This window comes from Musa acuminata, chromosome BXJ2-11 (genome assembly GCF_036884655.1).
Source record: "Musa acuminata AAA Group cultivar baxijiao chromosome BXJ2-11, Cavendish_Baxijiao_AAA, whole genome shotgun sequence".
Classification (NCBI taxonomy): Eukaryota; Viridiplantae; Streptophyta; class Magnoliopsida; order Zingiberales; family Musaceae; genus Musa; species Musa acuminata.
The window spans coordinates 22,359,762-22,431,850 of NC_088348.1; the positions used below are offsets into that span (position 1 = coordinate 22,359,762).

At 39.3% G+C, this 72,089-nt stretch overlaps 5 protein-coding genes across 13 annotated transcripts in view; 2 read left to right on the forward strand and 3 right to left on the reverse strand.

Moving 5' to 3' along the window:
- The window catches only part of LOC135627110 (rust resistance kinase Lr10-like), a 2,926-nt gene extending 107 nt beyond the window's left edge, over window positions 1–2,819 (reverse strand). Inside the window, exons 1-4 of one of the 2 annotated variants that reach the window (XM_065133073.1) lie at window positions 1,903–2,819; window positions 1,290–1,313; window positions 1,106–1,206; window positions 1–1,036 (exon numbers count right to left, since the gene is read on the reverse strand). The exon at window positions 1–1,036 is cut by the window's left edge and continues 107 nt beyond it. In XM_065133073.1, the coding sequence (XP_064989145.1) occupies window positions 128–1,036; window positions 1,106–1,206; window positions 1,290–1,313; window positions 1,903–2,638 (1,770 nt within the window). In that variant the 5' untranslated portion in view covers window positions 2,639–2,819 and the 3' untranslated portion in view covers window positions 1–127. Of the gene's footprint in view, window positions 1,207–1,289; window positions 1,314–1,902 lie in introns of both variants that reach the window. The other variant, XM_065133072.1, reaches the window with a different exon arrangement.
- Window positions 2,820–15,504: 12,685 nt separating this feature from the next.
- LOC135626301 (nuclear matrix constituent protein 1-like) lies at window positions 15,505–24,770 on the reverse strand. Its single transcript, XM_065131508.1, has 8 exons — window positions 23,969–24,770; window positions 21,978–22,187; window positions 20,161–20,414; window positions 19,763–20,033; window positions 19,609–19,692; window positions 17,074–19,232; window positions 16,550–16,790; window positions 15,505–16,024 (listed from the first exon to the last, which is right to left on the reverse strand). The coding sequence occupies exons 1-8, from the start codon at window positions 24,293–24,295 to the stop codon at window positions 15,824–15,826; spliced, it is 3,747 nt and encodes a 1,248-aa protein (XP_064987580.1). The 5' UTR covers window positions 24,296–24,770; the 3' UTR covers window positions 15,505–15,823.
- A 1,954-nt stretch (window positions 24,771–26,724) lies between these two features.
- Window positions 26,725–46,773, reverse strand: LOC135626303 (paired amphipathic helix protein Sin3-like 4). Of its 8 annotated transcripts, none has more exons than XM_065131513.1 (23): window positions 46,366–46,773; window positions 45,735–45,899; window positions 45,438–45,606; window positions 45,250–45,348; window positions 45,000–45,170; window positions 44,167–44,485; window positions 43,556–43,689; window positions 38,585–38,660; window positions 38,444–38,473; window positions 38,005–38,276; window positions 37,757–37,911; window positions 37,406–37,530; window positions 37,014–37,268; window positions 36,208–36,846; window positions 36,027–36,118; window positions 33,844–34,485; window positions 33,675–33,766; window positions 33,437–33,575; window positions 33,196–33,345; window positions 27,806–27,978; window positions 27,626–27,737; window positions 27,353–27,540; window positions 26,725–27,077 (listed from the first exon to the last, which is right to left on the reverse strand). In XM_065131513.1, the coding sequence occupies exons 1-22, from the start codon at window positions 46,407–46,409 to the stop codon at window positions 27,376–27,378; spliced, it is 4,218 nt and encodes a 1,405-aa protein (XP_064987585.1). In that variant the 5' UTR covers window positions 46,410–46,773; the 3' UTR covers window positions 26,725–27,077; window positions 27,353–27,375. The 8 variants fall into 8 exon arrangements, with proteins under 8 accessions (XP_064987585.1, XP_064987582.1, XP_064987584.1 ...); XM_065131510.1 differs by having other exon boundaries at window positions 33,666–33,766; XM_065131512.1 differs by having other exon boundaries at window positions 26,725–27,221; window positions 33,666–33,766.
- A 6,418-nt stretch (window positions 46,774–53,191) lies between these two features.
- On the forward strand, window positions 53,192–53,974 carry LOC135627541 (peroxiredoxin-2E-2, chloroplastic-like). Its single transcript, XM_065133665.1, has one exon. The coding sequence runs from the start codon at window positions 53,192–53,194 to the stop codon at window positions 53,972–53,974; it is 783 nt and encodes a 260-aa protein (XP_064989737.1).
- A 7,326-nt stretch (window positions 53,975–61,300) lies between these two features.
- LOC135627398 (uncharacterized) lies at window positions 61,301–62,182 on the forward strand. The gene has a single exon (XM_065133488.1). It carries the CDS (start codon window positions 61,442–61,444, stop codon window positions 62,105–62,107), a length of 666 nt encoding a protein of 221 aa, XP_064989560.1. The 5' UTR covers window positions 61,301–61,441; the 3' UTR covers window positions 62,108–62,182.
- Window positions 62,183–72,089: the final 9,907 nt, after the last annotated feature.

Sequence of the window (72,089 nt, forward strand, 5' to 3'; positions counted from 1 at the left end):
CTTACGCAACATGAACGCCTGAAGCCTAGATATAGCTACCATACGAAGAGCAAGTCACAATGTGCAGCATGCACCTTCAGTCTGCTCTCTAATGGGTTGCTTCATCGGTCACGATGCAGCGTTTGTATCAGTTTCCATGATCCAGTGAGGAGACGAAAGGTTTGGGGGGTATCTGCAAGCTCTGCAAGTTCCCTGTTAGCATCTGCAGTACCCTAGTCATGGAAGGTCGATCCATAGGACTCCACTGAATGCACCATAAAGCCACGACAACGAGCTTCTTCATGATTTCTTCTTGCTCTTTAACCTCCATCTGCATTGCCAATCCCAGATCCTGGTTCTGAACTAATCTGTCATACACCCATTCCGGAAAATAGATCTCGCTCTCTTTTCCGATCTCAGGATCAAGGTTCTTCCTTCCCCCTACCATTTCCAAGACCAACATACCGAAACTGTAGACGTCTGATTTGTAGGAGACCGTCCCAAAGTTTCTGGAGTACATCTCCGGGGCGATGTAGCCCATCGTCCCCCTCGCAGCCGTCATGGTCACCAGGCTCTGCTCCCTGGAGCAAAGCTTGGCAAGACCAAAGTCCGAAATCTTCGGATTGAGTTCATCATCCAAAAGAACGTTATGGGGTTTGATGTCGAAGTGAAGAATGCGTTGTTGGCATCCTTGGTGCAAATACTCGACGCCCCGAGCGATGCCTGTCGCGATGTGGAGCAACTTCTCCAAGCTCAGAGACGGCTTGTCCGCTTCTTTAGCGTCCCTCGAGAAGATGCGCTTCTCCAAGGACTCGTTGGGCATGAACTCGTAGACGAGAGCGCGGGTTGACCCCTCGGAGCAGAACCCCAGGAGGCGGACGATGTTGACGTGGTGAATTCTTCCGATGGTGGCCACCTCGTTGATGAACTCCTCGCCCTCGCCTTTGGATTTCTCCAGCATCTTCACCGCTACGGGAATTCCATTGGGTAGCTCGCCTTTGTACACGCTTCCGTATCCGCCTTGCCCCAGCTTGTCCTTGAATCTCTTGGTCATCCTCTTAACATCAGCAAAACTGTATCGTGTTGGCTTCGCATCGCTATTATAGGTTGCTAGAAACTTTTCTACCTTCACACGTGTTTCTTGGTCTCTCGCAGATTTCCTTATGACGTATAATAGAGCGAGGAGTGCTGCCAATACAAGCACAACAAATCCACCACTGGATAGGCCTGAGAAGAAGAGAAATTATGAGGAAATTACTCTGCAATTCTTCTCATACAAGTTGTATGTGAGAAATGGTTTGAGCACTCACCTACAATGAGCTTAAAGTTGGGACCTGCAAAGAAGCAGAAGAGAGCGGTCACTGGGAATTCCCTTCATTGTTCATAGCCATAATTTGCTTCACTCTGTTTCCATGTTACTTGACTTATACAGGAACAACTAGACAGGCAAAATAATAACTAAGACCGTCTCAACCAAAGAGAAGATTCATTGAATTGGTTAGTGCTTTAGTGCTCGATGGATACACTTACCGTTAGCCTGAATTTAGATATTTTGGGCTAATTATTTTATTTGATTGAATCATCGCCAACGATGTCAAAGACAGACCAAGAATTAGGCATGATGAGGGGATGAGACAAATAATTTCTAAGTATTTGATAATTATATCACCACCATTAAATTAGGTTTAATTATTTGGGTCATTAGTCTCTCTCTACTTGATAAAATAATATGAGTATATGCGGTGCAAATCCATCTTATGTCGCATGCTCAATCAATCAAATTAGTTCTGGGTGGACCTTATCCTCTGGCAATTTCTAATCTAGCAATAGATGCATAACATGAAGCAAAGGTCCACCGGAAGCAATTGCCCCACCAAATCTATCGACACCAAGTATCGGACACAAAGAATGGTGGAAGCTTACCATGATGAGGCCCGCTCATACAGTAGGTTTTGTTTCTCCTTCGGCTGAATCCACAGCGCTCGTTTGCCGTCTCACAGGCCGTGCATGTATCGATCTCCGGCATCGTCAGTAGAAGGTTCATTTCTTGCGTTCGAATAAAGTACTGCACCCACTCATTAAATGATGAGTAGTAGTCCCTATTTTCATAGTTAGAGATCTTACTAACAGGCGAGTCCACGTAGCAGCCGGCAGGCATCTCGTCCATGGACTCGTACGCATTGGCTGCATAACCGAAGCGGCCTTCACTGCCCAGGCACGAGATCGGCCCAGCAATCCATTCCTGAACTCGTGTTATCTCTTTCGAGCAGCTCAGCAAAAGAAGGTCATGGCCATATACAGGCAGGTAGATGGTGGTGGTGAGGTTGGTGGAGTTGAGGGTCCGCAGGGGGCACCGAGACCATGACTCCCCAAGCTTGATTCGAACGATGCCGGACTGGTAGTCGATATCGATCGCTTTGCAGGGTCCTATCTGCGGGAGTGCGAGGACGGCGACACCGCCGGAACATGAGACCTCTAAGCCTGGAGCACCGCAGTACGAAGGACTAGTTTGCAGCCGGAAGGGGTATCTGATCGGTAGACCTCCACACGTTGCATTCGTGCAATCTTTTATGAAGTCGTCGTCTTCGTCGGCCCAAGTCATCTCGATGTAGGAAGCTCGGAGGAACAAGAGTAAGAGGGTGCAGAGGAGCCGAGACATGGCCTCGCAGGGGCATGGGAGGGATCGGCCTTCCCCTTCAGCTCTTAGGGGAGACAACTAACTGATCGGGGAACTACGCGATGGTTTGATCATTCTTGCGGTGATTGCTCGGAAGATGAGACGTCAAAGACGACCGAGTTAGGGAGCGTGGTGGGGTTTCAATTAAACGCATGGTCATCGAAGGGTGGGAGGTGTGACTACAACTCCTCCTGTCCGTCTTCTCCACGTCAATTAGATTGACTGTGATATACATATATAAAATAGAGTAGAAAAGGAATCGTGACGCACCTTCGTGGAAGTTGCACACGAAAAAAAAAAAAAAAATCTTAGTATAGAAAGAATTTTTTATTTAAATTTTTAAAAATTAAAAAAATTATTATTTTATAAATATTTCATATATCTTTATGTCTTGATGATAAAAATATATATAACTAAATACTCATGCTTCTTGATTTTTCTTTTATAATGAATATTGAGAAGGTGAATAAAAAAAAAACCATTTCTTATTTAGTATGATAGGTACGATAGCGATTTATGCTTGAGTTTGGATTGGCCTGAAATGTGCTTGTAATTATTTAAAAGAATTATTTTATTTTATGGACAAAGAGACTAGAGAATGTCAAACCATACAAATATCATATTTATTTTCTAATATATTCTTTATTTATTAATCTTTGGGTTTCAACGTTTTCTCTCTCGCTATAAAATATGAACAGAGTTCAAAAGATTCTATGATAAAAAAATTTAATAAAGATGAGAGATAAAAATTAGGAGGAGTTTAAGCATGTTATATATTATTCAAGACACAAAAATATACTACTTGGGATTAACAAGTATTTTTGAATTCCTAGAGTTAGTAGTTTTGGAGGATAAGGAATCTTATTATAAAAAAGACTACTTGTGAATAAGAAGAGGGTGTACAAGAAAATTTAAGTTTGAGTTGGAGTTAACTCTATAATTGATGAGTGAAGAATTTAATTTTTTTTTCATAAATAGAGATTAAAAAAGGTTAGGTATTGTATATTTATACATTTTGATGAGGGGTTGATTCCCTCACACGAATTAAAATAATTAATCACTTAATCATGAATTGATTTAGGATATATATATATATATATATATATATATATATATATATATATATATATATATAATTATTATCAATCATTTATATTTTAATTTGCTCCTATTAATGATCTGCTCAGTGATCCTTTCTACCATCTCTATCACTTTTGTCTACATATAAACTTTGTGGCTTCTAAAATATTGTATGAAAACGACATACGTTAACACACAATGGAAAATTTTCAACGACTATTCTAATCTTCCAAATCACAATAAAGAAATATCTCCTTGAGACCGAATACTTCCACCATGCGACGCGACTTCTTTAGTGCGATGGTATTAATGCCCGGTGCTGTGGGGCTGCTTTTTTGAATCGAGTGATAGCCATCTCTTTCTTATTATTGGAGACACCCACTTGTAATTCGTTTCTTACAAAAGAAAGCATATGAGTATTTTTCTGTTCTCTTTCGTTAGCGACTCTTTTTAGGATTTTCATAAGCAACCATTAAGCAATTATGTTTAGTAAGTGAAAAAGAAAAAAATTATTATGCCAATCGATTTTGATTTACATCAACACCTTAAAATCGTAGCTTAACCCCCTATTGCAAAATGATCAAAAGATCAACTAGTCCTAAGTTAAGCGTCGCTCCTTTGACCAAACATCATTCGTTTGGTCAAACATGTTTTATATCATCGATTATGTCATTATTAGAAATTATCCTTAATGTTGATGAGCATCATCTTCTACCAAATATCATATATGACTATTCCTATCAATCATCATTATTCATCAAGAACCACTTAGTTGTCAATTGTACTAAGATTGCCTCGAACGATCATACAAGATGATATGATAGTCACAAGATAGATTAGCATAGTTAAACATAGACAAATGTATATTTGAAACCATCCTTTGCTAACTTAAGAGCTAATAAAGGGTCATGAGAGAAATTTGCTTAGAAAATAGAATTAAATTTGATACAATTAATAAAATTTAGAAATAATCGAGAATCATATATCAGCTAGCATAAGGAACGATTCCCCTCCTTCATATACGTTTGTGATTGAATCCATTTAACCAAGCATAAATTCTAAAATGGAGCATCATCTAAGAAAGCCCAAAAAAAAATATTTTCAAAAATATCACTCATTATTTCAAAAAATCTATAAATTAAGAAATTTATTTAAGTAAAATATTAACTAATTGGATGAGAGGGGAAAGAGATTCATAAACAAGCCCAAAAAAAAATAAAACACTATAAAGCCAACAAAAAGACTGATTATTCTGGATGAATACTCACAACCTAGCATATTGATTCAATGTCTTAAGAGAATTAAAAAAAAAAAGAAAAAAAAAGGAGAGGGCTAATTACATATTATCCTTTATAGCTAAACCTTCTTAGTATCTTAGTTCCTAGACTTAAAAGATTTATATTGGAATCTCCATAGTTATAAAAGTAAAACATCTAGTTTCATTTATCCTAACGTTGTCGATTTTACCGACGGAGACATAAAAACAAAGGACAAAAAAGATAATTTTAACATTCCAATTGGTGGTGTCGAACGACATCAGTAGTGGTGGATGAAGGCGCCACTAGGGGTCGTTGGTGGTTGTTATGGATGAGGAGTGCAGCAACGAGAGGTGAGGGCTGCTTGTATCTGTATCGATGCTAACACAGTTACCAAGCGACACTTTTGTCACTCTGTATCTATATCGGTATCGACACAGATATAGAGCGGCATCATTATATGTCTATATTGATGACCCTTTCATTGATTGACAACTACGTCGATGCTGCCACGGATACAAAGCGATGAAAGGGAAGCTTTAGTGGTTGTTGTGGATGAGAAGAGCGATAACGAGAGGTGAGGGCCGCTCTGCATCTACGTCAGCATCAAAATAATTATCGAGTTATCATGGACAAAATTCTAAATAGGATGTTTGATGTAATGCTTATGTATATCTGTGTCACTTGGTTTGTTCATGCTTTGCACAGCATGTAGAGGGACAGTCGAAGGCTTAATAACCCCATTTTAGTTGGATTTGGTGGTCGTTTTAAGCTTTTAAATAAAAGTTGTGTCAAGTGGATACTTTTGAGAGATATTCAATTTATAGTGGACCATTTTGACCTTTTGTTGTGCAATCATTCAGAGCTTGTAAAGTATGTTTGTAATTTGCATTGGCTATGAAGTGTTTTCGGAAATATTTGCTTGTGGATCCCAAGTGAGGTGCTTTCTCTAACATGTTTTCTCTTTTGTAAGTCTTTAAGGGACCATGGGAGGTTTCGGGGAGGCTGACTTTTGCAAACCACCACGCAAGTGTGCCGCACAACTTAGGCAAAACCAGCTAAGTCCGTGACAGATGGTATCAGAGCGAGACAAGCACTCAAAGAAACACTTGGCATATAAACATGGGGGACCTAGCTAGGCTGCGTTGAGGGTAGTCAGCAGGCGTGACCATTTGGGGGAAAACGACAAGGAGAAGTAGGGAAAAGGAGTCGCTCGGAGGAGCGGGAATCTGAGATTGGCATTTAGAGGAATGGCCAACCCTTCGCACAAGAGGTACTATGAGAACAAGCAAGCTTGGAAGAATGCGTAGCACACAAAGGTTAGGACAGCTGAGTTTGAGCTATGGCTCAACATTGACAACTATACTTGATGATACTTAAGACAAGCGAGGCGCTTGGTAAAGGATGAGACCATGCAAGGTGGAATGGGTTGATCAACGACCAAAAGAGTTGTGCAAAGCTCACAGAGGTGAGGGGAATTACTAATTCAAAGAATTTGGTCCTTATGCAAGGGCTTATATGCAGATGATGGAATGTTCGCGGCCATCCCAAGGCGACCGAAACTTTGTATCATTGAGCATTGAAACTTTCTCTTCGGCATGAGAAGGATACATCCATAAGAGGCTGAAGTGTGTAACGAGTTCAACATATTGCTAGACCTTGAGTGGTGTAGTGGAGGTTGTATTGACGTGGAGTCACAATCTAGCAAGTGTGTTTACAGGAGGTAGAACAATACACAGTTTATTTAGCAAGTCGGGGTAGTCTAAGGGGATGATGGTCTCCGAAGCTTTCAGAGGGAAGGAAACAAAGAGAGATTTTGCTTCAACGGGATAGATACCCAGGAGGGATAAGTCCCGGCTCTTTAAAGGGAGAATCACGTGCAACGTGATGGGATATAAAGAGAAATAAACTTTTATATATGAACAAATACTAGCAGGCCATAACACATAGTGGAATTAAATAGAACACCGAGATATACATGGCAAAACCCCTCCAATATGAAGGGTAAAAACCATGGGGCAAACTAGAGATAATCCACTATAAGAATAATGAATATACAAATCTCAATATCTTGCCCAAAACCTTAATAACAATCACAAGAGAACAACTGGGATACAAGGATCACGTCACTGTACATAAAATTTTAAATCCTCCCTAATTCTCCCCAAGTAATCACAGTAAGAATCTATTGTAGATTTGATCTAACCTAAGACGAGAACACTACTGGATTATTGAGAACAGTCTCCCTGCATTGTCCTTATTTTCTTCCCTTTCTTTCTACTTGGATTTCTGTCTTTTTCTCCTCCTTTTTGCTACTATAAAGATCTAGACTGTTGCCCTCGTTAATGCCCTATTTATACCTATTTTCGTAGCCACCACTCACTCCCCTAATATGAATTAGGGTTAGGTTAAGAGAGGAGGTGGGTTGTGGGTTGTTTAAGCCCACTATGGGCTAAACCATGGGTTGTCTGCCCAACAACCTCTCCCTTCAGCCCATAAGGGAGGTTGTCCCATGACTCCTCAATGTGAAGCCATGTCGACCAACTATCGACATATCTCCTATCTTTCTTTTGGTAAGTCTTTGTCAACATGTTTACTCCGTTATCATCTGTGTGAATTTTTTGAAACTGTAACTGCTTCTCTTCAAATACATTTCAAATCCAGTGGCATCTAACATCTATATGCTTTGACTTGGAATGAAACATTGGGTTCTTACACAAATGGATGACACTCTGACTGTCATAATGCACCACATAGTTTTTCTGTTTCAACTCCAATACTTGTAAGAATTTTTTCATCCATAATATTTCTTTGCAAACCTCTGTAGCAACAATATATTTTGCCTCTGTGGTGGAGAGAGTAATACACATTTACAATCTGGATTGCCATGACATAGCTCCTCCTACAAAAGTAAGTACATAACCTGATGTGGACTTCCTCGTATATATATCTGTTGCCATATTTGCATATGTGTAATCTATCACATAGGTGGTCCACCTTCAAAGCTTAAACAAACCTTAGAGTTCCCTCTAAGATATCTAAAACTCTATTTCACTGTTGCCTAGTGCTCTTTGCCTAGATTTACGAGAAATCTGCTAGTAACACCCACTACATATGCGATGTCTGACCTCGTATATACCATCGCGTATATTAAACTTCTAACTACTGAAGCATAAGGAACCTTTTGCATTTTCTCCTTCTCCTCATCACTTGACGGACTCTATTCTGAGCATAACTTGAAGTGACCTGCAAGTGGAGAACCAACTAGTTTTACATTGCTTATACTGAATCTTTCCTATATCTTCTCGATGTATTTCTCTTGTGACAACCAAATCTTCTTATTTTTCCTGTCATGGGAAATCTGTATACCCAGTATTTGCTTTGCTGGGCCTATGTCCTTCATTGCAAAAGACTCACTCAGTTCCTTTAACCTGTCAATTGTAGATATATCTTTCTCAAGAATAAGCATATCATCAACATAAAGTAAGAGAATAATAAAATTCTCACCAAACTATTTGATATACACACAATGATCTGAAGTCGTTCTTTTGTATCTATTTTCTGTCATAAATGAATCAAACTTTCTGTATCACTGTCTTGGAGCTTGTTTTGGCCCATATAAGCTCTTCTTCAACTAATAGACAAAATTCTCTTTACCTTTAACTTTGAAGTCTTTTGTTTGCTCCATATAAATTTTCTTCTCCAAATCACCATGAAGAAAAGCTGTCTTCACATCTAACTACTCAACCTCCAAGTCCTGGCTAGTAGCAATACCAAGAGTAACATGAATAGAAGATATTTTAATAATAAGAGAAAAAATCTCTTCAAAGTCAATACCTTTCTTTTGACCAAAGCCTTTCACAACCAATCTAGCTTTGTACTTTAGTTGAGAACAATATTCTTGAGTCTTCAACCTAAAAACCCACTTATTCTTCAAGGCCTTCATTTCATTTGATAGTAGCACCAAATCATTTGATATTTGTTGCTAGCTGTTTTTCTTTCATAGAGACTTTCCAACTTTTTTCAACGACAATGTGCAGAAATTTCAATAGAAATATGGTGAAAGACACTATCATCAAGCCATTGTCGAATAAACTCAACTGGTTTTCAATCTAACCTCTTCCACTCATCCTCTATCATAGTTGTGGGTTTTGCACTATCTCCCTGCAAAGGTCTATACAAATCTTTACAATATAGGATATCTTCCATTCTTGGTTTTCATATCATCTAATTGTTTCCATTCAAACTAATCATGCGAGAAACACTACTGGCCTCCATGTTCTAATACAAAATTAAATCACTAAAACCCTGCTCTGATACCAATTGATGGGATATAAAGAGAAATAAACTTTTGTATATGAACAAATACTAGTAGGCCATATAACACGCAGCAGAATTAAATAGAATCACAATCAAATAGAACACCAAGATATACGTGGAAGACCCCCTCCAATGTGAAGGGTAAAAACCACAGGATAAACTAGAGATAATCTACTATAAGAATAATAAATATATAAATCTCAATCTCTTGCCTAAAACCCTAGCAAAAATCACAAGAGAAGAATTGGGATACAACCCAGATGGAACCCTAGCATAGTGCATGTGAGGTTTAACTCAGTGGTGGCTCCACACCGTGATGAGTTCTCGACTCCATCCACGAGTAGCCCTTTCCTACTCGAGCCCTCTCACCCTACCCAAATGCTAGGTCGGCTTTGATACCAAATGTCACAACTCGAGTCTGATAAGCCAACTGGCCAATAACTACATTTTGATCATTCAACCGTGGACCAAAATGCTTAAGCGGGAGTTAACGTAGTACACTCATCAGGCCCATATAAGCCAATCATACACATTGCCCACTTCCGATGTGGGACTAATGGGATGTTACACCTAATATGAATCTAGGGTTTAGATAAAGGGGGGGTGGGTTGTGGGCTATTAAAGCCCATCATGGGCTGAATCTGGTAGGTTGTCAGCCTAATACAATGAACTGCAAATGTTGAGGAGTACCTCAAAAATAACAACTCCACGAAGCTCAATGGACCGAATGAGCGGTGAGGAGTCATCGCATGATTTCACTTGAGAGAATGCATTAGTGGATGCATTGCGAGATCAAGTGAGTGAGCGACCCAAAGCAACACAAATGAAGGCACACTTAGAGTTGATATGGAGATCAGACTCAAGGGAGGGCCGACCCGTGGAATGGTGGGCGCGAGGGCCACTATCAACTCAATGCAAAACAAGGAGCGGAGTAACTTGGGTGTAACTTGGGAAAGTACCCAAGCCACATGAAGGGAGCCGACATAGAAGATGGAACATGGAGCAGAGGCATAGAGCTTTCCTTGGACAAAGGTCAAGGATATGAACTCTTGTAGAGGCAAGAGCAGGATTATGTTGTTCTATAGGTCTCTCATTCTAATGGAGCGGGCTCATCCTATATGGTACCAAAGATAAAGGCAGCTTTGAGGCACATGCACCTTACCTTAGAGAAGCATTTGATGGAGGAACTGAGGCAACTCAACTTGCAGAGACGTAGTTGGGTTCAGAAGGCCTTGGCACAGGGTAAGAGGACATTGAGGCAAGTACTCTTAAAGAATATGTCATAGTGTTGCCATGAAGAAAGTAGTGTGCAGCGAAGATTGTGCTAGTAGGGGGACAGAGCCCTAAGATCCAGACAATGGTGCACCATTTTCAGCGAAGTCGGATTTCGGGAGCTACTAGGCGATGGACTGTCCTAGACCAGTGCTTAATCTAGGTGTGACCCAAGAGCGAGTGGATGAAGGTCGATTGCTAAAGGAGTGAACACAATCAAATGTGGAAGAGGCCATACGATATGTTGGCAGAGGCCACACACGGACGAATCGCAATCCGAGTTCATCCCATAATGATCAGATTGCAATGGAGATGTCACCAGGAGGCGACATGGTGTAGCGGATCTTGGTGGAATAGTTCGTGGCAATATGATACACACAGATTGTAGTCCCATGAGGGATTATCTTATACGGAGGTATGATCGGGAGTTATTGGAAGCTCTACTTCGGTGAACACGACGTCAAGAAGGGCTATAGATTCAATGAGTGAAGGTCATGGTACCGTAGAGGCGGGTCTTCCATACGTGCATTGAGTTTTACATCGGATGAAAGCTATGGTTATCAACATATGGGGGCTATGTACTATTGAGAAAAAAGTTCGGATGCAAGTACTAGTGAGCCCCATGGGAGGGATTTGATCATGTAGAGGTATGATCGAAGTAGTTAGAGAGTTAGACTACTCTAGAGCCCATATTCGCTTAAGGGGGCCCGACAAGTCAAAGGATAAGGTTGAGTAAGCGAATGTTGCTACCAAGGAAGCTAAGGAGAACAAAATCGATGTGAACCTTGAAACATGATGGTAGAGACCATGAATGAGAGTTACAGTCTGTCTTTCCATCGATCAAGGGGAACTGCTTGGAGAACATAAAGGTGTTGAAGCAAGGGGTCGAAAGATGCTAAGAAGCAACGACGAGTCCAGAGAAACTTAGCTACCCAAAACCAAGCATCGATTAGAATAGAGGTGAACTTGGAGGAGTGTCACAGTGCCATAGAGGCAAATCTACCGATCGTAAAGAAAGGGATGTAGATGTGAGGCGATAGATAGTATGGCCATAGGCATGATAGCACCATAGTACCGCAGAGGCAAGACTTCCGTGAAGTCATTGATCCCTTGCTCTCATGGAGGGAGAGCGCTTGGTCATAAAAGGGGCCGAGAAGGTGGAGCATGCGGAGGCAAACTCTAAGTACTAAGACAAGACTGAAGGGCAGCGGCCAAAGAACTTCGTAAGACCGGTGTCAATGAGCTTCTCATCAAAATAGCTAAAAGTGAATGACTTTGGGTCGTGCAAGAGTACATGACCAAGGAACGAAACAGGCAATATACGGTATTGTACCTTTGCAACTCAGTGGAGTAGGTGGCAGGGTTGATGAAGAAGACAGTACAATCCTAGAGGCGACCAAAACTATTAGAGACTTACTCCAAATGGAGTGAAAACTTCTTGCGTTCCAAAAGTTCGATGGCATTGAGAAGGTGAATCACAGTAGCTAACTCAACGCAATGAGTGCAAACACTTCAAGTGCTTCAGAAGTGTGAGCAAAGAGCAGGCAAAGGCTAGTAACCAGCTTGATGCATGGAGTATAACCCTCGAGGAGGCGGACGAAGTCAAGTAACCTTTGCCTTCTAAACTCTTAATAGAATGGGTGAAACCAAGTATCCTAATTCTTTTATCTATCCAGCAGAGAGACTCTGCACAGGTTCAAAGACCCTTCGAAGATAATGGAAGACAATAGTTATCAAATCCTCACCAATGGTAATCAGTGCTACTGAGAGTATATTATCTGCTTCATTTCCCAACAGAATATCAATCGAAAGCGGAAGTGATGCAAATCTACTTGGAAGTGACAACTAAGTGAAAGAAGAGTATATGGGCAAATTTGGTGGAGGAAGGACCCAAAACTTCAAAAGTTTGTGAGGTGATGCTCGTTAAACCTCCAATAAGCATCCACCCAATTCAAGCAGTATGAGACATTTGGGAGACTAGCGCATAGTAAGGATGGTCTTTTTCTTCATCTAAAGGATCCGCAGGAACCAACATGGATCAACACAACTCAGCCAACCCCACACTAGAGTTAGAGTCATTAGCGAGTTGAAGCAGCGTGGCAAATCAAAAGTTCGACTACTCAACAACAGCATTAGAGAGCAGCTAGGAGCCAAGAGGCGCATTATAGTTAGAGCAGAAGATTGAAGACTCGGCAAAGGCGATGGGTTGTAGTGTCGACAAAGACTTCGACGAGGACGTCGAAGGAATAAGTGGGGGTTTGTTCATGCTTATGTATGTCTGTATCTCTTAGTTTGTTCATGCTTTGTACAACATGTAGAGAGACGGTCGAAAGCTTAATAGCCCCATTTTAGTTGGGTTTAGTAGTCGTTTTAGGCTTGTAAATAAAGATTGTGTCAAGTGAATACTTATGAGAGATATTCGATCTGTAGTGGACCATTTTGACCCTTTGTTGTGCAACCATTCAGAGCTTGCAAAGTGTATTTGTAATTTGCATTGGCTATGAAGTATTTTTGAAAATGTTTGCTTGTGAATCTCGAGTGAGGCGCTTTCTCTAACCCATTTTCTCTTTTGTAAGTCCTAAGAGACCATTGGAGGTTTTAGGAAGGCTGACCTTTGCGGATGGACACGCAAGGGTGCCCACGGCTTAAGCAAAACCAGCTAAGTTCGTGACAGAATGGCAAAAAAGTTACTCGACATCTGCAGTAGTGGCCCTTTCGCTGCTCGGCAATTACATCAGTGTCGACACAAATGCAAAGCAGCATTGCTCGGCAACTGCATTGGCGCTAACGTAGATGCAGAGTACCATTACTCTGCATCTACATCAACGTTGATACAAATGCAAAACAACTAAAGGGCCACTCGGCAACTACGTCAATATCGACACAGACAATGTTGCTCTATATCTATGTCGACGTCGATGTAAATAGAAAGTAGCGAAAGAGTCACTTGGCAACTGCATTGACATCGACATAGTGCAGAGCAACCCTCGCCTCTCGTCGTTGATCTTCTCATCCACAACAACCACCCGAGCAACCTTTTTGTCGCTTTGCATCTGCGTTACCACCGATGTAGTTATCGAGCAATGCCACTCGGCAAATGCGTCGGTATAGACGCAAATATAAAGCGGCCCTCACCTATTATCACTGCTCTCTTCATCCACAATAACCACCCACGGCCTCCAATGGCATCGGTGTTTACCACCATCAATACTATCTGCCACTATCAACTAGAACATTAAAATTATCTTTTTATCATTTGTTTTTGTATTTCTGTCTATAAAACCAACAACATTATGGTAAATAAAATTAAAATTTTCACTTTCATAATTATAAAAATTTTAATATAAATTTTTTAAATATAAGAACCAAGATGCTAAGAAAATTTAACTAGATAAAAGATAATATACAATTAAATTAACCCGAGAAGAGAAGAGAGGAACAAGGGTGTAGTTTAAACATGGATTTCACTTGGGAGTTGTCTAGTGCATTATTGTAAAAGCTGTTAGGATCGGAGCGGCACTAAGAGGGGGGGGGGTGAATTAGTGCAGCGGATTAAAACTTCGATTTTAACAAAATCTTTCGTACGAAAAGAACGGAACTTGAAAAGTTTAACTTGAAAGCGTATTCTTAAAGTTGCGTAGCAAGGGTAATAAGGAACTAAAGCAGTAAGAAGATTTGCAGTAATGTAAATGACAATAATAAAATGCAAACCAGATATTACGCCGATTTTTAGAGTGGTTCGGTCAAATGACCTACTCCACTTGCGATGCCCCTCTTCGATGAGGCTCCCACCTTCCACTAGCAAATCTCTTGAAATGGAAGGGTAAACACCCCTCTTACAACCTTTTACAAGCAGTTCAACCTCTTACAAATTTTCAATAAGAAAGAAGGAGGAGAACTCTCTAGCAAATTGAAAACAAGACTTGCTAAGACTTTCTAAGACTTTTCTCTCAATCAAAATGCTTCTCAAAAGTTATTATCTCAGCTGAGATTTGAGGGGTATTTATAGGCCTCAAGAGGATTCAAATTTTGGCTCCAAAATTTGAATTCTCTTAGGGTTCCCGGTGCTGGAGGTGCCACCGCCCAGCCAAGCGGGTGCCACCGCCCAGCGCTCGGGTGCTGGACGGTGCAACCGCCCAGCCAAGGAGGTGTCACCGCCCAGCACTCGGGTGCTGGGCGGTTTCACCGCCCAGCCAGGCGGTGCCACCGCCTGGCTCTCCGATTCATTGGTTTTGCTTAATTTTAGCCCAAACCAAATCTGACTTTGGGCCCAGTTGGCCCCTAACCAGGATATAGGATTATCTCTTAATCCTAATCCTAATTACAGGTGAACTACATAACACAAAAAAAACATCCTAAGCAAGTTTTTTAACCGCGAACGTCGAGTCTTGTTCCGACGAGCTTTCCGACGAACTTCTTCCGACGGACTCCCTGCAAGCTCCCAATCTTTGTGATGACTTTAACGAGTAGCCGAGCCTTCTCAGTGATCTCCGCGAGCCTCCGACGATTTCTTCGACGAACTTCCGACACGTTCCCGATTTCTTCTCGGTTGGTTCCGGCAGCATCTCCAGTGATTCTTCGATCTCTTAAATGTCCATCGAGCTCGACTCCGGTATCCTTGCTTTATGTTTTCTGATTATCGTAGTTAATCCTATACACTTAACTCAATAATATGGATTAGATCAATTAACCCACCAATTGATTATTTCATCAAAATCCGAGATTCAACAAAAGCCTGTTGTCGGAGTGTGATACGTGTCCTATTTTTATTGATGGCTCACCTGCGTGCATGCTTTGATAAAAGCTGGAAAAGGGCTTAAAGAACGCAGACCAAATTCAAATACAACCATGGATGCACGGAGGGGCAAAGCAAAACCAACATATGCAAAGAAGACAACACGCTGTATCGAAGAATACAACTACGCAAAAGCAAACATAATAATTCTTCAGTTCAAGAATCCATAGCAGACCCCGACCGGAATAGATAACCATGTCCCAAAAAGCATCCACGCTTCTCATCACTACCAAAGTGTAGGTTGCTTCTAATCATCGCCCCCTATTGGTCGGTCGGACTTGAAAACCAATTAAATTCAAAAGAGTAGGTCAATCAAACACCCATTCCAAACAAAGCAAAAAACGAGTTCCGATGATAGAATACAGATTAGACGTGTTAGACAAATCTACACTGAACCTGGACATTTAGATTCCAACACATGATAGCCTGTGCAAAATGGAACCATCACGTTGTGAAGAATGTCCAGAGCTTCCTCCCCACTGAAGCATTCTGTTGCTCGCATTCCTCCTCATCCTCATCCTTATCCTCATCATCTGAAGGAGTTGCTGGTCTGCTTCCAGTGGCTGCATCATCCAGAATATGCCCATCTTCTCCACTCTGATAGCTGACTTCAACTGATTTCACAGCATCATCATTACTCTCTGCCTAAGCACATGAGATACAGCACATTAGGCCCGACCCGATCCATACCAAGTACTCGAAAAAAGAAAGGCAATGAATGTTTATGCATCTCAGACTCACAAACTAAACTCTAATGTCCCGAGCATATCCTAGTCGACCAAAGTAGGCCAACTAATTTAGCGATATTCCATACAAGCTCCCAATAGGTAATGAGCCATGTGAGCTACTCCTAGTGCAACTTTTAAAAAAAAAAAAAAGTCTTCTTTCAACAAATAGTTTCTCTAACAATTAGTAAAAGTTCCAATCAACAGCAATGTATCTGAATAGCATGATCACATTGCTGATTTTGTGAAATACATTCCAAGTGTTATGCATCTATCTACAATAATAAACAAAAATATTTCGTATATCCTGACCTAGTCTAATGAAGTCTGTCGTATAATGAACCCCATTCCAAAAACCGAACGACATCTATAAAACCAAGAAGCTGCAGAAAATTCACATCCCAAGTCATTCAATTCCCGATGCAATCTAAAGACTTCAACTTACTTGAACAATCTTCTGGGAGGATATCTCACGTACTTCTGCGATACCTACCGCAGCTGTCTTTTGCAGCATATTTGATGCTATTATGCTATTAACATCTGACACAGGTTCAACCGCAGGTCTAGAGGATCCTTCACCACCAATTTCCTTCAGTATCTCATTTCCAGTTAATTGTCGATCATAGCCAGCCTTAAATCCTTTAGTCTGATCAGACATTGTTTGAGCTGCAGTAGTGGTAGCTGCACTGAAAGACAGAAACAAACTTGAAAAGTGAGCTACTTGTTTTCATTGCTATGGTTCCAATGCCAAAAACAAGGTTATAATGCTAGGGAACTAGTTAAAAAATGAAAGCGAGAAGCATGAACAGTGGCAAGGCAAGCATCTCCTCGATATATTCCATTCATACCCGTTATCATAAGAAATAACCCAATTTCTCATTAGAAAGGAGACTGAATAGTTCCAATTTTTTACTATACCACATGATTATGAAAATCATACTTAAGTAGCTTTGATGGGAGCCAACTTACATTGTTGACCGTCTGAAATTGTAGCGCTTCTCTACAGGAACTGCAGAAGCCAATATCTGCCTCCTTTTGCGGTGTCCTCCAAGTGAAATGCTCTCAGAGTGTGCCTCACTATCCTCAGCATCCGGATCACTATTTGTCACTCCAGATGTCTGAGCAACATGCCGCTTCCGCCCTGCACTTCTCACCGGCCTAGTAGAATGGACTAAATCTCCTTGGATATTCTCTGGGGCATTTACAGGATCTTTTGCTTCCCCATTATGTGGTCCATGATTCTTCTCATCAGAACTCTGCTCAAGGATAGCTTTTGCATCTTTAACAACTGCCTTAATGGTGTGTGTTCTCTTTACAGCTTTTGGCCTTCCTCTCCTGCCAGGTTGAGATTGTCTTTGTTTTAAAGACACGCGTAGGTTGTCACTTCCGGCAGGTGCATATTTTTCTCTATCATTTAGAGAAACAGAGGGCATAGCCAGCTGGTCTACTACATCCCTGACACTATTATCCATCTGGGTCTGGGTCCTCATAATATGAATAGAATTATTTGCTACTTCAAAAGAAGGTTCCGGCTCCTCTACAACTCCACATAGCCTTTTAGATTCTACATTGTCTCCTATCCCAGTAACAGATTGGGCCCTCTGGCTGTCAGAAGAATCAACAACACCATAGGATGCTGCAGGTTTATGGCTGGCTTCACCATCAAAAGCTTCTCTGTCGAGACTTGAATAAAGATTAGAATTGTCCAGTGGATGCTGAGAAGAATCCAAAACCTTTTTCCCAGGAGAAAGGTTAAAAAGTCTTGAACATTTTTGCAGCCATGACATGCGGCCACCAGAAGCTGCAGGAGAAACCTTAGCATTAGTAGTCTCAGCATTTGTGTCATTCAGATGCTCTTCAAAACCCAGGTTTGGTGGTTGAACATCTCCTGCATCTTGGATGTAGAAAGTGTCCAAATCACCAACTAAAAGCCCACAGTTTTTGCATGTCTTCTGCTCAGCCTGAGCCAAAAAGCGTTCTTTCTCCTTCATAAATTCTTCCCTTTGTTCTTTAAGATTCCTGCTAAGCATCCGAAGAGCATCAATGTCCTTCTGAATCTCAAGACGGTCAATTCCCAGCCTTTTTCTGTACGAAGAGAGATCTTCTTTTTCTCTTTCTAATCGATCTTCTTCCATTTTTAGCTTCTGAATCTTTAAATCATTTGAACTGCTCAAAGATTTCATTTGGTTAAGATCCAAATCCCTTTTTCTCCTAAAATCATTCTCTTTATCAAGCAATTTCTTCTCCATATCCTCCTGTCTTTTCTGCATATCCATCTCAAGCTCATGCTTGCAAAGCTCGAGTTCTCGAGCCATATCAGCTCGTTCCCGCTTGAGCACCTCAAGGGCCTCCAACCTCTCATGCTCCATTATTTCCCCAAAGGCTTCTGTCTTCTGATTTAGTTCCTCCAATTCCCTCTCAAAATTAGCTCTTGCTACCAGAGCCTCATTGTTCAGCCTTTCTTCTTCATCATGTCGCCATTTTTCAAACTTCTCTCTTTCATCATTAAATTTCTTTCTCTCTGCTTCTAATGCTAACCTTTTCTCATCTAGCACTTCCCATTCTTCTTCAAACTTCTCCCTTTGCTGTTGTAGATCCTCGGTATCTCGAAGAAGTGATTCCTTCAATATCCTGCAATCCTCACTTTCTTGCTTCAAATTGGACTGCAGCAGTAGATGTTCTTCCCTCTCTCCCTTGGTCAGCCTAAGATTTTCTTCTTCCTTCATAATTCGTTCTTTCCTTGATTCGATTGCAGCCTTTAAGCTCTCAAGATCAGATTTAGACTTCAGAAACTCCTCACTATCACTAGCCAGTTGTTGCCTTTCTTTCTCCAATTTCTTTTCATCATTTTGGACAGATTCCTCCCACTTCTTCAAATCTTTTGATTTTAAATCGACGTCTTTCTCCTTATCCATCAATTTTTGCAAGTTCATTTGTAAAGCCTGTTCTCTTTTTGTGATTTGCTCCTCCATACTGTCAATTTCCCTTCTCTTCTTCTCCACTTCACGTATTTTACATTCTATCTCCTTACTCAAAGATTTTCTCCTTTTCTCTAAATCTAACTCGAACTCCTCTTTCTTCGAGCTTATTAACAAATTGTGATCATCAAGAAGCTTTTGAATCTCAACCTACAGAATAAAAATAAAATAAAATAAAAGGCCAGTGTCAATGGCATGAAAGAGAAATAAGAGATCAAATCGCAAGAGACATCTCTTGGATACAGAAGTATCAGAGAACTCAGGATAATCCAGTTCGATCTTTAAACTAAAGAGCACATTTAAGAAACAAATGAAAGTACAAATTCAACAAGAGTCCAATGTCAGACTAAGTGAAAAATAGTACCATGTCTTTCATAATTATTAAAATTAAGAATAGTACCATGTTTTTCAGAAAAGAAAAAGAATGCTATTTATCAAATTTATGACAAGTATAATTTATAATGAGATGGCAAGGACTTGAGGGAGCATTCTATTAGCAAATATAAACACTTCAAACAAAACTCACTCTTTCTCTAGCATTAAGTTTTTCTTCTCTTGAAATCAAGTCTTTTTCCTTATTCTCCAGGCTTTCAACCTTAACATCTACTTCCTGCAATTGAGTCAAGTACCATGTTACAGAGGACAACTAATATCAGTATAAACAATACAGGAGTCTGCACCTTTTCTTTGGCAGCTAAAGAACCGAGTCTTTTTGTAATTTCTTCTTCTTTTGTCTTCAAAGACTTTTTGGTGGCTTCAATCATCTTCCGAGCCTCTTCAGCATCTGCTTCTTTCTTCTTAAGAACCCTATCTGCCTCATTAGTTCGATCCTCTCTTTCGTTAAGATACCTCTGCGTCTCAACAAGCCTCTTCTGACTATCTTGAAGCTTTTGTTCCCAGTCACGCAGGTGTTCTCTTTGTTCAGTAATGTCCTTTTCATGTAACTTCCGTCTAGACACCAAGAGTATCATACAAGGATGACATACAACAAGAAAGAATATACTACACCCAAACGGAACTTAACCAAATCCAGAGTGAAATTGGCAGACAAATCAAGAAATGACGTAAAAAGACATACCCAGAATCAAATAAGAGATACTCTTTTTGAAGTTTATGTTCACGAGCTTCCACATCCTCCAATTTTCTGTCAACATCAGAACTTTTACGACTTGCTTCTGCTAGCTTGGCATCTGCGGCATGCAACTTTTGTTCAACTTCCAAATATTTTTCTTCTAATCCGATTTCTAGGGCATGGGCATCATCTAACTTCTTATCAGATGTAAACTTGACTTCTGCAAGTTCAGAACGCATCTCACGCAAAGCCTTTTCGAGCTGCAAATGTTGTGAATCCATAAAAAAAGAAAGAAAACACTTAGGTAACAAGGATAATCACCGCACATAGAAGAGGTATAGGAAAGTAAACTAAAAGGAACCATACAAGATTATGTGATGATAAGCTTATTTCATTCATAGAGTAAAAAAGTCAAACTTTGCAGAGAATGTTGGTGGTGAATGTTAGGAAAGACCATAAATAATCAAAGAAGATCCATTTGGTAATGGACCCTCTAGTTAGTGACCTGAAAGGATTCACGTAGTTGATTTCAAATAATAACAGTACCCTCTATTTAATAACTGGAAAGGATTTGTGCAGTTGATTCCAAATAATTGGGAGCAACAGCTCCTTTTTTTTTTGGGGAACAATAGATTGATAATGTTGAAAGAAGGAACTTACCAAATCACCTCCAGGAATCAGAAAATGTTCTTAACAGAACAATACCACAAGTAACAGATATCACTTGCTCATCTTCTAGGGTCATGCAGATTAAGTTAAGAAGCCAAACATTATTCAAGCTCTATAACAAATTAAAAAAAGGAAGTTCCCAAAGAAGTAACATTGAAAAATGAGGGGAGAGGGACAGGGAAGCAAAAGAATCTGGAGAAACAAAAAATAGATGATGAATTAATTAGTTCACATCTCTTGACATAGCATAGACCATTTCTATCCAATTTTATACTAAAGTAACTCTTCCACTTATTCACAAGCAAAATAAAATAAACCGCTTGAGAAAGTGTCAACACCTAAAATGACCTAGCTTATAAACTAGTCTCATAACAAGATTTAATCCAGACACAAAGACAAACTGTGCTTGTTAATGAGCAAGTGGCATTAAAAGTATGATTGCCACATTGATTTCACATGTGAAGTTATTATAAGCATTAAAACATCACTGAGTGCTCCCATTATGTTTCAAAAACAAAATATTTAATAACATATTATGCCAAAGGCATAAAAATAGAAAAAATCTTTAACCTGATGCAGAAAGAGATCCTAACTTATGATACAAGGAACCATGGTTTTTTCAAATATCATTGTTGTGTACAGATGGTACCAACCATATCACAAAGACCTGGTACCACAAAGGCATACATGCACAGCTATACTTGTCAGCGTCTAGTACCTATATATCACCTACATTTTTTGGTATTTGATTTTATGAACAAAGGCATAACATATCATTGCATAGTACCTATATATCACCTACATTTTGGTATTTTATTTTGTGAACAAAGGCATAACATATCAATGAAACAAACTAGTGATTCCAATAATGACATTGGAACTTACAGCCTTGCTAAGAACCACAACCATATTAATTACATGTTCATGTTTATCCATCGAAAATTACTGCACAAAAAGAAGAACTGACTCAATGAAAATTTAAGTCAGAAAGATGATATTCAATAGCACATACCTAGAAATCTAGTTTGCTCAACAAGAATTATAATGCTTATTCTTAAAAGAAGAAACATGATTTAGCATGACCCTAGAGGCTTTTGTTCAACTTTGTTCAACAAAAAAATTGAAGATGAGTGAGAATTAAATTCAACTCATACATCTGAGACACACTGTTGTTCAACTCCCAAGGCCTTCTGCAAATTCTCTTCTCGTTTTGCAAATTCAGAAATGGAAGCCAAGCATGCTGATTTTTCCTTTTTTAGAGTTTCATCTACTTCTGCAAGCGCTTGACGAATTTCTTCATACTTCGAAGCCCAGTCCTTCTTCTCAATCAAAAGAAGACCCATGTTGTATTGATATTCGTGAAGCTACATATAAAACATTTGATGAATATAATTCACTTAGCACAGTTCAGATTTAATTGTTAGACAAAAACGATAAAGAAACCAAAATAAACATGCTTGTCAATAAACAAAATTGAAGTAGAACTTTTCATACTTTCATTGTGGATGTCACAGATGCATAAAATAAACACAGAAATATTGCTAAACAAAATAAACAAAGTTTTCGCTCCATCTGGATCTCGATGGAATTCACCCTCCACAAAGAAAAATAAAATATTATAGTTCCCCCAGTGCATCCATTCCTTATTGACAGGATAAATAGCAAAACAGAAAGTAGAACCGAATGTAATGCCGGTATATTTATGCGGAACTACACTAGCATACTCGAAAAGAGAAACACTGATGTAGCCAAGTAAACAATCATCAGATCACTATTTCAAAGCATAACCTTATCATGAAATCCACAAAAAGACCAACTCAGTCCAATTAAACTCCAAAAATACATGTGTTACTTATATGTTCTCAATCTACAAGCATGCAAAATAAGAAAAGCAATGAACAGAAAAAAGATGCACTATCCCTTTGCAAAAATGTAGCATAGAAAAATCCAGCCACTCCATGTTATCTCATGAAATCAAGGAGACAAAGCCAGAAACCTTTCACCCTCTAACTTTAATTACTTGATATCAGACTTCAACTCTCAACCATGGTATGTGCATTTTTCTATGCACTCCATCTCTTTCCGGTTTACAAAAAAGAGAGGGAGACGGAAAAAGAGTGACATCACAATCAACTCCTCATACTCACCACTCCCCTTTCCTATGACAGATGCTTGGCCCTAAGAGATGCAAACAAGAACATGAAGATTAGATGAAAAGAAGAAAGAAGAGAGGTGCCCACCATTAACTTAAGGTCACGCACATTGTCTAGCACTTGGGACAATACATGCTAATATATTCTATAACAAAAGTCAACAAAACAGAGTTCTTTCAAAATTCCAACCTACGCATTTATACTATACAAGGCTTCGCCACAAGTACTTTCTAAACCATGCTACAATGTTTGCAAAGTTGCCGCTTGTCACCCTATATATTGCATAAAGAAATCCATGTGAATACCAAAATTAAAAAATATTTGATAATTCTGAAAGATACAATATTTATTTTATTAATTTCTGAAATAACAAACAATGCATGGCATGAGTTGATAGCTAGTTCAAACATAAATAGAATCAACCAATAATTAAAGCATACTTTTTTCGGATATATCAGACTCAACATACACAGTCTCTCTTTCAATGATTATGGAATTTGCTACCTGTATTACACTTCCCTTTCAACCAAAGTCATGTTAGATAGCTTACACATCCTTTGCCAAAAATGAGACAACACTAATTGGAAATATAGATCAATTGTATCCAAGGACAGAAATGGGCCGGGTGCTACATCAAAAGGCATAGAAATATCCGAACCAAAGAAAATGGCATATAAACAAGTCAAAATATCCAATGGGTTGACAGAGGTCATAAGAACCAGGACTTTTTAGGTCCAAGATTCAAGACATGCAAATAACTTTTCCTTGTAGGATACAATTCAGTCTTGCCTTGTAAACGAGAAGTTGTCCATCCCCCAAATAACATGCAAGTTGACTTCTGACACAAAATTCCAGTAAGAAGCCATCAACTATATAATACAATCCATAATTAACACAAGAATTTGAACGTTCGCAATTAGCATGGTTCGGGATATCTGCATAAACAAAACATTAAGACAGCAAGCAAACAAAGCGACGATGTGACCACTTACCTCCTTCTCCAGTTCTGAAATCCTCTGAACGAGAGCATCCCTGTCCTTGCTCTGCAGGCTAGACTCATCCAGCAGTCCAGCCTCTCTGAAACTCCGCCATACCTCCGCATCGCCTTGATCCACAACCCCAATGCTGCCATTCTCTCCAAGTAAAGCCTGCAGTGGAGGTGGCGGAGGCAGCGCCTCCACCGCGCTCTTCCCCTTGCCCTTCAAGAAGGCTACTCCACTGCCAGTCCTAGTGTTCACCGCAGGGGTCGTCATCCTATTGTCGACCCCATCGCCATACCTTGGCGACGGCGACCACCCTTTTCTCTGCGGCGTAAACATCAAGAACCCCAGCTCCTCATCAAGAAACTTTAAGACGAAGACCAGCACGAACGGAAGGGCCTCCCGGTCCCAAATTGGAGACCCCACAAGGCCCGATTACCCACAATCCAATACTAACAATACAGAAGCTAATATCCGCACCTCCAAATCAAGAAAAGAAGATGGAAGACTAGAAAGAAGGCGAGCAAGAATCCGCGAATTTGTTCAAGGATTTGGCCAACAGGGGAACTTGGATCAAGGGGGCTTTAGAACCCTAGTCCGAATAGAAACCTCAGATATATTAGGGGAACAGAAATCGCGGGGGAAAGTGGGAGGAGGGAGGAGATCGAAAAGAAAGAAACAGAGGGAGGGGGAGAGAGGGCAAAAAAACCCTAGAATTGGAGGAGAAACAGAGAACGCAGAACGGGAGGATGAGAGGGTAACTTTTCGTCGCTGGGCCTCGCGACCGCACCCTTTTGCCCTGTTTCTTCTCGCGATCGCTACCGCTACCGCTTTTAACTGGACCGGCACCACCGTTGTCGGTGCTTTATCATGACGAATCTGCCCCTGCGCTCACTACAGCAACGGTTGTTTCGTCATTCCACTATACGAGACGACGTGGAACGGTGAAGTTTGTGACCATGTCGACCAAAATACCCTTTTATCAACGCCATCCCCTTTGATGCGCGCAATCTTCCGTCGATCCGGACGGCGCTGTGCTGTTGGACTCGAACCGGTTGAGTCGCGGTGACCCAGTAAATAAGGTGCGTTGGGGGGGTGGGGGGGGATGGTGGGGATTGACGGAATGTTGACCAGATTCGCCGTTGACGCACCCAATGCGGTGGCCTCGACTCGGACGTTCGAGTCGCTAAGGTCCAATAACGAAGGACATTTATGGGAATCGAGGGGGGAACGAAGTCGGTGGGGCCTGCGTTCTCGTAAAGATTTGGATTTATTAGTGATAGTATTTATTATATTTCCCGTATTTGTGTCTTTTTTGTTTTGTTTTGTTTGATGAGGCGGTCATCGTTTGGATGGTTCGATTTTTTCTTTAGATTACTTTTCATCACTTAATTTCAAAAAGTGTAAATTGGAAATATGGTTTTTAAGGCTATGATGGACGGACTCGGTGACAGAATCAAGCCGCCGCCGGTCTTCCAATTTTCCCGAGGGAATATGCTCGTTCCAAGGAGAAATATAGACGGGTCTTGTTTTTACATAGTTTATATGGGAGGAGGGAATCGGTGAGGAGGAGAGGAAGAGTTCCAAATTGTGGTGACCAGAAAAGTTTAGGGACAATGGGAAGAGCTCTCTCGGTAGGGGTGTTGTCGAAGTAAGTAATTTAATTATTAAAGGAGTGAGATCATAAAATTATTTAGGTAAATGAAAAATTGAAGACTAACTAATAAAAGATTTGCGTCTAAATAGCATTACCAAAAACATGATCAAATTAAACCAAAATACGAGCAGAATCATGATGATCGTTACCATCATATATATTTAAAATATAAAAACCTCAAGTTTATTAAATCATAATATTTAATAAAAAAATATATCTAAAATAATGAGTAGAAAGATTGGCATGAAATTAGCAAGTATTCTTTTATCTAGAGGGTCTAAAATATAATTGAAATCACCCAAAATGTATTGAGGTAAATTCAAAAAGTTCCCATAAACAATTTATTTATCATTTATGGGAAAGGACAAATAAATAAATAAATATGATTTATTTGCCGTCTATTTGATATGATTTATTTGATATAATTCTTTATCTCATAATTTTTAAAAAAAAATTCAATAAACGATTTATTTGTTATAATAAAGATAAGAGGCATAAAGGATGAGATTGATATATTAAGACAGATAATGATCACATAAGAGGAGCCGAACCTCTTGCCAAAGGCATTATTGACGACAAAAGAAAGATGTTAGGTGCAACGATCATGTCTAATGCTCGTTTTGAACCATTGGGCTATTGCTCCTTCGTCTTCACCAATGATAATTCAAATGGCAGAAATCAGTTCTATATGTATTGTCAACCGACACACCAATAGCTCTCCCCCTTCTTCTTCTCGTCTTTCGTACTTTCATTAGTAAAACCGAGAACGTTAAAATAAATAAAAATAAATATTTTATTTTTATAACTATAAAAATTTTAATATAATTTTTTTAAAATTGAAATATTAAAAAAATAATATAATATATAATTAAATCATATGCCCTTAAAAATTATTATTTTTAGCTTATTCTAAGGCCATATTACTGGGAGGTAAGCGCACCGTCAAGCGACCTGAGCTTGCCGCTCATTCCAACAATTCTTCACCTTAATTTCCCTTTGTTCGGCCAAATAGCAATTAACAACACGATGTTTGCATGTAGAAGATGATTTAACTCTGAATGTTCGTCTTCCCGACACCCAACATGATGCAAACACCAGAAATTCTCAATGATGACACAGGCTAGGCTGCAGATACCTGCACTTTATTGCAGGAGTAAGCAGTTTACATCAGCATGTTACGTGAGCATTGTGTTTTAATGGACTAACAATACGTGAGCAAAAAGGCCGGAACTCTTGAGGAGTGGTATCCATGAAAGAGGAGCAAAGTTGGTGCCATACATATATATACAGATTTTTGACGCAAAAAGCCACCAGAATTAAGTGACAATATTTGACATATTTACCAGAAATCCACCTAGCTGTTGTTTTGAGACTGTTGTTTTGAGAAGAGCAAGCGGCGCCATCAGATAGTGAAATCTAGCAAGCCCCAACAGGAGTTCAAGGTGACTTTGTGATGAATAGCCACTGCAAGAGAAAGGAGACGCCGAATCAGAAGCAGCGAACACTTGCTGATACCGAAACAACTAAGTCAACTGCTCGATATTTGCTCAAACTCATAATTCCTCCAAGTTTCAAATTGATATAACCAGTGGCATTGTCTGCTAAAGCCTTGCAAATTCAAAATTTTTGATAATGGGTGATCTTCGTTGAAACTAGAAATGATGTGAATTACTGCAACTGAATAAACATGAAAAGGAACATTAAAAAAATTTTGTTCTTTTCTCCAAGAAAGAACTTACCAATTTCCTGGGGGCGTGATGCATTAGGTTCTGGACAGGAAAGTGGACAGCAAGTTATTGAATCGCTGTACTTTTGCATCATGTACTTGTGAAGGTTGTGAATGGTCATGACATATGGTTCCTCCAGAACATCTCCTTTTATTTCTAGCTCGGAATAAAATATCTTCTGTGTCTAACACATAAGACACCTGGGAAACAAAGCAAGAAAAATTACCTAATATATTCACACAACTAACAAGTTTGGAGATTAAGGCAGGGCTTCCAATCAAGTACCTTAGAAGAACAAGAAGAAATCTTGCATTCCAAACCATTGATAACTTGGATTCCATCCATGGCCTTGTCAACCACAGAATGCTCATTATCATCCCCATATTTTCGTTTATTCCTGCAGAAATTTAACCAGTCAAGCATGGGATTCCATAAGAACACGTGACGTGCCCCAATCACCCTTACCTTCCCAGGAAGACACCCTGTGCTCCTTTCCTAACCAAAACACTCGACAGAAAATCACTGTACAGATAAGATGAAAAGCTGGGATCTACTGAGACAGCAGCAGCTTCAGGATTTACATGTCCATGTTCCAAGAGCTGAATAGATAGTTGGGTCACATCTGAAGTCTGCAAAAACTGAAAAGAAAAAAAGAAGTGACTATTTCAAATAATTAGATACTGTAATTGTTTAACTCTCCATAATCAAATATTTGAAACAGTCCACATTTATAGTCACATCTTCTTCCTTATAGCCCACTAAAGCAAGAACAAAATGTTGAATACTACAAACTGTCACGGACAAATCTATAAACAGTGTATTTGATGCAATGCTCATATATGTCCGTATTTTTCGGTTTTATTCATGCTTTGCACAGCATGTAAAAGGTTGATAGTAGGCTTAGCAGCCCCATTTTCTTTGGTTTTGGTGGCTGTCTTAGAATTGTAAACAAAGATTGTGTCATATGGGCACTTGTGGGGATTTCGGTCTGTAGTAGACCATTTTGGATCCTTTGTTGTGCGACCGTTCAGAGTTTGTGAAGTCTGTTTGTAATTTGCATTGGCTATGAAGTGTTTACCGAGATGATTGCTTGTGGATACCGAGTGAAACACTTTCTCTATCCGTTTTCTCTTTTGTGGGTCCTAAGAGATCATAAGAGGTTTCGGGGAGACTGACCTTTGCGGACGAACACGTAATGGTGCCGCACGACTTAGACAAAACTAGCTAAGTGCGTGACATATGGTATCAGAGCGGGACAAGCACACATAGAAATACTTGGCATGCAAATGTGGGGGACCTAGCGAGACTATGTTGAGGGCAACCAATATGTGCGATCGTTTAGGGGAAACGAATAAGGAGATGTAGGGAAAAGAAGTCGCTCAGAGGAGCGGGCATCTGAGATTGACATTCAAAGGAATAGCCAACTCTTCGCGCAAGAGGCACCATAAGGACAAGCAAGCTGGGAAGAATGCGTAGTGCACAAAAGTTAGGATTGCTGAGTTTGAGCTATGGCTCGACGTTGGCAACCATACTTGATGGTGCTCAAGGCAAGCGAGGTGCTTGGTAAAGGATAAGACCATGCAAAGTGGAATGGGTTGCTCAACGACCGAAAAAGTTGTGCAAAGCTCACGAAGGTGAGAGGAATTGCTAATTCGAAGACTTCGATACCCATGCAAGGGCTTGTATACAGACGATGGAATGTTCGTGGCCATCCCAAGGCGACCGAAACTCGGCGCCATGAAGCATTAAAACTCTCTTCGGCATGAGAAGGATACGTACGTAGGAGGCTAAAGTATGCAACGAGTTCAACATGTTGCTAAGCCTCGAGGGTTACAGCAGGGGCTGTATTGGCGAGGAGTCTCAATCTAGTAAGTGCATTTGTGGGGGTAGAACAATGCATAGTTTGTTCAGCAAGGTAGAGTAGTCCAAGGAGATGGTGGTCTCCGAAACTTCCAGAGGGAAGGATGCGAAAAGAGAAATTGCTCCAACGAGACAAATACCTTAGAGGGGATAAGTCCCGATTCTCCATAGGAAGAATCATGTGCAACGGACCGAGCGAGTGACGAGGAGTCATCGCATGATCTCGCATAAGGTAATGCATTGGAGGATGCATTGTGAGATTAAGTAGGGGAGTGACCCAAGGCAACACAAAATGAAGGCACACTTGGAGCTGATATGGAGATCGAACTCAATGGAGGGTCGACCCATGGAATGGTGGGCGCGAGGGCCACCATCAACTCAATGCAAATCGAGGAGTGGAGTAACTTGGGTGTAACTTAGTGAAACACCCAAACCGTAAGAAGGGAGTCGGCATAGAAGATGGAACATGGAGCGGAGGCACGAAACTTTCCTTGGACAGAGGTCAAGGACATGAACTCTTGCAGAGGCAAGAGCGGGATTATGCAGTTCCATGGGTCCTTCATTCTGATGGAGCAGACTCTTCTTGCATGGTGTCAAAGACAAAGGGAGCTTCGAGGCACATACACCCTATCTCGAAGAAGCATTTACCGGAGGAACCAAGGCGACTCAACTTGCGGAGGCAAAGTTGGGTTCAGAAGGCCTTGGAACGGGACAAGAGGATACAGAGGAGGGTACTCTTAAAGAATACACCACAGTGCTGCCATTCAAGTTGCCATAAAGGAAGTAGAGCGCAGCGGAGATTGTGCTGATGGGGGCAGAGGCCTAGGATCCAGACAATGGTGCACCAATTTCAGCGAAGTCAGTGAACTTCGAGAGCTACTAGGCGACGGACTGTTCTAAAGATGTGATTTATCTGGGTATGACCCGAGAGCGGGGTGAACGAAAGTCAATTGTCAAATGAGCGAACACAATCGAAGGTAGAAGAGGCCTTGCGATGTGTTGGCAAAGGCCACATATGGAGGGATCACAATCCAAGTTCATCCTATAATGATCAGAATGCAATGGAGATGTTATCAGAGGTGATATGGTGCAGTGGATCGTGGTGGAACAGTTCGTGGCAATGCGATACACACACGATCTAATCCAACGAGGGACTAGATCATACGGAGGTATGATCGGGAGCTACTAGGAGCTCCACTTCGGTGATATGGTGCAGTGGATCGTGGTGGAACAGTTCGTGGCAATGCGATACACACACGATCTAATCCAACGAGGGACTAGATCATACGGAGGTATCATCGGGAGCTACTAGGAGCTCCACTTCGGTGAACAACACGATAGCAAGAAAAGCTATGGATTCAAGGAGTGAATGTCATGGTATCGCAGAGGCGAATCTTCTGAGCATGCATCGAATTTTGCATTGGATAAAAACCTTGGTCATCAACATAGGGGGTTGTGTACCACCAAGGGAGAATATCGAATGCAGAGTACCAGTGAGTCCCATGGGGGGGACTTGATCATGCAGAGGTATGATCGAAGAGACTGGAGAGTTAGACTGCTCCAGAGCACATATTCGCTTAAGGTAGCCCGATAAGTCAGAGGGCAAGACCGAGTAAACGAATGTTGCTACCAAGGAAGCTAAGGAGAACAAAATCGATGCAAACCCTGCGACATGATGGCGGAGGTCATGCATGGGAGTTACAGTCTGTCTTTCCATCGACCAAGGGAAACTGCTCGGAAAACATAGATGTGTTGAAATAGGAGGTCGAAAGGGGTGAGGAAGCGACAACGAGTCTAGAGGGACTTAGCTACCCAAAAACCAGTGAGTCCCATAGGGGGGACTTGATCATGCAGAGGTATGATCGAAGCGGCTAAAGAGTTAGATTGCTTCAGAGCTCATATTCGCTTAAGAGAGAGCCCGACAAGTCAGAGGACAAGACCGAGTAAGCAAACGTTGCTACCAAGGAAGCTAAAGAGAACATAATCGGTGCAAACCCAATAACATGATGGCGGAGGCCATGCATGGGAGTTGTAATTTGTCTTTCCACCGACCAAGGGGAATTGCTCGGAGAACACAAAGGTGTTGAAGCAGAGAGTCGAAAGGGGCGAGGAAGCGACGAGTCCAAAGGGACATAGCTACCCAAAAACCAAGTATCGGTTAGAATGACGGTGGACTCATAGGAGTGCTACAGAGGCAAATCCACCGATTGCGAAGAAAGGGACGCAGATGCGAGGCGACGAATAGTAGGGCCATGGGCATGGCAGCACCATGGTCCCACAAAGGCGAGACTTTCGTGAAGTCATCGATCCCTTGTTCTCATGGAGGGAAAGCGCTTAGTCGTGAAAGGGGCCGAGGAGGTGGAGCATGTAGAGGCAAACTCCAAGTACCGAGACAGGACTGAAGGGCAGAGGCCAGGGAACTTCGTAAGATCGGTGTCAACGAGCTTCTCATCAAGATAGCCGAAAGTGGAGGACTTCAGGTCGATGCAAAAGTGCTCGACTAAGAAACAAAGTAGGCAGTATGCGGTGTTGTACCTTTGGACTCAGAGGAGTAGATGGCAAAGATGATGGAGAATACGGTACAATCCTAGAGGCGACCAAAACTATTAAAGACTTGCTCCAAGTTAGGGTGAAAACTTCCTGCATTCCAAAAGTTTGATGGCATTGAGAAGGTGAATCGCAGTAGCTAACTCAACGTAAGGAGTGCAAACACTTCGAGTGCTTCAGAAGTGTGAGTAAAGAGCAGGCGAAGGCTAGTAACCAGCTCGATGCATGGAGTACAAACCTCGAGGAGACGGAGCGAAGTCAAGTAACCTTTGCCTTCTCAACTCTTAAGAGAATTGGCGAAATCGAGTAACCCAATTCTCTTATCTATCTAGCAGAGGAGCTCTAACAGGTTCAAAGACCCTTCGAAGAAACTTAGTGAAAGAAAATAGTTGTCAAATCCTCACCAAAAGTGATCAGTGCCACTGAGAGTAGATTATCCGCTTCATTTCCCAATAGAATACCAATCGAAAGTGGAAGTAATACGAACCTACTTAGAAGTGACGACTAAGTGGAAGAAGAATCGATGAGCAAATTCTACGGAGGAATAACCCAAAAACTTTAAAGTCTACAAGACGATGCTCGTTAAAGATCCAACAAGCATCAACCTAGTTCAAGCGACATGAGACATTTGAGAGACTGGCGCATACTAAGAATGATCTTTTCTTTCATCTGAGGGATCTGCAAGAAACAAGAAGGATCAACCTAGCTCAGCCGACCCCACACCTGAGTCAAAGTCATTGGCGAGTTGAACCAGCATGACGGATCAAAGTTCGACTACTCAACAGTGGCAGAGTGCAGCCGAGAGCCAAGAGGTGCATTGCAACTGGAGCAAAAGATTGAAGACTCAACAAAGATGAGGAGATACAGTGTCAGCAAAGGCTTCGACGAGGACGTCGAAGGAATTAGTGAGGGAGAATGTCACGGACAAATCTATAAACGGTGTGTTTGATGTAATGCTCATGTATGTCCATATCTTTCGGTTTTGTTCATGTTTTGCATAGCATGTAAAGGGCTGATAGTAGGCTTAGCAATCCCATTTTCTTTGGTTTTGGTGGTTGTCTTAGGCTTGTAAACAAATGTTATGTTATGTGAGAATTTCAGTCCGTAGTGGACCATTTTGGACCCTTTATTGTGCGACCGTTCAGAGCTTATGAAGTATTTACTGAAATGATTGCTTGTGGATCCCGAGTGAGACGCTTTCTCTAATCTGTTTTCTCTTTTGTAGGTCATAAGGGACCATAGGAGGTTTCGAGGAAGCTGACCTTTGCGGACGAACATGCAAGGGTGTTGCACGACTTAGGCAAAACTAGTTAAGTGACATACTACATGCAACAATTCTTTAACAACAAATCACTACAACAGGTACACATAAAAGGACATAAATGAAAAAACAAATGGATATTCATCACCCTAAACATGCAGGGACAAAGGAGATAAAAGAAGCTTACAAATTCAAATCTGTATATGCTCTCATCATGAAGGACACAAGCATTCTCATGATAGACGAGATCAAAAGATCTTCCTGTTTGCCTTGATTTTTCATACAAGTATAGTTGAAGAAGCTTATTATCTGTCTCATCTGAAGCTATTGCTTGAAGCTGAAAACAAAAAAAAACATAAGTGCACCCTTAGAAAAAAGGATACAGTTATTCAAGAACCATATAATATGTTATATATGTACATCAGTACCTGTTTAACTATTTTATATATTAGCTTGTCCATTGTAAAAAGCACATATGACTGAGTTCCAATGATACCACGGCAATCATCTTCAAACTTGGTATTGTCAGCAGAACCATCAAGAAGGTTGAATAGAGCACTCATAAATCTGCAAAGCCATATAAGAGACTTTTATGCATGATAATCCACGCCCAAGCACAAATAAAAGGTGAAAGACGTGGTTATTGATGTATAGTACTTGGCATACAAATCAGGAGGGCTTGTATCTTTAGAACTTTTCCATTTTTTTTCAGAAGCTGATGAGTTTGTCTTGGCTGAAAGTATCCTTTCATACAAAGTCTGCTATGAAATAATATAAATATAAATTATGACTAGAAATATATGCTATAAGCTAAGTAAATGCAAAAAAGTCTGACCTGATGAAGCCGAAACAGCACATAATATGAATCATTTCCATAAAAGATCCGCGATGATTTATCTTGCTCATCATGCAGTGCTGCAGGCACATGCCTGGCAAGAGGTTTAACTGTATGCAGAAATAGTTCTCCTTCAGCATCATGTGCATCAGCCTTACCTTCGCTTATAGCTTTTGCATCCTGATCATCATGTTCAGCATCATCCTCTTCCTCTTGATCTTCATGGGAACATTCCTCACCATCACCAGATTCACTGCTTGAGACATCCTCACCAGCCTCAGATGCATTTCCACTGACCTCCGTAGAGCGTTGAGCACTTTCCTCACATTCATCATCAGCAGCAGCACCAGAACCATTATCCCCAGCATCCTCTCCACAAGAAGCCTCTACATCTCCAGGCCTGACTTGGTACTGTCCGCTAGCAGAAGTATCTTTCCCTGTATGAGCTACATTTGTAGCAGCATCCTCAAGAGCCACACAATTATCCTCATCAAGATCTCCATTAGGTGATAATTCTCCTTCTTCTCTTTCAACTTTGAGATTATTAAGGGATACAAAAACATCATTAGGTCTGTAGTATTTGTTGCTTTCAGTGATGCTACCACCATTAATTGATATGATTTGCAATCCAGTTTGCCCACCCTAGCAGATTTTTTATAGTCATATCAAGTATTAGATGAAATCATCAATTCTAAGACAGACCAAGAAATACTGTTATTATGCAAACAGCACTTGGGTTCATAACTTCATATACACATGGAAGGCCAAAGTTATGACCATTTATTTGCTTTTTTTTAATGTTGCCATAAGGAATTTATAGACAGTGCATCCCTCATATTAGTACTAGTCAGACATAACAAGCTTCTATAGACTTTTTATGTAAACCAAAACTAATCGTAACTGCTGCAAGAATTTCATGTGAGCAGACAACTCAAAATTAAAATAAAAAGTTTTCCGAAGGTGGTGCAAATTGAGGCATTACACCAAGCGTGGAGAGAAGAAAGATCAACCCAAATCTCTTTGGATTGGTCATTACCTAACATATTTTCAGTTTTGCCTAGTTGTTTTCCTATTATGGGAATAATTCTAATACTTTAGAGGGGATTTTTGTATAACACAACATCTCCCACATTTCTATTTTTATTTCCTAGACTACCCAAATTGAAGAAAAAATAGGAATCTTGATTAAAGATTATACTTCTATAAGTTTCATTACGATACAAAGATGGAAGCCTTCATATCAGATGTATAATAAAAATGAAAGAATATTCGCCAAGGCCAATATGAAAATTCATCTTCCTCAAAAAATGGAAAGACTAAATGATTGATTTGACTTGATTATTTTTATTTTTATTAATTTTATAATTTTTTTATTTCTTGTACTTGAGGGCCTATAAGAAGGTGAAAGGTACTACAATCGGAACATCACTTAATGTTTGGATGAATGAGTTTCTTCCTCACAATATATATTGCCAGTGTAAGGCCACAACCTTCCCTCAAAGTGGAGTTCAAAAGAGCTGGAGCGCGCTTAAGAAGTTAGCAATTTATTATCTTCCGCTCCTTTCTTCCCCAAATATCATACCACCTGAATTTTACCATTGCAAAATCTCTATTATCCCGTATTCTCTACTATCCTAGACTTTTCTTTGACAATACATGATCCATCAAACCCCAAATTGCTAAAAACCTAACATTGTTGAAGGTACTTAGAACCTCACAACCAAGCCAAGCTACTCAAGAAGAGAGATTTTGTATTTTTCTCCCTCAAAAGTAGCGTGTCTGAATTTGCACTACTTACTCTTTTATTATTTGACTTGAGAATTTTGTGAACATAGCATGTTCTATCGAACCCTCTCCTCTTTCTTTTGTTCTTATTTCTATATTTCACCATTTCTGCTCCCAAACCACTAAGCCTATCACACTTTAGGTTATCCTATGTCAAAAGGAAACTAGTCAAATCATCACAATGACCATATGCCTTTGGTATGCCGTGGACCATGTGTCCCGACCCTGTTGGTATAATCCAATATAGCTGGAATTAACCAGCAGAAATCATAACTTAAATCCTTGAAAAAGATAACATCAAATAGCAACTATCCTAACAAAAAGTCCTCTAAGGGTTAATCACCAAAACATCAATCATAAGTCATGTACCTGAGTAAAAAATAAAAACAAAGTTATACCTCTGAATATGGCAAATTCTCATTAGTAGCCCGAGCTTCAACTAGTGTCTCTGTTCCACAATGGCCAGTTCTTATAGATCCACAGCTAACCCCTTGAAAAGAAAATCAGAGAAGGTAAGATAAAGTCACTTTGCAATAAAAAAATGAAATATCAAAAATGAAAAAGATGTAACTCTTGAACCTGATGCAATCTCCTGGCTTATTTTATTGTGACTTTGTTCAGCTCTACCAGCAACAGAATCTGGCACAGTTATCTCAGGCATTTCATCAGCCACAGAAGCACAACATTGCACTCTTCCTTGAAGTGGACTACTACAAATATTTTCACCACAGTTAGTGGCTTGAATTGTGTCATAAAATCCATTTTCAGTAACTGTTGTGTCCCCATCAGCTGACTTAGTCGTGAATGAAGGTGCTTGTTCAGATGGAATGTTCTGATCACCATTACATTGTTTGGTATTATAAGCACCAGGATTCCCATTGCTTTCACCCAAACCTGGCATAATGGTTTTGACAGCATGACTCTTAGGCTTCACATCTTGCAAACTTTTTACTCCTTGGTTTCGAGGTTGAACACCAAATAGGGGCTCCAAAATGGTAGTCCATATCTTCATGACTTTGTCCAACTGATCAGAAAATGTGCAAACTTCGCCACATGAATATTTAATGATCCGATATAAATCCTCATGAATATCCATGTCTATATACTCAAATTCCATAGTGGGAACTATGGGACGCCTGTTTCTACCAGCAATGGCAAGAAGAACGTCATCCTCCTTCTTCATCTTGTCATTTATATCTTTGATCTCAGCCAGCAAAGCTGTCAGAAAAAGTAAGCAACATATAAACATATTTACAGCAACATAAACGACAACATCTAAATTTGTAACTTAACACCGTCTACAAGAATCAAGAATCCCCATTTTAAATGCAAAAGACTTCCATTTAGTCATCATACTCAAAAAGTTGTAAATGACCAAGACATACCTTTTGTGCTCAAGCTCTTTGAATCCTGTTGCTTGAAATAGAAACTACGATGGTCCAGCGATTTATGATAGTTTTTAGCATATATTTCTGCCCAAACTTTATTAAAATCTGAACGGCACCTAAACCATTCCTCTTGCTTTTGCTTTAGGCGGGTTAATATGACTGGCAATGCAAGGCTAGCATTCTTCCGAAGCACATCCATGACATCAAGTCCATGATCTCCATATAATCGCTCAATGCATCTCAAATGCAAAGCTATTTGAGAAGAGAAAACAAACAAAAATAAGAAAATCAAAACAATGTAATAAGAAACAGAAAAAAAGACAATATAATGAAAAGCTGAAAAGGAGAAAATGCACTAAAAAAGATCCATTAATTTTATGCATACTAACAAGTAAGGTGATCTTCAACACGAAATGGATTCTCTGATTTGACAGGGTCTTGCATCATTTCTAGCAAGTCCTCCACTAGCTTAGTGGTCGCATTAACCGATTCCAATAACATATCCAGCTCAAATCTGGAAACATCTCATGGATAAAATGGAAGTCAATGATAGACCATACAGTCAAAGAAAGAATGATTGCCATAAAATACTGATATGGAGATTAAAAAAAGGACCTAAAAAACAAAATACAGAAAATAGTGAGTCAACACTTGGTAAGGGTTTTTTTCCTTTTTTTTGTCTTGTTTGGGGGGGTGGGGGCAATTGGGCAGATAAATTTGGAAAAAATCTGATTAAGTACCTATCGTCTTCGCATCTAAATAAGCTTTCTTCATATTGGTTTTTGCGCATGTGCTTGAAGGAATAATCCTCACTTCCAGAAGTCACTGACACCCATACATCATTTAAGACTGATGCTCCAAGTTCAGTCCTGTGGCTAGCAGGAGGGATTGAATACTACAGAGTACAGGCAAAAGTGTGAATAAGAAACATGGAAAGTGAAAAGTGACAAGTTGCAAAAAGAAAATATTAAACTTGGATAATATTTACATTTTTTGGCAGAAGACGATAACTTGGGGTACAACGTTGACAATTTGAGAGGTCAAGCTCTGAAATTGGTTTACATATATTATATTTTTCTTTGCTCGATAGCAAAGAAGACTTGTGAGAGGTCCCATCCCTAGAATTGAAAAGAGCACCTTTATCAACCCTGTCTCCTTCCTTATTTCTCTCCCTCCTTTCATGAACTTTCTCCTGCTCATCCATTTCACACTCCCTTTCTCTGTCTCTATCCTCTATCTTAACTGGTCGAGCCATATGTCCTTCATTGCACAAGGATTTTGTTAGTCCAAGAAATAACAGCCTATTTTATGAACTAAACAGAAAACATATTCTGTTAGTACTGTCAGAAAAAGGTATTTTTCTTATCCAGAAAAAGAAACGAAATTCAACTGCAAACATTTGAAAGGAATAAGATCTGTGGACATACTTTTTCTGAATACGCCTTCAAGAAATCCATCTGCACAGAAGGTTTCAATTAGAAAACTATGAAAGTAATGTATATGATTGAAGCATCTTGATAAAACATGTAACACAGATGGAACCCTAGAAACCTGAAAAACATACCCACTTATATTCTCACAATGGGCCAAAAATTCATTGAAACCTTCCATGAGATCAGGAAACTTCCCCAGGATATCACTTACCTGTAACAAGAAGCATTAGCTTACAGAAGCAATCAAGAAATCTATATTTACCCAAGCACTACGGGTCTTTAAATGACAGAATAACTAACATAAATTTCTTTCACAAACTGAATAACCATGAGATTAATATTCAACAAATGATGACCCATTATGACATGACGTGACACAATGATCAAAATTTTTCATAAAGTACTCAATGAGCTTTAGATGCATACAAAACCACAATGCAGATATGCACAAGGCATTAATAGCTTAATGGACACGACTATTGAGCCAGAGACATGTACACTAAGGATAGGAACAAAAAACAAAAACACACAAAAAAAAACCCATATGAACTCGATGATCTCTACAGAGGTGCCCAGCTTATTCTATGTACAAAAGTAGGTCAAAAGCATATCCTTCCATGAAAAACAGTGCCTAAATAAGATAAGGTAAATAAAATGTCACATATACTAACTCAATATTGCAAAAAATTTATGGACTGTTAAACAAACCATCTGCCATAGTAAAAGGGGCAGAGTAGAACACTCAATTTCCATCAATAAGAGATTTGGGGAAAGCCAATGTATACATCTGTCAACATAACTTTAGCCATTTGACCACATATGTATTGAATTTCACCTATAGATGATCTAAGTTCCTTACTCTGAACACTGCCATCATCTTTCTTTCACGTATCATCTTTAGAAGATGAATCTAAGTTTTCATTCAGCTCATGCACTAGATCATACCAGTGTTTTAAAAAACGCTAGATGCTCGCCTAGGCACCTGCCCGAGCGAAGCAAGATGCTTTAAAATATTAAAATATTAAAATATATAATATAATTAATAAACGTGATTATATAAATAGAATGCAATATTAAATTAAATTTTTTTATGAATCTTCTTTGTTGCTATGTACACTTGCTATTAATCCTGAAACTCTAATAACATTTCTAAATAAATAGAGATGAACAATGCTAGATAGAGACTAATAACAATTCTAAATAGGGATTAGTTCTAAATAAGTCAACAGTTCTAAGGATTAATATCAATTTTAGTTTATTATATGATAGCAGCAGTTTTAATATCAAATAAGGATTAATATTCCACTGTTAATAGTATTTAATCCACTATTAACAATAATCATAACGGTAGAGGGGGAGAAAAGGAGTCACCGACGGTTGAACGTGGAAAAGAAGAGGGCGATGGTAATAGAGTAACCTTCAGACGACAACAGCAATAGTGGAGGAAGCTATGGATAGCGACAGCAACAACAAAGAAAGCTACAGACGATGGCAGTGACGGTAGAGGAAGCTACGGATGACCACGTCAGGGGGGGAGGAAGCTTCAGATGTGTCCATCGATGGCAGAGAAAGTTGCGGCCCTATCCCTCGACGATGAAAGGAGCTGCACACAGAAGCAACTTCGGTGGAGGGAACTGCACACGAAAGCTACAGCAGCGGGAGCTTCGAACCCATCCGTCGATGGCAGAGGAAGAATCGGACCTGTGGGTCAACAACGGCTACGCACGAAGGCAGCGATGGGACCAGAGCGGTGAAGTACCTAGTGTTAATGGGTAGGAAGGGTTTACTGATACTATTTACTGTGCTAGGTTCGATTGAACCAATTAAGTTACTATTCAACCGAACCAGTGTTGGCCATCTAGTTCGATTGCTCGCCTTCAACCAGACACTCGCCCGAGGCATCCAACGCATGGGCTCAAGTGAGCACCCAAGCAACGCTTCATTAAAGCACTTCACCCGACAACTGTGCGAGGCTCTCGGGCCTTGCCTCGCCTCGCCCGAGCGCCTTTTTAAAACACTGGATCATACTAGAACCGAATCATATTCAGTATCAACCTTTTTGACATAAGACAACTTTAGAGTGTCTTCTGCTTAATGAGCCAAGGATCCAGCATGCTAACAAATCATTAACTACTTCAAATCATGCTGCATCAATCATCAATGTATATTCCTGCTTGGCACACCAGTAGGATCAACATTGTCTCTCGACATTTTCATAGTTCAATCAGTGATTTCAATAGGCGCTCGGGCGCTCGCCTAGGCGCTCGGGCGAGGCGAGGCGAGGCACGAGCGCCTCGCTTCATGTCCAAGCGCCTCGCTTCAACGAGGCGCCGCCTAGGCGCTCACCCGAGCCCAGGCGCCGGGCGCTTCGGGCGAGCGCCCGGATTAAACCAAGCGACCGAACCAGTGTTTTATGTTTCGTTCGGTCTCCGGTGCTTTAGTTGGTTCAATCGAACCAACTAAATCACCGATAGGCTCCCTCTCACGATTTCCCCGACTTCCCTAACCCTAACACTCGCGATTTTACCGTCGAGATTTCTTCTCCGTGTCGTTGCTCTCTGCTGTCGCTATCGCTGCCATTGTCGCTACTCGTCGCTCATCGCTGTTGTCGTCGCTCGCACTCTTCTCACACTCTTCTCACTATACTGTTAACAATATATTAACAGTATACTGCTAACTATATACTAATAATAGTATTTTTATTTATTAGATTAATAATATATTATTTTGATTTTAATACTATTAATTTTTATTTATTTAAAATTATTGTTAGGTTTCAGAATAAATGGCAAGTGTACATAGCAACTCAATAGATTTGATGTAAAATTTTATTGTTTTGATTTTTGAGACTTTTTATTAATATGATATTATGATTTTATACTCAATTTTCTTAATTTAATAGCATATTTTTTATTTAAATAATTATATTAATTATATTATATATTTTTATATTTTAGCGCCTCGCTTCGCTCGGGCGAGCACCTAGCGCCTCGGGCGTTTTTGGACCTTGGCGCCTAGCGCTTTTTAAATCACTGAGTTCAATAACACTCCACAGTCAGCCTCGAGTTTAAGGTGTTAAACGATAGTTCAGCAGCCTGCTTTACTCGATATATTTATATATGGACTACTATAGACCATTGGTACAGGAGTGTCTTCAATCTTTGTGTCAAAGGAAGTCAAGATAATTACACTAATTTCTTAGTTTTTCAATAATCAGGAATACTCATTTCACACCTTTTGAAGTCCTAAATGACTATTAGTTATTCAATGACTCTTTAATTAGTTTTCATTTACTTTAAATTATAAATATAGTAAAGAAATTAATCATCCATGCTTGGAGAGTTGTTCCAAGCTTGTTAGTATATACCTCATGCTTGAAAGATTTAGGGGCATAGAGTGTTTTGCATACAAGCCTTATTTCTTAAGTGATGTCCTGTGTCACGTCTTTTTGGTGGATTCCTTGTTCCTTAGATTGGTAAGTTCTTAAGTCTTATATCCTTAGTTAGACTCCTTGGGTAGTGATATTTTATCCCTTGAATGTTTTACCAGGGTGGTGAGCTTGTTTATCTACCCTTCAATCTATTCTACTTATTTTTCTCTCCATTCTGTCCATCCCGGTATCAATCATCGTTAGCTGATTTGCATATTTCTTATAATCATATACTCAATATGCAGTCTGTATCTGCACAAAATCCAAGAGCGGTCTCATCAATATTTGGTTATTGCACCTTGAAAATGCATAAACAGCACTAAGGAAGTGCAAACAGTTGCCTTATCAGAAAAACATTAACTAGAATTGTTGCTTATAAGACTTCAATATTCTCTCCAGGTTTTGCACCTTTTCATCTTAATCATAATCACTATGTCAATTACGCATATTTCAAGTGTCTAAACAGCTACCATAAGTCACAAGAGTATACAAGGTAAACTTAGGAGGCTAGCAGTAGACAACCTAATCCTAATTTTTGTGGTTGTTAAGCATACTTCAAGCAGCTACCTGCTTTACTAGAGAACTAACACAAGGCATAAGAGTATTGAAAGTGAAATTGGAAGGTTAGGAGCAGGGGAACAAATGATGCACAGAAAGGCACTAACAATTATGAAGGTGCAACCAAATGGGATAATATGTACATCAACTAAGGCAATGTCTGCAGAGTGATACCAATGCTGCCACAAACAAGATGCAAACCTTATCGAAAACAAGATGAGATGGCAGAACATAATCATCGATGGTTACAACACCAGCCTGGATGACGGCAAAGGAAATATAGCAACAAAGATGGTCACAAACATTTACTTAGGCAACTGTAATAAGCAGCTATGTGCCCCAAAAGAATAGGCTCCCTAAACAGTTAGAAGTGAATGAAAAAATTATTTTTAGATGTGACGAGTACTGTATTAATTAAGCATTGGCAATACTAGGCCAATCAGGAAAGAAAAATGTCAAATTGATATATAACATGTGGATCATGTTTCATAAGATGGATAGTCTTCCCATTGACCTACATCTAGGTATCAATTAGTTGAAACACTTAGACAATTAATAATCTATGCAGGGTTTGAAATCCCGATCCAATATTGTATTCAACGCATTATCAGATTGATATAGTATTGATATTTGGGATAATATACCTACATCTTTTACCTAATATCACTGAAAAAAATCAAAAATTAATATCATGGTATTAGGTGATTACTGTGCATTGAACCTTGGTGGAAGTGAGAAATACCTATTAGTCTGTACTGGACCTGCCTGTATCTGAAACCTTGAATGTACATACTTCCTATTTTGTCCGATCAAATAAAAGTAAATTATCAACTTCATAAATATCTACAGTGTGGTCCTTTCGGCCATTAATTTTCTTTATTAGCTATGACATTGTCAAACTTATGTGGTAGATGTTATTTAAAAACTTATGCCCTTCTAAATTATTAGTTGGAGACAATTAGGCACCAAGTTATTTAAAAACTGAGGAAGTATGAAGTGCAAAGTAGAACAAAACAACAGGTCAACTATTGTGAATAACAATTGTTGGAATTCTAGTAAGTTGTAAAACCAGCACAGAAGCCTTCAATGTATTGATGCTTCAATATTCAAAAGCTTACCAGATTCTTTAATTCTGTTCTGTTTATTATTTCTTTGCTATATATGTGAAGGCATTTCAAAAATTCCTGGTATGTATCAGGATACAACTTCTCCTTGACTTTCTCGCAAAAGTTAAATTCTCGGGTATATACACCTGCCACATTGAAATTGAACGAAGGATAAAACTTTAACAGATTATACATTTGCACTACAGAACCATTAATCACTAGTATAAACTTGTAACTAGACAAATGCACCATAGCCAGCACCATAGTCGATTTAACCAAGTTATTCTAACAAACAAAAGAAGTATCTCTACACATTCATCGAACCTAACTGCATAAATCAGTCTACAAATTCACTGGATGGACATAACTGAAGCACATCTCTCCAGATATAAAAATCTATTACTCGAACCAGTTACACAGGAGTTCAGCACTTCACGCTCAAGCAAACCTAAAACTTCCAAGAAAATTAGACCTCTAATGGCAATTACCAATCAAGTGGATCTCCCTTTCTGTCTGTTTAAGGTGATCAAACCAACTAGGAAGACAAAGCATGATAATGATGCCACATCCAGGGACAAATTCAGGTTGGACTTAAATCAAACAGCAAATTTTAGAAGACTTACTCTTCAAAGCATTCTTATCATCAAATGATGAAACTGAAAAACTATAGATGCCAATATTCTTGGCACGATCACCTCCTTGTTGCATCGGCTCATCAATAGAGTCATCCACCCTTCTAGATGAAATTTTATGCCTACACTCTGAATTTTCTAAATCTCCACAATCATGCTCTGAGTCCTCATCTCGTTCGTGGTCTCTCTTGTCCCTGTCTTCCTTCTTATCCGTTTCCTTCTCTGCACGTCTTTTCTGCCTACCATGCTCTGTATCAAGACAATCAACACTAGAGTCACGATCGGTACGTGACATATATGCTGCCTCCCTCTGTAAACTCAAGAAAAGGTTCATTTTAGTTCAAGAAATGAAGATATATTTAAAGTTGACTTGTCTCAGAAAAATGTGCACACAAAGATAGCAGCAAATTTATCCAAACTGAAACATGAGTCATGAAAGGTTATAGAAAAGCAGGATCTGACAACTTCTTTTACTAGACCAAAAGTGAATTCTTTTCTGTTACACTGAAAAATACATGGTCAACTCCATTTAGGTGAATCCTTAAATTGCAACTCTTCAATCGTGACAACAAGCAACACACCTTATCCCCATAAACATTCTTAAAGTTGACTTGTCTTAAAAACATATGCACACAAAGATAGCAGCAAATTTATCCAAACTGAAACATGAATCAAGAAAGGTTATAGAAAAGTATGACATGACAACTTCCTTTTACTAGGTCAAAAGTGAATTCTTTTTTGCTACAATAAAAAAATACATAGTCAATTCCTTTTAGGTGAATCGTTAAATTGCAGCTTTTCAATCGTGACAACAAGCAACACACCTTATCCGCATAAACATTCCTTACTGCTGGCATCAGAAAGCTCCTGTCATCTCGGCGCACAAAGCCTCGACCAGAATATGCATGTTGTGGGGCAAATGTCGCCGAGGCATCAGGTAAAAAATGTATAAATTCTTCGAGCAAATCTTGATGATTCTGAAAGAGAGCTGCAACCTAGAAATATATAAGCACACACAATTGTTCAATCCAGACATGTTCGCATAAGCCACGGCTTTATCTAAAAGCAAAATACCTCTTGGTAGACCTCATGGATTGACTTATCCTCCCTTCGGTACATATTTAAAATATCCAAGAATGACTTGTAAACACGATCATCATTCTGGAAACGATTCTGCAGCAGAAGAAATGCATCAAATGAGTACGTATGAAGAAGTAGCAAAGAAGTTTTAGGATTAAAATAATTTTTGACCGCATATATACCTTAATTTTGTTAACAAAGGTGATTGCTTCCTCAAATTCAACTGGTTTCTTGTCTTCTGGTTGCTTAATCTCATATCCCTTGGGCAAGAAGGTATTAAAACCCAATATCAAATCCAGATGCCCCTTAAATAATTCCTTCACCCTCATAATAACCCCATTAGTGTCAATCCTGCAAGTTCACAAGAGGAAATACAGGTAATGAGTAAAGAAGCATTAAATACAACTCGACTGGAGATCAAGGGCAAAAAAAAGAACTTGAGAGCACTAGTGATAAATAGAGAAGAGATCAAACTGAACCTCTGGCTCTTGAAGTCTTTCATGACTTCAAGGAATTCATCATATTTTTCCCTTTTGTCTTGAAAGACATCCTTGACAGCCTTCAGGTAGGCTAGGGCATCGTTGGTGGTGAGCTTGGGAGTGGTACCAACTGCTGGAGCCGGCGGCATATGGGTTTGCCCGGACCTGGACCAAAACCCACTGAATTACAACAGATCCAAGACCACATATCATCTTCGACCAAAACGACCACAAAAAGGAAAGAAATAAAGGGAGATAATTCACTTTTCTCGTTGAGCGAGTTTTTCTTACAATAAATGATGATCCCAACAATTCTATATATCTGACTTGAAGAAAAAAAAAACATTAAGTAGAATGATCGGGCAATGGTAGCTTCCCGAATTTGATTGAAATACAAGAGCAAGATGAAACCCGAAGCTTTCCAATATCCACTTCTCTCGCGGACAACAAGGGACGTAAAATTCCAAAACTCCCTAAAAACCGAAATAATCTGAGGAAAACATCGCATTTATCCGAAATATCAGCCCTAGAAGAATGATAACATGGCCCAAACAAACCGTGAGAAAAGTCGACTCCGTTAAGGAAAGAAATCGATACGCGAGCAAAATTATATGGAGGAGGAGCAACTCACAGATCGGCTCGGGGAACGTTGGGCCGCTTGAGCTGAGAACCCATCAATGCCTCCTCCCACTATCATAGAGTCATCTAACAACCAAGGAAGAAAAAACCCTGCAGAGACACCAAAATCGCCTCCTTTCCCCTATTTCCACCAATAATCCACGGATCAAACCCTGAATCCTCGATCTTTGTCCTCCGCGCGCCCCCTTCCTCGACTCGAATTCCGGTCGACCCGATATAAGAGCGTGAATTAGGGCGGATCGAAGTAAAACAAGCTCGAGGAACAAGTCCAAGCGAAGGCTGCGCAAACGAGAGAGGAGAGAGAGGGGGCGATTAGCCGCTCTTTGCCTCTATCTATGGAGCGGAGGGAGCGCGAGCCAGGGGGAGAGAGAGAGAAAAAGAGGGGAAGATGAGTCTTGAAACCAAGGGACCGGAGGGGTGAAAGCTCGCTTATATATCCAGTGCCAGTTACTGAGACCATCTCTTCTCGGAGCCCAACCCTTTCCAGCCGTCGGATCGGCAGGCGACGCCTCCTGATCAAGCGTCCTCTCTCCCGCCCATCCAACGGTAGCTGGTGAACACCGCCTCGTCCGTCCGATCGATGGGCTTAACTGCGGTGGCAGGGGTGGATGCGGAGTTACCGAAACTGGTTCCCGTAAGAGAAATCCCGGTGCGGTGAGGTCACCGGACGCCTCCGGTTTTTCGCTAGTGATCCGAGTCTAGACAGATCAACAAGCGAGCAAGCGAGCACGAATCAAACGGATTGGCCTTTGTGATCGAGGTTGCGTGTTAGGTGTTATCATCGATCAAACGAGGAAGTGTGTATGAATACGTCCGCAGGGTATTTTGTATGGCTTCATTGTCCTCGAAAAGATGATTCCGAGGGTAAGGAACAAATTCCTCGTGTACCACGCAAGTCATGGTTCAAGTCCATCTAAGTTGACTACAGTAAGGAAGTGTTGATGTTGGATCTCAACTCAATACTAATTTCAATAATCAATTGAATTTTATTACGAATTAATGTATCAAAAATAATATGTTGAGTTATATCGCTCGATATCAGTAAATAATAATAATAATACGGCATTAACACCAAGTTTTCCAACGTACCAACGTAAAATAACAGCTTGTGGGGTTGCACGCAAATGTCTGTGTTTGGGTGCCAAAGCAAAAAACACGGCAATGATTCGAACAGAATTCTTCCCAGCAGAGCAAAAGTGCACTGTTATTGTCTTCTTCTTCTTTGTTGGATCGGCTATACGTGCATCAATTATGTCGATTCAACAACCCTAACCTCTACGAGAAAAGAAGGATGTCAATCATCAGTTGTTCATGGCCAGGAAAGCTGCCGAACCAGAACAGCCCTCGTTGAGCTATCACCTCCCCCCAACGAAGGTTGCCGCCTCCTTGAGCTCCAAACTGCAGCTGTCTCGCCGTCTGACTCCCTCTCTTCGATCCTCCTCCAATTATTCTTGAGCCGTTTCTGGTGCCTTCTCAGCACACTTCTCCTAGACGTCACCGCCAATCCGTGCGGTAATCTGATGAAGTTGAAGCCAGTAATCTGGAGGAGCAGCAACGATATACGATGGCGCAGTCATTAACTGCAATCCTCTACGGTATTGGACATTGTATTTGACCTGAAGCAGCGTGGAAGAAAGAGAGGGGACCTATGTTTTTCTTTTCTTTTTCTTTTTTTAGTGAGTATTTTGGAGGACAGGGAATCCAAAAAAAAATTTATTTAAGTAAAAAAAAATTGGATTTAGAATCTATTATATTAATATATATACTTATGTATCTTATGTTCTGACAGAGAAATGATAAAAAAAAATTAAATATTACTCGTATGTCTCTTTATTATATCTAAAAAGAATTAAGTGAAAAAAATAAAAAAAATTCTTATGAATTTGATTGAATGTTTTAGTATGAGATTATAAGTTAATACGTAGAAAAAAAATACGTAAACTTTACATTCAACTTTCTATATATAGTTGATTATCAACAACACAAACGCACTCGTATTATCATGAAAGTAAGGAATTGAATATCGACATATGTTTTTAATTAAAAAAAAAGATTATATCAATAGGCATAAAAGTTAATTGACTCGACCTTAATACCAATCAATCACTTATAAAAAAAAAATACTAAATGAAGAACAGCAGTCGGAAACAAAATAGGTGAAATAGTAGACTAAAGAGAGATTTTTCTCCATCACTTTTAAGGGCAATGCAGTCGGGTCACTCTTTGAATGAAGAACAACATTTAATTATAACTATTTTCAAGCATTTATGATATAAATTAATATGAAATAGTAGACTAAGTCAAAAAAACAAAATAGGTGATTTAAGAGTGACAAATAAAAAAAATTCAAATGCTACCCCAACCAAATTACTATCCTCAAGAGGAAAAAACTTTATTTGATGAATTAAAACAGAATTTCAATTTTATTTTTCAAATCAAGACAAGATTCGAGAAACTTTTGTTTAGTTTTATAAAAAAATTATGGACAAATGATAGGATTCAATATTGGAATTCCTCTCTTTTCTTAAACATAAATTTAGTTTCGGATTCTGATAGAGATAAACTAATTTTACCTTTCTATAAGAATGAAATCTTTTGAAGCCCGTCCATTTTGGTAAAAACTTAGGAATATAATTAGTGATCATATTATTGCAGCTTTCAAACAATTTAATGAGACTGCAATTTTTGAAGAAGACTGGAGTAAAATATATATATATATATATATATATATATTTTATTTTGATTCCCAAAAACACAAACCTTGCTATAGTTACCAATTATTGACCGATATTCCTTTGTAATATTAAATGTAGAATCGTGTTTAATTTTTTTTTCCTCAATAACTTGATTTCAATTGAGTAATTTGATTTTATTAAGCATCGTAGCATACACAATAACATTTTGATGGCTCAAGAGATTCCATATTTTAAGTTCGATTCTAGGGATAAAAATTATCATTTAATCACTAAATTATATATGAAAAAAAAAAAAATGATAAATTATCTTGGAATGCTATTATTATAGTTCTTCATTTATTTAACTTTTTTGATATATTTATTAATCAGATAAGAGAGAGTATATCTTCTCCTTTATTCTTGTGCTATATTAATAACGTTCTCTTTTATCTTTATATTTTCTTGTGGGTCAAATTTTCTCTCACATACTTAATAATGCTTGTTATAGAGGTACCCTTAATCCTTTTAACTTGTGTTTAGATCTAATAAAAAATCATGTACAACCGTCGCTTATCAAATAATTAATTAAATCTTAGAAAATCTATAAATATTTTTCCCCGGAAAACTTATAGATGAATTCGAATAAGATTAATTCCTTTTTCAATATTAAGAAGCATCCTTATCTTTTAAATATTTAGGCACTACAATTAATTGCCTCTTGCAGGATTTCTCTTTCTACTTTTGATTCTACTATTCAACACATGAAAAGCATACTTGGTAATGAGGGCAGGTTCCAAATTGTCTCACGATCACAGACTTACTCTTATTAAATCAGTTCTTCGTCTTTTGGATGCTAAAAGAAAGAAAGAAAAAACAAACGATGAGATCCTGTCTTTGACATACTGATCATAGTACTAAAAGTATGTCTCTCTCTTATTTCATGAGATGTGGTTAGCTGTTCCAAAGATGAAGATGGCCTTAATATTCTTAATATTAAATTATTTTAATTTGATCTTCAAATTATATATATATATATATATATATATATATCTTAATAAAGTTATATAATCTTTATGGATGAATTTCTACCATGATAAATCTAGTTGGTGTTGGAGTCATTTCATTCAGAACTTATTCTTGATTTAATTTATGTTCGATTTCAAATTGATTTGATTTTTTTATTTAATTTATATTCGATTTTAATTTGATTTGATTTTTTTGATTCAATTTGAACATCCTATTCTAATAAATAGCCATCAATTAGACTAGCACATACATTCCTCTCTATCGGGCATAACAATCCATATGACAACTTGGATTCCTCTTTATTAAGGATAATAGTTCATTTATCAATTTGGATCTATGGCTAATTCTTGTCATTCCAAAAGTAATTTTATTCTGTACCTAAAATGAGAATTTATAATGTACGCTTTTACTATTTGTGTGAGCTTCTCACATAGGTGATCTTCTTTTCGATCATAAATATTAACTTTGTATATTCTTTTTTTTTAGGCGCATGGAAGGTCATGATTTAACTAAGCCTAGCTACTATATCCTTAAGAAAATTATTACTAATAATCTTTGATTGATTTAGAATATTAAAAATATCCTTGTATTTAATGAGATTGACATGCCCCCTCCCCTGTAAGTATATTCAGAATTTAATCTACATGATGAGCAATCTTATGTTAAGAGGATATGGAATAAACCTTTATGAGGATGGATCAAATTCAATATAGATGGTGCGTTTGATCCGAGAGAGGCTTAAAATTTCTTTGATGGTATAGTTTTTTAGGTTGTAAACTAAATGAGACATTTGCAAATAAGAAGAAGGCTAACATCCCCACAGCCTAGCAGCCATTCTATATGTTTCCTATAAGAATAGTAAGACTAAAACCTACATAACTATTTTTTACAGAATAATTATTACATAATTCTGTTCATAATTAATCCATCCACAAGACATATATTATATGATGCAAACCATAATCAATCCATCCATAGGCCATTCATAGTTTTTCAATAAATTAATTATATAATTCAATAGAATAATTGTTCTATTGCACATCTAAAAAATTAAGATATAATTATATGAACAAACTATAGTTTAGTAAATTCTAATCATATACATTTCAAATAATAACTTCCTAATAATACTTTTCGATGGAAGATATATTTAAATGTATTTTCGTAATGAAAATATAAGTATAGATAATGTCACATATTGGAGCATAAAATATTATAGTGCAAAGATTATCGTTCGTATAAATATAGTTAATGTTACTAAAAATAATATATCAATAACTTTATTGCAAAACTAGAAGCTTTAATAAATCTTTTATATATAATTATAAAATTGATGCAATCATATATCATTTAAAACTAACAATATTTATCTTTTTTTAATCATTTTAAATATAATATTGGATAGATATTTTCATTTGAATAATATAATATTAATCAATAAATATTTATAACATAACACATTTTGTTCGAATCATATGCTTTTCCAACTTATCAACATATAAATTATTTTGAATATTTTTAAATAATAAACTGACTTGTATTTCATTAAAATTATATATATTTATAAATTTCAAACATATGCATTAATACTTTGGACAACAGACGCAAATGAAGTCATTAGATATTTACGTTAATTTCATAACCTCACCATAAGTATATATTTCTAATGCCTCCTTTTATTCTCTTATTTTTCCAACATTATTATTTTTTATATTTTTATTTTATTCACAATATGACATCACGATTCATCAATTTATTATAATCCAAAACGTAAATCTAATTAACAGGGAGTCTTTTTTTTTCTTCTATTTTTTTCTCCTTTTCTTTGTTGGCGGTGGCCACTTTTCTTTTCTCCTTTTCTTCTTCTTTTATTTTTATTTTTTTAGATTAATTATAAATTATCTAACTATAACATTTTGTTTCTTACACTTTCAAAAATTATATTAGGATCCGTATATTTATGAAAGTAAAATATTTAATCTCATTTTTTCTCACACTGTTAATTCTGTTATGTGTAGAAAATAACCCTAAAACAAGGTTAAAAAAGTAATTTTATAACCCTTGTGCTATTACTAACTTTTTTCTGCTCATTCGCATCTTCCTACACCCAACATCTACTTTCCACAGCTTCCCACCATCAACACGATATTGTTGCGCTCTTGTCACCTCTCTCGTAACCCAAACGACACCCTCCTCTATACGCATGTTATCAGTGGTCCTCCCGTAGGAGTTGAATCATTTTGTTTGTACATACTTCCTCCACGTCTACGACGATGTGTGCATGCCCGTGCTTCTTACGACTATGACGATGAATATTAGTTTTACGACGCGCTCAAGTAAATCTCGACTAAGACGAATATCGTTCGAAGGATGCGAAGGAGCATCACGATGCACATCAGCTTTACGATCTCGAATTCTATGACAAGATTGATATCCACGATGTAGTGGGCATCGTCTGTGACGATCACATCGATATATTCATGGTAGCCGCCAATGACTTTGTCGGCTCTCATCGACACGCCATCGGGTCGCCCTCCGACACGGTTAGCACGGGCTCGAGCGAGCGCCACCGGTGTATGCCCCGAGCAGGTATGGTCGTTGGATTTCATGGAGCCGAGGCCATCTTCTGGGCCATTTGCTGGTGCAAGGTCGAGGTATCAGGTCGTGCCACATGCGTCCGCTGCAGAGGCGTTCACCAAAGGGCGGTCAACGACGCGAGTGATGTCGGCAAGCACTGTATTTGATGGCTGTTGCATGATACGGTGTATCTCTTCCCACACGCACCACATTGTGCCTCGCCGGTCCCACTCCCTCGCCGGCCCCACGTGTTCAAACGAGTCTCGCGTGAGGTTTGATGTTTCCAAAAACGGATAAGGCCCGATGGTGTTATGCGATAGCTAACGAAGCCTAAACATGACTTGTTGCGCACGGCACTTAATTCACATCACACTGTGACATGGAAACCGACGATTTCATCGGTCCCCAAGTTTTGCACTTCCTACCTGTCATAGAACGCCACGTCACCAAGAGACACCAGTATGGTCCGGTTTGTCTCGCTTGCTCTCTTCATAAAACATGCAATCGGCACTGCAAGTGAACAACGAGCTCTGCGTCGTGATGGCGGCCGCCGTTAACAACATCGCCGCCACCTTCTCCTCCGCATCCCGTTCCTCCCCCCACGTCCCGACGACGCCCACGGTAGCGTTGTCCGCCGCCAGCTCCCGGCCCATCTCCGCCTCGTGGAACCCCCACTCCGTTCTCCCTCGCTCCCGCCGCTCCTCGCTTCTCGGCATCTACGGCCTCCCAGGCCCTCGGCCTCGTCCCCTCCGCCTGCCCCGTCCTTCTGCCGCCCCTCCTCCGCGCACCATTTCTGCTGGCGATCGCCTCCCCGACGCGACCCTATCCTACCTCGACCGCAGCGGCGCCGTCCGCACCGTATCCATCTCCGGCCTTACTCGCGGCAGGAGGACCGTCATAATGGCCGTTCCAGGCGCCTTCGCGCCCCCGCGGCGTCCCCGATGGTGGAGCGGCAGTGGCCCCAGCTTCGGGCTCTCTGCCGAGGGGCTTGTGAAGAGGGCGGCGGAGATGAAACAAAGAGGCGGCGGCGGGGTGGTGGTCGCCTGCGTGGCGGCGAACGATGTGTACGTGATGAGGGCGTGGGGGGAGCAGCTCGGGGCGGCGGAGGCCGGCGTGACGATGCTGTCGGACCCCGACGCTGAGCTCGCAAGGGCGCTCGGTTTGGCTCTTGACCTCCGGGGAGGTACCGAGGGGTTTGGGATGCGATCCGAGGGTTACCTCTTGGTTGCAGCGGACGGAGTGGTGAAGGCGCTCTTCAGGAACTACCAAAACGGCGGTGGCGCTGCTATTGTTAGATCCGACGATGTCTTCAAAGTGCTGTGACGGAGGTTTCCCTGTTTTAGTTAGGATAAAACTGTGAAAGAAATGGAAGGTAGAAAAGATGGAATTTTGGGTGTGTGGACTGTGGCAAGGCAAGCGAGTAGCCATATTTCCTGTCTCCTTCCGGATTTTGATGATGTTTTTAATGAAGAAGAACATTGTGGTTGTAGAACATCTTGAACTTAGTATGCTTTTGTTTGATAAACTTATATTGAGTTGGTGTTTGCTGCTTCCTCGGTGTCATGCGGGACTAGGAGCAGGGGAGACGGTTCTCGTCTTCAAGATCTGGATGGTAAGTGTCGAGAGCTTACAGCCACTTGGGTGAGTCATATAGGTGTATGCTCATAGAGATTTCCGATCGACTCCTCGGCGGTCAGACGAATTCAGCATTGTCCTTGTGGAGTTTCTTGCGTTTAGATCTCGAAACTGTGACCTAACGTTAGCACATAGAATTTATGAACATTTTCTCAGTAAAACTATTTGCTGAGATTGTAGAGTCACTCACTGGGTCACCAAAATATACGATATACGATGGGAATGACACAGAGGTAACTCCTCCTCGATTCGCACAGTGTGTGGTTTATGGAAAATACGAGGCGCCTCAGTCACTGGTGCTTTGTTTTGGCCAAATTGACCTCAGGTTTCTGCAAGATAACTGATGGCCTTGCCGACCATGTTTTACCTCTATTTGTGAATCATCATGATGCCACTTGCCAAATTGACTAAATCTTTTATAAGAATACATTTGGAGACTACAACGACATCTTCGTCAATCCATAATAAGCGACCCTTTTGTTCTTTTTTTTTTTTTCTTTCTTTTTCTGTAGATAATTTTATTTAATATATTATCCGTAGTCTTCGAATATTTGACTTTTGATCATGCTGACATCTACCTATGTAAAAAAAAAATCATATTTTGTCGAGCTAACTTCTCATCATTCATTTTCTCATATTTATTTTTTTTCATATTAATATGAATATTAAAATTTCTTCAACTTGTTTTAGAGTTACCATATCATTTTTGCACATTATCATCTAAATAAAGTTAGCATAAGAGTCGACAAATGATGCAAGAAATAACAGTACCTTATCTTCTTCATTAATATTTAAATTAACTTTCTTTAATTGATTTAATATTCTTTTATATATGTTTAGATGGTCTACCAAATTCCTATATTCTTCCCTCCTCGACTTATATACTTTAGATATAACTTGCTAGTCAAATTCCAAGTATAGCTTTAATATATTTATCCCTTATAACACGATGAAATCATTATCAATAACATTATTAATAATGTTATTAGTAATGTAAAAATGAATAGTACTTACATATTTTACCTCAAGTTGTTCCTAATCTTCATCGTTCAACTTTTCAATCTTTGTTTTTCATTTTTTTGTTTTATTTACTTATCCCTTCGACATTCTTTATTACCATCTTCTACGATGAAATTAGTTCTTCCATCAAGATTTTCTCTATAGTAAAACCTACTGAAACAATTCATTATATTCTTGTTGTATCTTTCATCACCGAGGAGAAAAAGAATATTTCTAAAATTAAAAAAAAAAAATCCTACATGGATGTATAAAAAAATCAATGACTAAAGTGTTGAATCTCGGATTTTAACGATGAAATCAATTGATGTGTTAGTCATCTAATATGCGTTTAAGTAATGCAGGACTAGCTTTGATCAAGGAGAGACAAATTGATTAAAGTAGGAGGAATCAGACGTTGGGCTGGAGTGAACTTGTCAGAAGATTGGATGTTGGGCCAGAGGATCGGTTGACTTATTGGCAGAATGCTTCGTGCCATAAGTTCGGACATTGGGCCAAAAAGATCGGACATTGCGTCAAGGAGATCGGATGTTGCGGAAAGACAACATTGCTAGTCATAGGTGCCTAGCAAGCCAATAATATGAGTGATGACACGTGTGACTTGATACATAATCTTTTTGCTTATTATATTTTGGCATATATCACTTTATCACTATTGCATATATGCATGTATATTGTGATGTCTTTGGATTTGTGCAATGAGAATCAAATCGTGATGAGATCACGATAATGAGATCGATTCACCTTTAAACACAGATCCTAAATAATCCCGGTCATAGGTTATTCGAGAGGGACATCGTGATAACCAGACAGACTGGTGTGCTGTATACCCGTCCATATGATGGATGCAGCTGGTCTCATAGCTGCTCGTGTAGGGACACTAGGGATACAATACAAGTGCTCATTGGAGAATGAGTTCACTGATTGATCCGCTTACGGAATGCTGGATAGTTGATGATGCCTTATTGTCAGACAGCGATTCCGTAGTCCTTGTGGTATATCTGGTCCTTAGACTTGAGACACCAAGGATGTCTTGTATGAGTGCTCCACTCTTTGATACCATACTTATAGGTTTGGCTGTCCGAGATCTAGTAAAGCTGGTCATTGGGAGTGGTAGTCGACCTTACGAGGGTTATTGAGTGTCAATAGAGGAGCATCCACTCTCGACGTCATGAGAGGAATATCCCATGTGTTCTTGCTCAAACAAATCCCTAGCCAGGGTCATTCAGGTTGAGAGAAAAAGAGTTCTCCGGGAGAATCCGATTAGAGCGAGACTCGAGTAGAAACCGTATGGGTTTGACAACACCATACTCGATATACGGTCTCTGGGATATAAGATGGATGAGGGACTATAGGTACACGGTAACTGAGGACAGATAGGTCCAATGGATTGGATTCCCCTGTATCGTCTGGGGACTACGGCGTAGTGGCATAGTACGTCCGGAGTCGATGAGTCGAGTGAATTATTACAGAGATAATAATTCACTGAGTTAGAAGGAGTTCTGATAGGTATGACTCACGGCCAGCTCGATATTGGGCCTAGAGTGTCACACACATATGGTAGGCATTGCGATGAGTAGAGGTTTAGATATAAGATATCCGATAGAGTCATTGTCTTATTGGATATCCAATAAGCCCCTGAATTATTGGATCCCATGGACGAGATCCAATAAGAGCCCATGAGAGATTATTGGATAGAGATCTACTAATCTAAAAGGCTTGGGTTATTGGATGCAGATCCAATACCCACTAGGGGAGGATCCATTAGGGTTTGACAGGGGACCTCTATAAATAGGAGAGATTCAGAGCCTAGAGCCTTTGCTTGCCTCTCCTATTCTCCTTTCCCTCTCTACCTTAGAGCAGGCTTGGAGTTTTGAGTAGCGTCGTCACAGCCCTGTTGTGTGGATCACCGCTAGAGAGGAGGACGCTTGACCTCCTTCACCCTCTCTTAAAGATCTACAAGGAAATAGGGATATATAATCTCCCCAGGTAACACAATCTACTCCATACGTAATTTTTCAGTCTCGCAGATTTTGCGCACCAATCTTCGCATGACGACGAACATTTCTTTGAGAATCAGGAATTTTATTTTCTTGTTCTTCCACTGCGCATGTGATGTCGCCCCCAAGATTTCCCAACAAACATGTCGAATGGGCAATATGTCGAAGGAGATGATGCACCAAATGATCGGACGAAGCGCCAAATGAACTAATGACATATCGGATAACATAGGATTCATGCTTATAATAATTTGTCTATATTGAGTTAGTTTAGGTCTAATTAAGTCAATATTGGGATGAAACAATGCCAACTCAATTAGGGGCTAATTGTGCCTGAATCAGGACTGAATTGAGCCTATTGTTTGACTTATTCAGGATCCTGTAGTAAGATCTAACGGTTGTACTGCCTAAACTTGGTAGTGGTATTGCCCAACATAGGTAGTGGTACCGCGTGTAATCAAATCAAATAGTTAAGTTAGGAATTAATTTTTTTTCCTTACTTATTATTGTAATTTAGGAAATCTTAATATATTTCCTTATTTGCTATTATGAATTAGGAAATAACTATTAAGCATTCCGTGATATCATATTTGTTAGTATATTAAATAAATATAAAAATTTAAAATAATTTTTCTTTAATGGAGGCTCACCTCCTTCTATTAAAGGGAAAGGATTTCTCTCCTTTATTCCTCACCTAGCGGAGCCCAGTAACGAGAGGAACGAGACGTTACACCCTGCTGATGAGAGATATGTTTTCCTACATTTCTTGAAAATAAAAGTTTTAGTTTTAATTTTAATTTTTTAAATATTGAAAGTTTTATAGTTTGAAAATAGTTATCAATTATTTAAATATCAAAATTTTTTATTATTATCTATTAGTTGAAGTTTTTTTTTTTATAATGTTCTTTGACCCCTAAACATGTTAAAAATTTATATGTTTTATATATTAAATATATGATATTTTTCTAGCATTACAATTTATCTTTAATCTTATCTGGATTAAAATTTTTATTAGATTAAAATATATTATCTAAAATTGTTGATATTCTTTGATTTGAAATTTAAAATGTGTTATTCTAGATAATTTAAAATTTATTTGACTAGAATATGTTAAAATTATATGTGTTGAAAGTATGATTTCTATTTGACTTTAGAAGGTTATTTCTTTGTATTAAAGCTTATCTTTAATGTGTAATTATATTTTTATTTATATAATTATTAGTGAATATATATTATGGTATGAAATTGAATATGAATTGGATTGAAATTACTCATAGGCAGACCCAATTAGTAGACTAGGCCTAGCTCGTATGCTAAGCCCAACCCATGGGTTAGGCCATGACCTATAGGCTAACCCATCCCAACCATCATGAGCGATCATATACGATGCACATTATCAGTCCATGGGCCAGGGCTGGGCCAGCCTGGTGTGATGCATGTCCAGTCATGTGAAATGCACATGACCAGTATATAGGCTGGCTTAGTCTAGTCCAATATTATTATTGAATTTAAACTCAAATATTGATTAGTCTAGATCGATTTAGGGTGATTATGAATTGATTGAATTATTCAAATCAGTTTAACCTAAATTGAACCTAATCTAGTCCAAATTATACTAGTCTAGGATGGTTTCAGACTAGTTAAATTAGGATTAGAGATCAGTTTAGTTAGGTTCTAGTAAATCGTGTTTAATTGGATCGATTGTACTATGGTTCAAGTCAATTTAAAGGCTAATTTGTATTATTTGATATTGATGTTATTTGAAAGAGATGTTTTAAATATTTTTTTTCATCTTGATATAGACATGACCGATGTGAGATTATGTTATTTTCTTACTGAGAGTAGGTAGGGTGATTCCCTTCGGGGATTAACGAGCCGTCAAACGTGGCGGTTGGATGATTCCTCAATCCGTCGTTAGGAGGAACATGTCCCTACTTTGATGGGTGAGGGACACCACTCCATCCGCTATTAGGAGTGCGATATGAGTTTGCCTCCATCGGCTGTTGGGAGAACACAAACTCGTCTTGTAAGATAAAGCCTCTTCATTCATTATTGGGGAAGTGCTCGTTTGAGTATCTGATATACGCCAATAGGATGATTAAATTTTGATCATGTATTCATTTTGAGTTGACTTTTGGGCTTCTTACTCCGTGTTACTGAATTATCTTTGTTTTTTATTTTCATAATAGCATCCTTTTAGTACTAAATCAGATTACAGTGAAGAGCAAACCTTCCTCTACCGTTAGGTAGAGTCACATGGATGATTCTTGAAGTTAATATCACTATGTTTACTTTTCTACTTGTGATTTGATGAATAAATAAATTGTAATAAATGTTTATAAATAATGAACAAAATGATTTTTATCTACTTCTCTGAATATGTGGAAATATATGATAAAAAAAAAATTCAGGATGTGACAACGCCGGTACCCCTAAATGTTTATAAATTTTTTCACTACATCTGAAAAATGAATGCAAGAAATATCTCTCTAGTGTTAACTCACACCTAAATCCTGAATCCATATTAAAACCTCTCATATAAATCATAAAAATCTTTTATCTCAACTCTCTCTCTCTCTCTCTCTTTTATTATACTTGAATCCTTGATCATAATCATAATTCTAATTGTATGATGAGTTCAAATCTAATTATGATTCTTTTGAATAATTTAAATATATAATTAAAAAATTAAAATATTTACCAAACTTCACAATATGTGGTTGTTTAGGAAAAGGAGATAGGCATGCAGAAGAGTAGGGGACACGTTTTCTCTTTGTTATATTTGCACAAAGAAGAGTTGTATGCACACACGACCGCTACTTTGATTTCCTTGCATTACTGGTGTTTTGATTACTTATCCTGAATTTTTGGATAGTAAAATCCATCAAAATTCTAATTTATAGACGACAGTAGTAACAGCTTGGCTGTTTGTAGTGAGTAATGAATTGAAACCTATAATCCTGATCTCATCCTATTCTATTTGATCCATTTCTGTGCAAATACGTTGTCTTTTCTTAAAGGAGATTCATTCCTAACATACAGATTCCAACAATAGTTTTCCCATCGTGGTGTTATTACAAAACTAGTTATCGACGTGTCTAATGACATTCCACTGATCTAATGTGGGATAAATAATTGCCTTTTCATACAAAAATATTGTTACTAGGAGAGGCCTTATCTACGGTCATGGAAGATTTATTGTATTAGATCTAATTGATCGATGAATTATTAGCTATTAAGATTTGATATTTAGATGATGCAACACGGATGATAGGACTGTAAACATAAAAATTATAATATATTATTTTTATATAATATATTATATAAACTAAGGGAAAAATACTGTTGGACAAACCAACGGGTATTTAGATGTGAATTCTTCTTGTTTCTCGAGCATCAGATTGCAGTTATCATGAGCTTAGCGACGAAGCGATGGGCAAGAACCGGAATACCGAGTCTGAGACCTCTCATCACAACAATTGCCTCCGTCGAAGGGTAAATTCTACTCTTAACGTTTCTTCCCACAAACGAGCACAAAGGTTATGTGAATTCTCAAGTAACATCAAGTTGGTTCTCGTCGTGAGAGCATATTATGATCACCTACTATGCATTGACCACAACAGTCGGTCTCCATCATCTTCTGAGTTCTCTTTTCCAGGATTTTAAACTATTCAATTATTTCTTTGGCAACAGAATTAGGGGTTTTGATGGAAATTATATATATATATATATTTATTTATATAAAGTTCTCGGAATAGAATATTTCGTAAGAAGAATATGATGATCCATCGCTAGATCGGATGCACGCTTTGCGTAGTCGGATCGGACACGGACCCGAAGCTGTTCCACGGCATCTGATGCTTTTCGTTAGTTGGAGACCTTATCCAACCCGCTACCTAATTATCTTATTGTATGCATCTAATCATGATCATCACTTTGCTAACACAAAAAAAAAAAAAAGCATATATAAAGGTACGTGTGTAGTTTCTTCTCTTCAAGCCCTTCTAACGCATTAAAAGAGGACAGATCGAGCGCAAGCGTCACACGACAACAAAAAAAAAGCTTCTCTACCCCTCCCCCTTCTACTGCTATATAGGCTTTGCAGGCAACAGCAGCAGCAGCAGCAAAAGCTCCCGAAATGGACCCCGTCACGGCGGAGAAGATTGCGGCCAGGCGTCGATACCGACGGATCCGCCACGTCCAGACTCTCCTCCGCTGCCTCGAGGCTCTCTCCGCTTTTTGCCTACTCTCCTGGTCCACCGCCCGGCTCCCGGCTGCTGCCAGACTCTCCGCCGGCCTCCTCCGACGCGTCGCCCCCGTCCTACTCGGCCCCCGCTTCGTGTTCCTCCTTGGCAACGCCATCGTCCTCGCCCTCTTCGCCATGTCGGGCCGTCACCCCGGCTCCGCAGCTCCCTCCGCCAGCGGCGGGGAGATCCACGACCAGTTCCTCGCCTACGAAAGCCGGGGGATCCGGTCGCATGCGGTCGGGAAGGAGAAGGCGCCGCGCGCGTGGCGGAGGAGCCGGTCGGAGAGGATGGAGCGGCGGCGGGGTCACCGTGTGCCGGAGCTCCGCCGTTCTAAGTCGGAGGTCTCCTGCCAAGAGGTGGCGATTGCGGCGACGGAGAAGGAGGAGAGGGAGGCCGACGCGGAGGAGTTCCGGCGGACGATCGAGGCGTTCATCTCGGAGCAGCTGAGGAGATTCCACCGGGAGGAGTCCACAGCCGCAGTTGTCGCTTCCGCAGGAACACCAGACACCACCACCACCACTACGACGATCTCGTGCTTTGGAACATATTGTTGCTAAGGTGTATAGTTTTTATTATCTGAAGCTGTAAACAGTTGATGCAACTGCTGGAAATATTATGCTTCATTCCACGTATACATTAAAATTCAGAAGAAAAAAAAAAACATCGAACAAGAATAAAGCTATTTGGTATCCGGCACTTTACGCCTTTATACCCTTCATAATCAACTTTCCTCTCCTCAGGAGGAATTAATCCATACCCACAACAAATTAATCGAGGTGGAAAATATTTGAATTAGTATATGAAGTCATTTATGTCATGTCTACACCTAATTATCCGCCATCGGAAATACCCTTTCCCTCCAACCTTCACATATTTACGGCTGTACATATGATGATGCAATTAAATTTCTCCTTATTGATTTTACTTAATAGCATTGACTTTCGAATGCAATGGTTGCTTGGAGAAACTTAGTTTATGCCTTTGTTTATTCTTTCTCAAGCATGAAGAGGAAAAGCTAAACAGAAAGTAAAACATGATTCAAGAATATTAAATCGTAGCTTCTTTGGAGTCCCAAAAAGATCTATTGAAAAAAACAAAAAACAAAAAAAATTTGACAATCTACAACATGTTTTTAATAATTTAAAGAATCAGGCTTTGAGAATACATTCAAGAACAGAGTGAATGCTGATAGAAATATCGATCCATTAGGAAGCAGCATATGCTGCTGTCGTTTCATGGGATCCTCCTGCTCACCACCCTGTCCGGTAACGTCTACCATGGATGGATCTAAGAACAGAAACGATCAACATTCAGAGAGAGAGAGAGAGAGAGAGAGAGAGAGAGAGAGAGAGAGAGAGAGAGGAGACAGAACAGGAAAACCCTGCCGAAGGAACCACAAAGCTGGAGAGCTCACCGGAAGCGCATTTACCAGTTCGACAACCTACCGATCCCTCTCCTGCTATAACATCATACGAAGAAGAGAGAATAGATGCTCCGCATCTGTCTCATCCTCTTCTACCTTCTCTCTTATCCGAAAAGCATTGCATGCAGCACTTTTGGAACATATCCGATTACGATCGCATCACCGTGGAGTGCAGTTCTAATCTTACCGGGGAACTGAATGCAGAAAAGGGCGGATCGCAGAGAGCATTTTGCTAACGCGGCTTCCAACTCGGATTCTAAGCATTTTCTGGAGAATAAGCACCACAAGCAAATTGCAAGATATTTATTTCACGACTTTGGACTACTAAATTTTGTGGACAAACTTATACCTGAAAACATAATTTGTTGATGTTAGTGTCAAAATTAACTCGATCCACGTCACAGAGTCAAACCAACTTGATTCAGTTCCTAAAAAGTTGTATATGTCGAGTTATGAAATTGGGTTAAACTTTGCTAAGAGATTGATTTAAGTGTGCTTGTGAGATTAGAAAGTTGTTAATTTAGTTAAGATCCTTTCTCGTACACAGTTCGAATTGGATTTGACCTTCCACTCTTCTTGAGTTCGAAGCAGCAAGTAGACGTGCCCCTCTCTTTCCACTCTTCTTGTGCTCCTCTGCTCTTCTAACCATTCTTTTCATTCCTCTTTACAAGGAGTCCTTTCTTATACACAATTATGATACCTAATTTGAAGGCTAATGTGATAATTTAATTGGTTTATATGATGTTACGAGTTTATTTAGATCATTTATAGTGTTCTAAAAAAGACTTATAATGTTTTAATTATAGTAGCAAAGAATAATGTAATAGTCCCTCCCTATTTAGATGTTGTTATTCCTAATTTGGTATATCAATTGGCTAAGTATTTTCTAATAGCCTTAAAATATTTTTGTTACTACTTAGGTTACAAGGTTCGGCTATGCATACTACTGGAGCACTTTTTGACTATTGCGTCATTATTATTTTTCGTCAATAATTAGTTTTTATACTCCGGTCCAATAATTCTTCTTCTAAAATCTATATATTCGTGTCATGCAAGCTAATCATGTGAATGATGACTTAACATATAATCTTTTTATTTATTATTATTATTTGATATTTTATTATTTTATATTATCACTTAATTAAATATATTGTGATGTCCATAAATTTATGCAATGAGAATCGGATTATGATAAGATCACGATAATAAGACCGATTTGCCAAAAAAAATAAAACCTAAATAATATCAATCATAGGTTACTCGAGAAATACATCGAGATAACCGAATAAACTGGTATGCTATATACCCGTCCATATGATGGATGTAGCTGGTCTCATAGCTGCTTGTGTGGGGACACTAAGGATACAGTACAAGTACTCATTGGAGAATAAGTTCACTAATTGATTCGCTTATAGAATATTGGATGGTTAATGATGCCTTTTTGTCGGATAGCGATTCCGTAGTCCCAATGGTGTATCTGGTCCTTAGACTTGAGATACCAAGAATGCCTTGTATGAGGTTTTAGATTTAGCACAGCCGGTCATCTTGAGTAGTAGCTAACCTTACGAGAACTATTTGGGTGTCGATAGAGAATCATTCACTCTCGATGTTATGAGAGGAATATCTCATATGTTCTTACTCAAACAAATCTCTGGCTAGGGTCATTCGGATTGAGAGAGAAAGAGTTTTCTGGGAGAATCCGATTAGAGCGAGACTCGAGTAGAAACCGTATGGGTCTGACAGTACCATACATAGTATACGGTCTCTGTGATATTAGATAGATGAGGGACTATAGGTATATGATAACTGAGGACAAACAGATCCAATGGATTCGATTCCCTTGTATCATTTTGTCACGGCCTTAGTTGGAATTGCCTAAGGCGTGAGGCACCCTTATGGTCAAGACGCGAACTTAGCTTGCGTTGCTTAAGTCACGAGGCACCCTTACGGCAAAGACGTGAACTTAGCTTGCCTTGCCTAAGTCGCGCTTCGCGCTTGCAATATTGCTCCATAAAGATCAGCCCACTTGCAACCTCTCGCAGGTCCCGAAGGACCTGTAAAAGAGAAGGTTGATTAGTTTGAAAAAACGAGCGATAGATAAGTCCTAATGTCTCGCAAAAGGGGGAAGCTTTACAAGCAATTCAGCGAGCACCTTGCGTGCACAAGAGAAAAGAGGGAGAGGGGGAAAATAAGGACTTTAGAGGGTTGAACGAACAGCTGCAAGTCCACAAGCAGCTACTCACCGGGTGCCGAGTGCGATAACAAGTTCCCGTCAAGGTAACATGCGAACTTGCGAAAGGTTGTTCAACGCTCGACACTATACCGAAGCCCCATCTAACTCGGTGCCACCTGGGGGGTTCCAAGGGGTTGAGATGGCTGATGTTTTGGTGAGCGAAAGCGGACTGCAAAAAATAACCTGTGGCACATGAAAACGGAGTTGTTTTGGGCTATTTTGGGGCTGTTTTGCTCGGTTCGGTGAGCGGTCGCTTTGTAGCGCTGCAACTTGTTCAAACTTATATTTTTACAAAAAAAAAAGACTCAAAACCAAAATAAAACATGCTGCCAAGCAGCTGTACATGTAGATGCGAGCGATGAACGGTTCATTGAACGAAGTTATTGCAGGTGCGCGATGACCGTTCATGACATTCTCCCCCACTTAAACTATCGACGCCCTCATCGACGCTTGTTGGTAGTTGTTGATGATTGCTTCTTCATGTCGTAGGGTGTCTTCAAGCTCCCAACTGGCTTTAGTTTGGGGAAGCTTTGGCCACTTCACTAAGTACTATATCTGCTCAGCTCCATTGGGTAGCTTTATCTTGCGGTCTGCCAGAATGGTTTCAACTCGCTTCTCATATGAGGCTGTGATGGGGGGTAGCCGAGTTAGAACACTTCGAGAAGCATCTTGCGGATCCGAGTGGTAGGCTTTTAGGTTGCTGGCATGAAGAACGTTGTGAATTTTGAACCACGCCGGCAGTTGCAACTTGTAGGAGACATTGCCTACCCTACTGATAATTGGGAAGGGCCTTTCATACTTGTGCACCAATCTTTTATGGACTTTGTTTCTAAAGAATTGGAGTGATGCTGGTTGGAGTTTTACCAACACCAAATCACCAACCTTGAACTCTTGCGGTCGCCTTCCCAAGTTTGCCCACTTCTTCATCCTTTTTGCCACCTTCTCCAACTAAGCCCGCGCAATATCTGCATTTCGTTACCACTCTTTTGCGAAGTGGTAGGCTGACGGACTACTTCTAGTATACCCGATTGTCATGGTGTGAGAAGTTGATGGTTGTTGTCCTGTAATGATCTCGAAGGGGCTCTTGTTGGAAGCAGAGCTCCGTTGCAAGTTGTAGGAGAATTGGGCAATGTCCAACAACTTCACCTAATCTCGTTGGTTGGCAGTCACGTAGTGCCGAAGATATTGCTCTAAGAGCGAGTTTATAATTTCAGTCTGGCCATCCGTCTGGGGGTGGAGGCTTATGGAGAAGTATAACTTTGACCCCAACAATTTGAATAGCTCGATCCAGAATCATCCCAGGAACCGAGTGTCTCGATCACTAATGATATTGTGTAGGACAATACTTCACCACATCCTTCATCATCAGATTGGCCGCCTCCTCTGTTGAACAGTGTAGGGGAGCAGCAATGAAAGTTGCATACTTTGAAAACCGATCGACCACCATGAGTATCGATCCGAGTCTCCCTACAAGTGGCAAGCTTAATATGAAGTCCAAGGAAATGCTCTTTCACGACCTTTTTGGTATGGGCAACGGCTCTAAAAGTCCCACTGGCTTCGGCTGCTCCGCCTTGTCTTATTGGCAAGTGAGGCATGTTCGAATATATTCCTCTACATCAGTCCCCATCTTCGGCCAGTAAAATGCCCTCTCCACGAGAGCCAATGTTTTGTGAATGCTTGGGTGTCCAACCCAAAGGGAATCGTTGCTAGTCATAGGTGCCCAGCAAGTCAATCACGTGAGTGATGGCACGTGTGACTTAATATAGAATCTTTTTGCTTATTATATTTTGGCATATATCACTTTATAACTATTGCATAAATATATACATATATTGTGACGTCCTTGGATTTGTGTAATGGGAATCGGATCGTGATGAGATCACGATAGTGAGATCGATTCACCTTTAAATACATATCCTAAATAATCCCGGTCATAGGTTACTCGAGAGGGATATCGTGATAACCGAATAGACTGGTGTGCTGTATACCCGTCCATATGATGGATGCAGCTGGTCTCATAGCTGCTTGTGTAGGGACACTAGGGATACAGTACAGGTGCTCATTGGAGAATGAGTTCACTGATTGATCCGCTTACGGAATGCTGGATGGTTGATGATGCCTTATTGTCAGACAGCGATTCCGTAGTCCTAGTGGTGTATCTGGTCCTTAGACTTGAGACACCAAGGATGTCCTGTATGAGTGCTCCACTCTTTGATACCAGACTTATAGGTTTGGCTGTCCCAGATCTAGTACAACTGGTCATTGGGAGTGGTAGTCGACACTACGAGGGCTATTGACTGTCGATATAGGATCATCCACTCTCGGCGTCATAAGAGGAATATCCCATGTGTTCTTGCTCAAACAAATCCCTGGCCAGGGTCATTCGGGTTGAGAGAGAAAGAGTTCTCCGGGAGAATCCGATTAGAGCGAGACTCGAGAAGAAACCGTGTGGGTCTGACAACACCTTGCTCGATATACGTTCTCTGGTATATTAGATGGATGAGGGACTGTAGGTACACGGTAATTGAGGACAGACAGGTCCAATGGATTGGATTTGTTAGGATCAAGAGCACTAAGAGAGGGGATGGGGGGGGGGGATGAATTAGTGCAGCGGATTAATGTTGAATCTCGTATTTTGATGATGAAACCACTTGGTATGTGTTAATAATTTAAACTGCATTTTGAGTGATGCAGGTCTACTCGATCAGGATTAGACAGTTAACGCAGGAGGAATTGACGTTGCGCCGGAGGAGATCACGTCAGGATATTAGATGGCAGAAGGCTTCGGACATCGGGCAACAAGCCACAAGAGAGGATGATGCGCTGAAGAATCGGACGAAGCGCTAACCAATGACGTGCCGGGCAACAGAATGTCAATTCGCGTTGTAATAACTGTCTAGATCAGAGTAGAGTTTTGGCTTGCATGTGCAGGATTAACTACGATAACGATGAAGACATAAAGCGAAACAAAGTGCGGAGTCAAGCACGAAGGATTCGTTGGGAGTTCAAGAGTTCGACGGAAGTCCGAAGGTTCGTCGGGAACGCTGCCGGAACTAGCCGAGAATGAGTAGGGAGCTTGCCGAAGGGTTTTCGGAAGCTCGCCGGAAGGTTCATGGGAAGTTCGCGGAGTTCGCCAAGAAAGATCGGAGCTTGCCGACGAAGCTCGTTGGAACTCACCAAGATCAAATCGTGAAGTCTAGGAGCTTGCCGGGAGTCCGCAGAATGGTTTCCGAGAGTTTATCGGAAGACCGCCGGAAGTTCGCCGGAAGCTCGCCGGAAGAAGTCTTGACTTACGGACTTTGTAATAGCTTATAAAATATCTTTAAATTCATAGTTAGTACATTAATTAGGGTTAGGATTAGGTGTTAATCCTATAACTCAAGAAGGGGCCAACTGGGCCCAAAGTCAGGTTTGGTTTGGGCTAGAATTAAGCCAAACCAGCGAAACTGGAGAGCCAGGCGGTGGCACCGCCCAACACCCGAGTGCTGGGTGGTGACACCTCCTGGGCTGGGCGGTTGCACCATCCAGCACCCGAGCGCCGGGCGGTAGCACCGCCTAGGCTGGGCGATGGCACCGCCCAGCAATGTCAGCGCCCGATAGTGACAGGCGGTGGCATCGCCAGCATCGGGAACTCCACGAGAATTCAAATTTGGAGCCCAAATTTGAATCCTCTTGAGGCCTATAAATACCCCTCAAATCTCAGTTGAGATTTCAACTTTTGAGAAGCATTTTGATTGAGAGAAAAGTCTTAGAAAGTCTTAGCAAGTCTTGTTTTCAATTTGCTAGAGAGTTCTCCTCCTTCTTTCTTATCGAAAATTTGTAAGAGGTTGAGCTACTTGTAAAAGGTTGTAAGAGGGGTATTTACCCTTCCATTTCAAGAGATTTGCTAGTGGAAGGTGGGAGCCTCATCGAAGAGGGGCCTCGCAAGTGGATGTAGGTCATTTGACCGAACCACTCTAAAATCGGCGTAATCTCTGGTTTGCTTTTCATTGTCGCTATTTACATTACTGCAAACCTTCTTACATGCTTTAGTTCCTTATTACCCTTGCTGCGCAACTCTAAGAATACGCCTTCAAGTTAAGCTTTTCAAGTTCCGTTCTTATCGTACGAAAGATTTTTCGAAAACCGAAGTTTTAATTCGCTGCACTAATTCACCCCCCCCCTCTTAGTGCCGCTTCGATCCTAACAATTGGTATCAGAGCCACGGTTTTCTACTTTGGTTTAACACCCTAATAGAAATGGCTCTTTATGGCTTTCAAGAGGGCTTATCGGTTGTTTGTCCACCGTTGTTTAACGGATCGGACTACACTTGTTGGAAAACTCGAATGAGAGTTTTCTTACTTTCTTTGGATTTGAATTTATGACACATAGTCGAAAATGGATATGAAATGTCTTCTCTCCCAATGAACCATTGGAATGATTTGGAGAAGAAGATGTTTTCTTTAAACGCAAAGGCTATGAATGCCTTATTTTGCGCTTTAGACAAAAATGAGTTCAATCGGATTTCTACGTGCGAAACGGCTTTTGATATTTGGCGAACACTTGAAATCACACACGAGGGAACTAGTAGAGTCAAAGACTCGAAAGTTAACATTTTAATGCATGATTTCGAGCTTTTTCAAATGAAGCCGAGCGAAACCATTGTTGACATGTACACCCGTTTTACGGATGTCGTTAATGGTTTACAAACTCTTGGCAAATATTTCTCGAATTTTGAACTTGTTAGTAAAGTTTTACGATCACTTTCTAATGTTTAGGAATCAAAAGTTACGGCAATATAAGAAACAAAAGATTTAAATATTTTTCCACTTGAAGAACTTATCGGCTCATTGATGACATATGAAATGGTGCATAATGCACATGATGAATACAATGAACACTTGAACCACCTTCCAAAGAATAGGAAGGATTTGGAACTTCGGACAAATGAATACCACTTGAGCGATGACTCAAGTGATGAGGACAATGATGAACTTGAACTTCGAACACTAACTCTTAATAAGTTCATTAAACAAAAATCTAAAATGAGCAATGAACTTGAACGAAGGAAGAGGCCAAAGAAAAGGAAGGCACCCAAGGATGAATCAAGAACTTCCAAAGGTGAAACAGCGAATTGGGCTTTGACGGGTTTCGACTACAAGGTAAGAAACTCAACTCTCTTGAATTATTTTGAAATTACTTGATGTTTTCCATGATGTATTTTCTCTTTTCTTTTGAATAATTATTTTTCTTGAAAATTGTATGTTTTATGAATAAAATGTTAGATTTAAATAATCATATATATGTGCTTGAGAAGCAAGAATGTGTATTTTGATGATAGATGTGATATCATGATGTTTTTTTTTTTGACGTGTTTGGTCTTGTCGGCTTTATGACGAAACTTATGTTTTGACTTTAAATGATGATACAATGTTTTCACAAAAAGACTTGAACACCCTCACATGAAATCAATTATATGAAATGGAAATGAATTTTATATCCTATTGAGATTAATGAATTTAGTTTACCAATCTTGTGAATCTCATGAAATTAAACATGATGAATATTTTAAAAATAAATGAGTGTATCAAGTATTTGGTCTTAATGATTTCTCTTAAACATATTTTTTTTGAAATCATACTTGATGATGAATATCAAGATATTAAAAGGGATGTTATCATGGAATCATACTTGATGATTTGTTCTATGAAATTTACCTTTTTGTCTTAAATGTTGACACTTATTTTATTAAAGGTAAAGGAATGCTTATAAGAAGCAAATCACATGAATAGAAATTTATAAAAATGAAATATGATCCTCTATCTTATCGACTTTTCAATAAATCTATGCTTGTCATGTATGAATTTATTGAATGTGATTTTGAGGATGATTTCGGATTTCACAAATGCTTGATTCATACTTATGTAATGAGACACATTTTAAATATGAATCATGTTCAATGCTTCAATCACATTATATCTCCTTTAATTCATTTTGTTCTCCTAGATTTATTTACGAAAGAGGAGAATCTTCCAAAAATATAATGATACAAATGAATCACTTATCGATATGTCTTTTTGAAATATCTTTTTAATGTGATGTTGATAATTTGAGATGCCTATTGGAATTCATGACATAAGATAATTGAATCCTTGACTTACTCTAGCTTGAAAATAGATGTTTAAAATCTTGCTTGATTAGTTGTTTTATAAGATTTTGCCCTTATGTCGTGAACTTTTATGCTTATCTTGATTTGGCATATAATGACTAAGGCATGCTTAGATGAAAAAGAATCACTTCAAAAAATACTTTTCCCATCAGATCGAGATTAATGATTTTATGATATTTTGTGAATCTCGAAATTGATTTTCATGATTTGATTATGAGTTTCAAGTTACCGATTTGATTTGAATAAGTTTTATTTAAATCATAATCTTGATCTTGCAAAATTGGAATCACAAATAATATCTTTTGGTATTCATGAATTGATACTCACAATATGAAAGTATTGGAATTCATGACTTGAATTTAATTGAAACATTGCATGCTTAAATTAATCATTCTCTTATGTTTCAAAAATTCTTTAAAAGCCTTATGAGATGATTGAAAATTAATTTGCTTTATGATGAATCACGAATCATGACTTGATCTATGATATTGATATATTTTAATCATGATCCTTGGTTGTATAATTCTTTTCCTCTATTAAATGGATTTATTGAATGAATCATGTCCTTCTTGAATTTTCTTGATATCATGACATGATTTTGTAAGTTGGCTTGTATAATGATTAAAATCTTGCCATCGATTTCTCCCTTCTTTTCGGTAATGACAAAGGGGGAGAAATATATGAATTGATACTATGAGTGCCATATTTGAATGATAAATATATGAATTAATAAGT

What these genes read in the sequence shown, in the direction of transcription:
- LOC135626303 (XM_065131510.1), bottom strand. Translation starts at nt 46,409, where the DNA reads ATGGGTTCTCAGCTCAAGCGGCCCAACGTTCCCCGAGCCGATCT. An exon ending in CCTTTGTTAACAAAATTAAG is followed by an intron (nt 45,349 to 45,437) that starts GTATATATGCGG and finishes CTTCTGCTGCAG; the next exon opens with AATCGTTTCCAGAATGATGA. An exon ending in TTTAGATGCGAAGACGATAG is followed by an intron (nt 37,531 to 37,756) that starts GTACTTAATCAG and finishes AGATGTTTCCAG; the next exon opens with ATTTGAGCTGGATATGTTAT.
- LOC135627398 (XM_065133488.1), top strand. Translation starts at nt 61,442, where the DNA reads ATGGACCCCGTCACGGCGGAGAAGATTGCGGCCAGGCGTCGATACCGA.
- LOC135626301 (XM_065131508.1), bottom strand. Translation starts at nt 24,295, where the DNA reads ATGTTTACGCCGCAGAGAAAAGGGTGGTCGCCGTCGCCAAGGTATGGC. An exon ending in CTTTAGCTGCCAAAGAAAAG is followed by an intron (nt 19,693 to 19,762) that starts GTGCAGACTCCT and finishes ACTCAATTGCAG; the next exon opens with GAAGTAGATGTTAAGGTTGA. An exon ending in AATTTCAGACGGTCAACAAT is followed by an intron (nt 16,791 to 17,073) that starts GTAAGTTGGCTC and finishes TCTGTCTTTCAG; the next exon opens with TGCAGCTACCACTACTGCAG.
- LOC135627541 (XM_065133665.1), top strand. Translation starts at nt 53,192, where the DNA reads ATGGCGGCCGCCGTTAACAACATCGCCGCCACCTTCTCCTCCGCATCC.